Source organism: Pinus tabuliformis, chromosome 7, assembly GCF_031772625.1.
Source record: "Pinus tabuliformis cultivar Carrire ecotype Pingquan chromosome 7, CPIR1, whole genome shotgun sequence".
NCBI classification, from domain to species: domain Eukaryota; kingdom Viridiplantae; phylum Streptophyta; class Pinopsida; order Pinales; family Pinaceae; genus Pinus; species Pinus tabuliformis.
This window is the reverse complement of record NC_142293.1, coordinates 406,635,752-406,707,840: the sequence shown is the minus strand read 5'-3', so window position 1 is coordinate 406,707,840 and position 72,089 is coordinate 406,635,752.

Below are 72,089 nucleotides of genomic sequence, written 5' to 3'. Positions count from 1 at the left end.
ATGGGGGAACCCCTATGTCTGTTGTTTCCTCTTTATGGACCCGTGAACCATGTGCATGAAGTATCAATGCCAAAGGGACCCCTCCCGATTCTAGATCAGAGGTAGGTGATAATGCAATGTGATTGCAATCCGTAATTTTTTTGTAGTGGGTAGCCCTATTTTTCCTGAGGGTGACATTTCGTCGACTAATCCCTCCATCAACAGACTCTTGGTTATGGAAAAAAACATCGCTTGATGGTCACGGGAACCAGGGAATCATCTGAAAGAATGAGAGCTTCCAGCTCTGGGTCTAGCAAAAATTAATTTGTCGTCGAATTCCCATCCATTTGAGTCGATAGATGAGAACTACCATCTCCCCCATCCAGTGGAGAAATAACATGTACAGGTTTGTCCAGTGGTTTGAGGCCTTCCCCCAGGGCTTCCATCGAATCCAAAATGTTAGATGGGTTCATCGATCCTTCCCTAATATATCACATTCCAACTCCCACAGAATTCCTAGAGTCAACTAGATACGAATGAGTGTTGAAAACCACTTGATGTGCATTAATAGCATACGATTTATTTACAGGTTCATTCATAAGGGCATAATTACATAGACCTAGGTCGAAATTGTTGGCCTGTTCATCCTTTGATTGCCAAGCTTTTTCCGGATCTGGTCCATGTGTCGCCTTTGCCCTATCATTCTGACACGACCTTCTATATTGTGCCAAGCCGGAACCCCTCATATTCCCTCCCCTACTAATCAAACTTGGGAAAGAAGCAACCAGGTGACGAGTCTCATGGCATTGCAGGCAATGGAAAGGCACATCCAAGTAATCAATGGCAAGGGTGAAGGAAAATATATGCCATCAGATCTCAAGTTCAGTTGTCAAACCCCGACCCATCTCCACCTTTGAAATAAACACCCATGCCATCTTTTTGCCCAACTACCTGAAAGAACATTCATCTGAGTAGTAATAACTTCCAATCATGTTTGGGATTTCCTTTATAGCTTCCTCATTCTAGAGCTCCAAAGGGAGTCCTCGCAACTTTTCCCAAATGTAATGCCAACCTGGTCTCTCTACAAATGGGTCGAAACCCTTCTTCCATCTTTGAAAAATTAGAAATACCGTACCCTTCACCCATGGCACCTTCAATATCCACCCAGCATCCTTTGAATTCAGAAAGTGAAATGCCACCCATCCATTGAAGAGTATACTAATCTTTGGTCTATATTTTATAACTCGTAACCATCGATCCTCTGCCCACTACATCTATTCCCCCGTCATATGGAGATGATGCCACCTTCCCACCAAATATTTATGCCCGAAACTCCAAAATTTAATGGACTTTCTGCCTTCACTACTTGCAAAGGATGTTTACTCGGTTTTGAAGCATGCTTATCTCCAGAATTACCTTCTCCTTTTCTCAAGCCATCATGTGCTTTCTCAATGTCCTACTCAGACAATTTTTGATATTGTAAAAGGTCAGACATGGGCACCCATTCAGCCTTGATGGTTGCTCCTATCAATGCCTAGGGGGATGGAGACCCTTCGTCTTACATGTCTTCCATCTGGCAGATGAAACATCCTACAACGACAACGTAATAAGTGGTCCCCCAGTAACTGCCTTGTGGAAAACATGTGCTACCCCATAAGAGGATTGAGACAATTGCCCCCTCCTATAGTAGGTGCCTAATACGAATCCTTTTGCAGCATTTAGTTCCACATCAGATTCATGAAATAGTGAGAGCTGACCTAGACACCCACTTACCTCCAGACAGTAGGAAGGAGAAAATATAAGGGACTAGTACATTTATAGTGAGATCACTGGAGGATTTCTAGATCCCCAATAGTCCAAATGATATAGCTATTAATGTTACATCTCCCATCCAGTACCACCTAGAAAATTCAACCCGGCTTCGATTGATCCCTCAGCACCCAATATAGACCCAGACCCATAGTGCCTACCTAGTCTAGAGCCAAGGAGGTCCAGCGAATGCAGTAAACATTGCACCAACCCCCCTGTAAGGAGTTGCTTGTCATAGCTAAGACTGATCATGCACACATGATTAAAATTTGGTTACAACCTACACCTCTAACATACTCGACATCTTTACATAACTCAAACCACACCCATACTACGACACAATAACTGATACCAAATGCAAGCTACACAATAGGTCTCACTGAATCTCTCACAACAACTCTCATTGCAATAATGCTAATATGGTCTCCCATCCCACCATAAGAACAATACTACCGCTGAAATGATATTATGGTAAGAACACTCATGAAGACATTCCTATCACAAATAATTAGGCTAATCCTTTGTCAAGCTCAATCAAAGCTTCCTGGTAGCTCGTTTTCTTGAAGGTTCTCATCTCAGAACAATATTTGTTCTATTACACTCCTATCTACCAAAAAAACGAGCCTCTTACTAGAAGCAAAATGGTGTCTAGATTGTCGCCAGTATTTCATCACCTTCCAAATCCCCCAGTGAAGCCTCCTTCATGCCATTTCAACAATCCATGCACCAAACTTTGTGGTTTAGTATCACATTCAACTCATTTCTTTCACATACCATGTTCTATTGTGTCAATATCAAAACAAAGTGAAGCAACATGTGGTCTGGGTCTCGTTGTTGAAGGTTTGATTGTTGTAATTCCGTGCAAAATTCTTGACGATAAAGTCTTGGCTTCGACGGGGTTTTAGTTGATGTGAAGCAGTAGATGTGGGTTTCAACATTTTCTAAACTTGAAACCATGGTTCAGTTGTCTGAATTTTGTTCCAGGTTAGTATTGTGACTAAGAACCATTGTTTGGGTAGTTGAAGACACACGTGGAAGAAAGAGGGTTCGAATCTGACACTGGTGAAATGGAGCTCTAGCTGTTAGAAAAATCGATCTTCATGTCACACTTCAGATAAAAAAATAGCTACTGATATTCAAATCCTTGTCCCAGTGCATATAGGGTAAATGGAAGATATTATATGTTTTTAGAGTCAATGTTTCTTTTTATGAATGGTTGTTTGTTGCTAAGCTAATGCACTAAATGATTTAGTGGAGGCGTTATTTTTTTTCTTGCTTAATATGATCAGTGAGAGATTACTATTTCACATAGAAAGTTGTTGATTCGGTCTTGGCTGGTGTCTCGGTTCCTGGAATGTGGATCTTTTCCCTGAGAATAATCCCGATATATGTGGAAAAAGGAAAATGAGATAGGTACTGAACCTGAGTTTGAAGTACGTGAGCAAACAGGATCCTAGTTCGAAAAAATGATATGTGTTGAGTGTTTTGCAGCCATACACAATAAAAAAAAACATGTACAATCATCATTTAAAGACATATTTTCTATGGGTTGACGTGAAGCCGTGAAAGATGATATGTTTTTTTTCGACTTTTATTAAATTTTGACTATAAATAATTCTTATTGTATAATTGCCTAGCGTTATTTTCGAAGGGATACGTTTTGTGGCCTAACTTAGGGAGGATAGTGGATTGAAAGAATGAAGTAATTATGGAGAACTTTAATCTTATTTATGGTTAAAGGTGAAAAGTGCATAAACAATTCAATTATTCAATAATTGTGACAAAACATTGAGTATGACCAATAAACAAGATAATTTTGTTACTCATTGGAGATTGATTGTTGCTTTACGTGTACGTGAGATTTAGGCCAGAGAAAGTTATTTTTGAGAAGTAATTAATTTTTGGTGGCATATTTTATTGGACCAATTGGTTGAAGAGAGTGATAGCAGTGGAAATGAAGTTCTGTTTGAGCCTGATCATTAGTCAGAAAATGATCAGAGAAATGAAGTGATTTCTATTATAAGAGCATGGGAAGAGATTACACACAATAAACACAAAACTGATTTGGGTTACAACAAGGATATTTTGGATGTATCTTTTCAAATTCTAGATTTTGCTAAACTTATACAATTCCAAAGCGCTAGATTTTTGGATGGTGTTGTTCCAGAACAAGTTGATAAATGACAATAGTGTAATAGAGTTGGACATGTGAAAGTATAAAGATCAGTGTTTTGGTCTTCACTCGTATGAACATTGTGGAAAGGAAAATCATCATACAAATAAAGACATTCATTCTTAAAAAACCATTTCTTGAGAGACATTCAGCTCTTGGCTAAGATGCATTTATGCATTTTGAGCTCTCATTCATGGACTTTGGTACATTCCTTCAGGTTAACGGGGGGAATGTTAGACAACTGATCCTCAGGATAAAGAATGGGTTAGTCTTAGTACTTATTGGAGTCTAAGAAGGCTTGGAAACTAATTCAATCGTTCCCTGTATGTATTAATATGAACGCATTGTACATATTTGATAAAAGATCATTTAATATACATTTTATTTGGTTTCCAGTTCGTGTGTCTAACATAAACAAATAAGGAGAGCTTGGGTAATAGAAAGACCAATAAGTAAAATCTTTATTTTCCCTTTCCTTGGTATTTCTTTCTACTATCGTTTTTATTTTCCATTTATTTATTTATTCCTCTCTTTGTCTTATTATTTTTGCACCCTTTTCAATAATGTTCAATCAGTAATTAATTGTTGAATTATGTTTTCTCGTGCTCTTACAACCATAACCATTCACTTGTTTTCATATGTTTCAAATCACACCTCCCGATTGAGAGGTCTGTTGGTCTTCAAAAATTTAGAGGACCAATCTAGATCAATGTCCTATATATGGTTTTTTGAAAATGGATATAGCTTTGGCTTATGTCTATAACTTTGAATCCACCTTTGGCACAAGATCTTAGCATTAACTATTTGTTAGGGTTCTAGCTATGGCTTTGGTTTTGGTTTCTGGCTCACTTGTTCTTGCAGTATAAAAGGCTCCTTATTGACCTTCAACTCCAACCAATCTACAAATACGAATTATAATAAACCTTCACTCTCATATCTCTCAAACTTTGGAGATTGTCCATTTAGTATTCAAGGTATCCATTTTTTCGTTAACATATTTTATACCCCTTTATATTTTTTTCATTAACTTTGAGCTCCATTTTTTACACTTGCCAATATAAAAACCATTTTCCCCCTATATATCCTCGAATATATTATTCCATTTTTTCCTCAATTTATATCCCCCCATACGAACCCACTTGGTGTGGTATTTCTCCCCTACTGAAGTCCCTGTGATGTAGATGTTCTTTTGATAATATGTAGTTCAATTTTTTCCATTGTTGAGATTAAAATTGTATTGCATAAGAATTTTTTTATGATAGACATGGGCTTGCTCAATTTATTCCTTGGACTAGGGATCAATTAGAATGGTTCTAGGATTACCATTTCTCAGATGAAGTATGCTAGAGATCTTTTGGCACGATTTCACACGAGTGGCTGCAAGCCAACAACCACACCTTTTTTATTAGGGATAAAGCTTGAGGATGGGAAAGACACACCATTGGTTGATTACACATTGTACTATTAGCTTGTGGGGAATCTTCTTTATCTCATGCACTCCTCTCTTGATCTCTCATATGTTGTAAGAGTAGTTTCCCGATACATACAGAAGCCATATGAGTTACACTAGAAAGTTGAAAAGTGCATCTTTGATATGTCAAGGTGGCAACCACCTATGGGACTTATTATGCAGCAAATTGTTCTTTAGATCTCATCGGGTTCACAAATTTAGACTGGGTTCGCGACAAGCTTGATCGCATGTCCACCTCCATCTATGTACTTAGTTTAGGATCCAATCCCATTATTTGGTCAAGCAAGGAGCGGGTTGCCATTGCTTTATCATCATCAGAGGCCGAGTATAGAGGAGAAGTCAATGTCCCATTTGGCTGAAGCATTTCCTTTCTGATCTTGGTATCATTGTCCATCATCCAAGTGTCATATGGTAAGATAATTAGAGTACACTAAAGTTTTACAAAGATCCAGTGCAACAACAATGAACTAAGAATATCGAGATCCACATTCAATACATCAAAGAATTGATTCACGATGAGGTTGTTGATTTGCATTACTATTCCAATTTTGAGCAGACTGCCCACTTATTCGCGAAGATTTTCATTGAGCAAAAGTTTCACTTTTTGCGAGATCATCTTGAGATGAATGACACAAATGCATAACAATTGTCTTTTCTTTCAGTTTTTCATTTTATTTTGGGGGGGGGTTTCCTTCCCCCTAGGTTTTCCCTCTTTCATGTTTCATGCATATTAAATGGGTACCTAAAATGGCCTTGTTGTTGGGACTCATCAATCTCGCATCATACTCAACTAAGTTATGCTTAAGGGGGCATGTTGGTGTAGATGCACATGAGTTAGCTTTAGTGTTTGTATGTGGTGTACATGCAAATTAAGATAGCATAAAGCACACTTAGATTTAGCCAACGTTAGTTCTTGCATGTAGTTAAGCTTTGTTATCACCCCAAGAAACTCTCCTAGGTTGTATGTCGGAGATGCTCGGAAACATTACAAACTCAACAAAAATGTTGGAATTATGGTGGATGAATGAAGAAATGCTGCATATGCAAGCCAAATAACCACTTCTACTATGCTTAACCCTAGACATGGGTGAACACCCCCAGACTACAAGGCTTTTAACCACCAACTACTCACAGTTTAAGAAATAGGTGATATGGAGAACACTGACCACACCAGAAGATGCACAGGACCCTGTGATGACCGGCTGCAACCAATTAAAAGGTCTGTAAATATATTTTCTAATACACAGACAGGATGACAACTCAATGGAATTAAACAAACAGAAACCTGCAAACAATTTCAATGATACATGCTAAATTCTAACACAGAGGTGGGATGACAGCCCCTCTAATGCTAAACATTAACAACACATGAATAAATGAAAACAGGCACAGCCTGGAACAAAGAAGAAGAGGTGGAGAGTGAGAAATTAACAGCAAAAGCAACTTGTATTAGCTGAAAATGAAGACCAGAAGCTGCAGGTTTCACAGTAGTTACAGTCTCCAGAAGTTGAAGCCTACAACAAAATAACATTCATCCCCTCATACATTCTGTTTCTGGGTATATATAGAGGTTGGTTACAAAAATATCTGCTAGGCTATGCGTGGAGGGGTCATAACTGGCCACCAACCATATTTACAATTAGATATGGGTTTCTGATAAATTCTGATTGTCTTAATGAACAAGTTTGCCATTGTCTGATATTCTGCGGTCCTTCTCTGAGTAGGAGGAATGAAATATAAATGAAGTCCCATGTTGCGAACTGCTCGAGGCTGTCCTTCTCGTCCTTGGTTGTGTTGTTCTTTAAATGTGGTTGCTGAGATATTACTATGGAGGTACAGGGTAGTGATCACCTTCATTCTTCGGCAGGGCAGAGCATTCAAGGGTGGCATGACTATATCGGGACAAAACTCCACTGTTCGATTGAAAGGATCAACAGCGGGGATCATTCTGCAATGGCTATCGGGATGAAGTGGGAACTATAAATGCGAGCCGTTGGATGAAATGAATGGACGGATGAGATTGGTTTGAAGGAGGTACGATATGCGATAGCGATCAGATCGCATCGCAACATCACATCGGCAGAAGAGAAAGGGCGGAGCCTTAACACGTGGGTGCGATATGCGATTTGCAATCGGATCGCATTGCAAAATCGCAATCGGTAGAAGACATAGGGCGTAATAGAGGCAGCAGGGCACGAATGCGATTTGCGATAGCGATCAAATCGCATTGCAACATCGCGTCAGAAGAAGTCAAGGGAACAGAATTATGTAGCGGGCATGGATGTGATTTGCGATTAGATCGCATCGCAAGGGGAAAAATAGAGGTAGCGTGGTGAAAGGGAGTTTAAGGTTTACACATAATTTTGAATGAAAATAGGGATAGCGGGAGATTAAGAGTGTGTGAAGAAACCGAAGGAGAAGGATGAAAACGACCGCTGCGAGCACCTTTCTCAGCACAAACCAACCATCTGTCCTGAATTTGACCTTTAAGCACTGAAGTTTATAGCAGAGCTAACACTGGCTCCTTTTGGGGATGAGATCCTCCCTATAAGGTCTCAAGAACCTATAGATCAATGCCTTCCTGCAAAATCAACTTAAAAACTTTGCCTAGTATCCATTGGGCATGGAGTCAAATTAAGTCTACATTAAAAGAACACAGTTATACTATTAATGCGGGAAACCTGAATCTTCAAAATTGCCCATTTGTTGGGCCATCAAAACTGTTTTTGCTGCTCTCAGTGAGTCACTTCATCATAAAATAGAAAAACTGGATTTATTTGATCCTCTACCTCAAAATGTTTGGGGCATTCAAGCTTGATAGGTAGACATGGATCAAATTTCATCTCCCTTCTGTATTCTCTCTTCTTTGGATGCTCTTCATAGGAGCCTCTGTACAGCTATTGAATTATCATGACTGTTGTGTACTTGTCTGTGTCTTTTGTAGTCTGCACAACTAATATGAGAGATGCACCATTGTATTCTTTTGCAGGGGACACAGAGACATTTTTTGCTCCTTCATCTTGCTTTGAACAGTCCACATCCAAGGAGGAGTCCCAAAATTGTACATCCTCTTCCTCTATCATCTGATAAGTTGCCTCCTCAGTCTGTGTGGAGGCCATCTGAGTAGGTTTTAGAATATCAAGACTGAGATGATCAGTTTCAGCCTTGAGCATTGAATTTTGTTATGCCTCAATGTTCAAGGGGCAACTTGGAGGGATTGTCATTTGATCAGACAGAGAAACATAAGATGATGGGGAGCTTCCTTCTCCCTTACTGATCACTGGGCTGGGGATAAAAGCAAGCTGGTGCATTCGCAGATCTACATAATCAATGGAAGCTGGGCTAGCTTCGGGCTCAGATTCTTCGAGGATGAAGGGATCTGCTGCTAGTTGCTCCCGCTGATAAGCTTGTTGTTCTACAACTACAACAAACTCATGAGCAGTGCCAATGGATAATGGTTTTTCATAAGCAGCCCTGGTTAGAAAAGGAGCACCTTCCAAACCACGGACCTCCTCTTCTTCAAACAGCTCTTCTTCCATGACTATATTCTATAAAAGGGGCCTTACCCCTTTATCATCATTTGTAACTTTATTTCTTTGCAAATTTTGCACATGTTCATGTGCTCCTCTATATGGATTTGGAGTTGAAAAAGAAAAGTCACAAGGAGCTCCCGCTTCTTCAGAATACTGCTCAACTTTTAATTTGGAAACTTCAGAGACTAATGCCTCTATCATCCTGGCCAATATGTCGATCTCAGGATCTAAGGATGACAAGGATTCACCTCCCTGTCTTCTCCTTTCATCATCACCTTCGAGTCTTTCTGCAGCAATGATGTTTGCTTCTACCTCAAAGGCTACATCTTGCATATCAGCCAAAGAAGTACATCCTCTTTCTCTTAACAGCAGGCAGAACTGAGAATCAAAGGCATTGGCATAAGTAATCATAGCAGAAGTAGGGGTGGGTTTGGCTTCAGCTGGAATTCTACTGTACATATGATTGAATCTGATGTTGAACTCTGACATCAGCTCACTATCTTCTCTCCGCAAGTTCCCAAATTCAGTATGATCAACAAGCAGATCATTATTATTCCCCCAATGCTTTAAGAACACATCATCTAGGGCCTCAATATCTGCAATAGACCTAGGGGCTAAATCTCTGAACCATTTTCTAGCTTCTCCCTCTAGGCTTTGGACAAAAACCCTCATCTAGACATCCTCTTCATTGATATCCAGGTTATCAGCATAGTTATAAAAAGATTCAAGGTGCTCTTCAGCTGTTACTCCTTCTACACCAGTAAACTTAGGCATAAATTCTTGATAATCTCCTGCAGGCATGGCATTCAAAGGGACAGGCAAGACCAGGGGTCCATACCTAGCAGCAACTATTCTTTCTATCTTTGTAAGGGCTTGCTGACCTGCCATGACTGAGGTATATGAAAGGGATACTGGTGGACTGAGTGGAATGAATCAATGAAAAGAATGACAGAAATAGAGGAATATGATGGACAGCATGGATGCTTCTTTCAACTGAGGTATGAAAGGGAAATGAATGACTAAGGAGCTGAATGAATCTCTGAAGGTGACATTCACTAACAGCGATACATGGAACTTTTAAGGCTTACCTGATCCTGGTGCTCCTTATTGCGATATTTTCTTCTGCTAAACGATCTTCTCAGGATCAGGCAATGGTTCAGCTGGTGATTTCTGAAGATTTCTCCAAGCATGCCTGACCAACTGAGCCAGAATTGCAACGTGGAGCTGCAAAAGGTTGGTCTTTCTCCAGTGGAGTCGCCAGATAGATTATTACAACCAGAATATGTCCCCAAACCTTGTCTATCATCAAAATATGGAGCTTTGTCATTCTCCCAGTGAAGCTGAGATTCAATTATCCTCTCCCCGACAACAGCACCAATTAATGTTATCACCCAAGAAACTCTCCTAGGTTGTATGTTGGAGATGCTCGGGAACATTACAAACTCAACAAAAATGTTGGAATTATGGTGGATGAATGAAGAAATGCTGCATATTCAAGCCAGATAACCACTTCTACTATGCTTAACCCCAGACATGGGTGAACACCCCCAGACTACAAGGCTTTTAACCACCAATTACTCACAGTTTAAGAAATAGGTGATATGGAGAACACTGACCACACCAGCAGATGCACAGGACCCTGTGATGGCCAGCTGCAACCAATTAAAAGGTCTGTAAATCTGTTTTCTAATACACAGACAGGATGACAGCTCAATGGCATTAAACAAATAGAAACCTGCAAACAATTTCAATGATACATGCTAAATCCTAACACAGAGGTGGGATGACAGCCCCTCTAATGCTAAACATTAACAACACATGAATAAATGAAAACAGGCACAGCCTGGAACAAAGAAGAAGAAGTGGAGAGTGAGCAATTAACAGCAAAAGAAGCTTGTATTAGCTGAAAATGAAGACCAGACGCTACAGGTATCACAGTAGTTACAGTCTCCAGAAGTTGAAGCCTACAACAAAATAACATTCATCGCCTCATACATTCTGTTTCTAGGTATATATAGAGGTTGGTTACAAAAAATATCTGCTAGGCTATGCGTGGAGGGGTCATAACTGGCCACCAGCCATTTTTACAATTAGATATGGGTTTATGATAAATTATGATTGTCTTAATGAACAAGTTTGCCATTGTTTGATATTCTGCGGTCCTTCTTTGAGTAGGAGGAATGAAATATAAATGAAGTCCCATGTTGTGAACTGCTCGAGTCTGTTCTTCTCGTCCTTGGCTATGTTGTTATTTAAATGTGGTTGCTGAGATATTACTGTGCAGGTACAGGGTAGCTGATCGCCTTCATTCTTTGGCAGCGCAGAGCATTCAAGGGTGGCACGACTATATCGGGACAAAACTCCACCGTTCGATTGCAAGGATCAACAGCGGGGATCATTCTGCAATGGCTATCGGGAGGAAGTGGGAACTACAAATGCGAGCCGTTGGATGAAATGAATGGACGGCTGAGATTGGTTTGAAGAAGGTGCGATATGCGATAACGATCAGATCACATCGCAACATCGTATCGGCGAAAGAGAAAGGGCGGAGCCTTAACACATGGGTGCGATAGGCGATTTGCCATCGGATCACATCGCGGAATCGCAATCGGCAAAAGACACAGGGCGTAACGAATGCAGCGGGGCACGGATGTGATTTGTGATAGCGATCAGATCACATTGCAACATCACGTCAGAAGAATTCAAGGGAATAGAATGATGCAGCAGGCATGGATGCGATTTGAGATTAGATTGCATCACAAGGGGAAAAACAGAGGTAGCGCAGTGAAAGGGAGTTTAAGGTTTACACAAAATTTTGAATGAAAATAGGGACAACGGGAGATTAAGAGGGTGTGAAGAAACCGAAGGAGAAGGATGAAAATGACCGCTGCGAGCACCTTTCTCAACACAAACCAACCATCAGTCTTGAATTTGACCTTTAAGCACTGAAGTTTATAGCAGAGCTAACAAGCTTAACATAGTTGATTTATGTATTGATGCTCTCATCAATATTGAGATATCGAATTCATTCTCTCTTCCAATTTTCCTTTTCAATTCTTTCAAGTTTATGCAATTATTCATCAGCTAGGTTCTTACCTATGCTCTAATAATTTTATAATAACCCTAAGTTCCGTTGGTTGAGGTTGATGCGTGTACCTTTCATTCTAGCTTTGACGACTCTTGGGATTTGGGAAGAATATGTGACTATGGTTATCTTGACTTCACTCGGGACTCTGAGAGCCATCCAGATTAACAACAAAATTAGCATCATAGATGAGGTTGTACATGGAGTGACTAGGCTATCACAGGATGGTGAAGATACATTGCTCAACTTCTGGGAACAACCACGATGAGTACAACAACTTTATTCATTAATAATGATGTAATGTTACGCGGGACTCATATTTAAAAACCCCAGATTGTAAAACTTTGTTAAAATGCATCACAATCTTTGTAATCATGTATGACACTCAATTAAAAACTACAGGTATAGTTAATAATGCTATTGAGCATTTGTTGCATATGAAAACAGGAATGCTATCGAGAGTTTGTTGCATATTGAAGAGTGTTTCATAAGCCTTGGGGCCACATAGGAAAATGCCAATAAGAGGACATTTGAAAATGCCAATAGGAGGACGTTTCATAAGCCTAGACAAATCATGATACCTGACAATTAACAAATGTCCTAGTAAATTTATAATCAGGTTTATAAATTTCATAATTTAAATGAATATATGATTTAGAAGGTAAGGAATTTAATTGTGAAAATTTCATTCTTGTTAACAACAGAATTATGAGAATATGGTGGCATTTTTAATTTTACACTATTAAATCAAAAGTTGCAGTTAAAAAAAAAATAATATATAATTTTTTCATATAAACCAGCATGTTGAAGTAAACATAATAGCAATAAAACGATATACTTATGCTAATTAAATGCACTTTTAATTATAAAATTATTTAATTAGGTTAAACAAATGTCAAACAACAGTGTAATTAAAGTGATCCTCATCATACAGTTTCAATACACAAAAATGTAATAAAAACAGGAAAAATGTCATAAGGTTTTCTATATTCAGGTACACGTCTCTGCCTCATATAACTATTTAAGCTCTTCAAGATAAGCATATGTAGACAATGAAGCAAGACATAGTAAGACAAGAATAGCATTATAGGATGTTCGGATAGATGTTACAAAAGATTATAAAAACAGAAGTATGGGGTCCTGTAGATTGCTTCGTCACATGCTACTACAGTTCGGGTAAAACAAATGAAACAATATTTTGGTGTATCACACACCTATCAAGTGAAACTAGGTGGATACTAATAATATCGATGTATTTACACAAAAGTGCACAAGCAAAGTGTTAGAAAATGAGAACAATACTGCTAGAGAAATATACAAATACATATATCAATAATATTAGGGACATCATGTTTTCTTATTCTAAAAATTTTAGAGGAATGAATTATAAATCTATATTTCTAAAAGTATTTGTAAATTTATGTCATTTACAAATTTAACTATAAATTATATTGCAAAAAAAGATTATGGGCAAAGCAATATATTATCAAAAACTAGAACTTAAAAACCATCCATTTTAAATTCACTTTATTGCTGAGTCAAATTTATTGAACTACCTTAACACAATACAAAACTAAACCGGAGAATTGTAAGATATTTCAAAAATTAAATCATGCTGTTATTTTCAATTATGTGAAAAATCACATCATACTTTTATTTTCAATCTAAAACCTTGAATTATAAAGAGGGAAACTATACTAGATTAGAAAAAGCACTCTAGGAAAAACCAAAAGTGCAAAAACTGCCAAAGTAAATTGAATCTCTCATTGAGTCAAATTTAGCTTCACTAGCCTAACTTATCAGAAAGCGATATTTCTAAGATGTCCTAATTTATCAAAAAGCGATATTTCTAAGATTACATCATACTGTTAATTTCAATCTAAGATCTTAGTTTCTGAAGGGAGAAACAAGTAGTGGTCAGACTGTGGTTGATTAACATGCCAAGAACTAAGTTCATGGATGGCCTGAGATTGGGTGCAGATCAACTGCAAAATGTGGCAATCTCCATCATCTTCCTTATTTCATCCTTCTCAATTTTATAATCGCTACTACTTCTCAAATATTTATCAATTATTTCATCCGTTCTTCCATCCTTCACCTTCTTCGCAGCCCATGCAATTAGATGTACAAATTCCTAATTGTCCTCCTCTACCATAGGAGGTTTTTCGCTTACCATTTCTAACGACACCACTTCGAAGCTATACACGTCTTTCTTCGTCGATGCCTTCACCCCATACCCATATTCTGCACATAACATCAATGTATTAGCATGACATAGAATATGAAGATCCCTACGATTACATTTCAGAACAAAAAAATATGCATGACGATCAAAGAGAAAACGCATTGAGATTTAGTACCGGGAGCAATGTAGCCATGAGCCCCTCCTAGAAGTGAACTTGATTTAGAATCTATTGATGAATTCTTCACCAGCATGGCAAGTCAAAAGTCTGCGATGTGCGCTACATATTCATCATCCAGCAATATGATGGTAGACTTTATGTCGCAGTGAATTATTGGAGGTTCACAGTCGTGGTGTAGATATTTGAGTCCCTCTGCCATGCCCACTGCAATGTTATACTGACTCCTCCAGTCCAGCCTCTGATTAGGATGTTTCGATGCTCCGGCCAGATATTCCCACAATGATCCATTGACCATGTAGTCACACAAAAGAACTATTACCTCATTCGTTCCATCATGCTCTGTTATTAGGTCCCGATGACGCAGGATGTTTTAGTGACGAGCGTATTTCAATGATTCGATCTCGTGCCTCAGACTGCGATATTGAATATTGTCATGATGATGATTTGCTAGTTTTAAGCATTTGGCAGCAAGGATTCTGTCTTGTCCTGGAGTCATCACCCCGTAGACCATGTCAGATGCGCCAGACCCGATGATGTAATCATCACTGATGTGGAACCACATTTTGTTGCCCATTTGAAATTGATGCTCGACTCATTGTTTGTCATGTCGAGCCTTGTACCGGGCTTGACTTTTCTCCAACTTCTCCTGTACTGCTTAGTGAATCAACTGGATCCGCTGAATGAACCACTACGCTTTTTCCTTTTCATCACGTCCACTAGAGTCATCTTCCCTTCCAAAGACCATATCAAAAGGGTCTTTTGGCAGGTAGCAAAAACATGTCTCAAATGGTGAATGATGTGTAGATTAGTGCACTGCTCAGTTGTAGGAATGTTGCACATATGGAAGATGCTCATCCCACAACTTAGGATGTTTCCCACAATAGCCTCGCAACAAGTGTACCACAGTGCGGTTGACAACCTCTGTCTGTCCATCAGTCTATGGATGGAATGCCGTGCTTCTTGTCAACTTGGTGTCCATCATCTTCCACAAGCTGGTCCAAAACTCTCTGAGAACGTGAGAGTGTCCATCTGACGCAGTCGATGTGGGAAACCCAAAATGGACCCAAACATTCTAAAAGAAAAGATAAACAGTCCGCTCTGCAGTGATCTTCTTTTTACAAGGCATTAAAATACACATCTTACTAAAATGGTCAACGACGACATACAAATAGTCGTAACTTTTTCTAGACAAAGGCAAACCTTCTAAAAAATCCATCGACATACTTTCCCATGGATGACTCGGAATAGGGAGTGGTGTGTAGAGCTCGAGTTTTCTATTAGAGGGCTTTGAAACAGAACACATCACATCCCTTTACATAGCGAGTCACAATGTTCTTCATATGAGGCCAAAAACAAAATCTTTGTACATGAAACAGTTTTTTCAACACCAAAATGACCAGAGACAAGGGTGGTGTGGGCCTCCTAGATTACATGTACCCTTTCTCTTATGGGTATGCACAATTTTCCAAGGTGATACAACAGTTTCCCCTACAAGTGATAGTTTTCCATGTGTGAACTGTTATCACTCAGGTTGTTCCCTTTGACTCCTAAAGGAATACGGCCGAGGTAACCACAGACCAATCTTTGGATTGTAGGTCCTAGCCTACCTGCAATCAGAGAGGGCTCTCTCTTTATGATTTAGCTTTGTTCAGGGGTGATTTTAGGCTAGATATGATGTGCATGGGTTTGATTTATGTTTGGTGGATTGATTGGTGTTTTCAGACAGATTTGGCATGTAAAGTGTGAGAGGTTCAAACCATTGGGCATGGAGTCAAGGATAAGGATTACTGGTGCGTTTTCTTGGTCACAAGAGGAATACAGAGCAGGATAGCTACACATGGCACAATGCTAAATACCAGAATTAAGATGAAATGGAGGTCAGGGGATGAGAGGCAATTAAGGATCTTCTATCCAGCCAAAGAGGGAAAGTGCATGAAGGCTAAATAGGAGCAATGAAGAATTCCTAGACAGCATTCAGAAATGAAAGAAATAGCTTAAAAATGATCAATTAAGTATGCATATTCATCACTAATTCAGAGGAAAACATGTAAAACCACAAAAATTGAGCACAGAGCATATAGAAAGAGTTTTGAGCTATTCTTCCTTTCTGCGGTTTAGATTGTGATATATAGATGATAGAGACATATATAAACTGAAAAACAGAGGTAGGAAAGACTTATTGAACCATGAGGAAGCACAAGAATTCCATATTAAGCTCTTCAACCATTAAAACACAACCAGCCAGTTCAGAAGCAAATATTCCATCAGTCTTTGATTATAGAAACTCTCAGGCTTACAGCACAAGTCTAGAATCATAAAGACAGCCAACCAACCAACCCTTAATACATTGCTAAGGGTGGTTTATATAGAGAAAATATCCAAAAATATCTACTACAGCAGATCTTAAATAGATATGAGGGAAATAAGTGCCTTTAACCTAACATCTACTGAAGTAAATGCAAGAAATATCTATCTAAGTTGTGCTGGAGGCAGCCGCATCACAAAATGAGTCTTGGCAGTGTCCTTTAGCTGTGTGCTGTGCATTTGGCCATAACTGTGCTTTGGGCTTTGCAGCACTGCCCTTAGGTGGCTTTGATGCGCATTAACTCTGATCTGATGAGCCTTTAACGGCTTTAAACTCCTCACTGATACTCTTTGACTTAAATGGATCCTCTTTAATGCTCTTTTGTTGTGGCTTTACTGCTGCATTGATATTCTTTGAATTCTCGGCCAGACTGATACTCTTTCATTGAATCGGGCCACTTTCCTCCCTCTGATACTCTTTAATCTGTCAAATCGCCCTTTTTCTGCTATTTTAATGCAAAAATAACTGTTGCTATTTTTTCTGTGGCCTCTAGAGGAGTATTGGCGCTTGGCCGATCAAATATCAACCAAAATGGAGAAATCCTGCAAAAATGGTGGAGGAATGCTTTGTACTGGGGCCGTGCTCATTGTCCAGAGAAAAATCTGGGCTTGGAGCGATCATAAATGGTTGAAAAATGCATGTTTTCCCTTTCCTGGGGTGCGCATAGGCATACATATGAAATAATGAAGAAATGGCCTCCTTTTCCTTTACAAAGAAAAAGACCAATTATACGCAAAATTTGTGAAAAAATGGAGCGGCAGCGACACTGTAGCTAAGATTAGATCTGGGTTGTTGGATCGCGTGGAGGCAGATCCAACGGCTAAGATTAAGTCGCAATATCGCATATCAGCAGGGCGGAGAGGAGGGGCTTTAAATATATGTGATGGAGCAATGGGCCGATCGCCGATATCGCATCGGCGATCGGCTATCGGGGAGGGCCTTTAAACATAAGCGATGGGTGAGTGAAATGGGGGGGCTGCGATTTAATATGGGTCGTTGATCTAGGCGGGGGCGAGTGGACGGCTAGGATTAAATCGAATCATCGCAATCGGGGAAACCCGGGGGACGGGCCTTTTTATTATTGTGCGATGCAATGCGATAAAATGGGGTTTGTGATAAAAAGGGGCTTTTACGTTAAAACCTAAGTTTTATAAAAAACTTAGGTTTAAATAATAAACGATAAAAAGTGGATTAACGATAAAATGCATATATTGCGGGATATATGGGAAATGTGATACGGAGGGCTCCCGATAGCGATATCGCTTCGGATGCGATAGCGATATCACATCGGAGCAAGGGGGAATGGGAGCATATAAAAGGGGCCAACATTGTTACCACCTCCGACAGCGATATCGCCTCGGAGGGGGGGGAATACCAATCGGAGGAGGGTTTTATGTTATATAAAGGGGTTTTATGCATCGGAGGGGTTTTTTGCCTTTGAAAAAAGGTAAAAGGAAATCGGAGGAAGGCTTTTTATAATAAAAAAGGGGCTTTTGTATGATCGGAAGGGTCCGATAACATAAAAAGAGGGTTTTATGAAGCAATGAAAGGGGATTTATGCATTGGAAGGGGTACAAATGCATTAGAATATGGTTAAGGGGAAAACTAAGGGTTCTTACTAAGTTTCAAATAAACTTAGTAATTCCCAAGGCATACTTATGGTTATATTTCAACCAAAGGGAGGGGATATGTATATAAAGGGATTTACACATATATTAGTAAGGGGAAGGGGAAATAGATGGGGATTTACACAATAATGTTAGAAGTTAATATGAAATTGGTGAAGAAAGCGCTAAGTTTAGAAATCTTAGGCTTAAAAGGGGAAATAGGACTTATAGAAGAAATACAAGCACTCCTAAGTAAAGCAGATCTTTACTTAGGCAAATGTTATGAAAAAATGATGAAATTAAGAAATGTCAAGCAAATCTTGACCTCTTTAGGGGAAGTTAGTGAATGATTTTGGGGAAAAGGAAGAAGGGGAAGTTAGTCATGCCTCGCTTGAGCTGCTCATAAGGAAAACTGCCTTGCAATTGTGATTTGAGTAGATATAACACTTGAAAACATAAAATGGATCATAATTCATCATTTTGCCACCACAAAACTACCTACCCAGCCTACTTACCTAACATTTTTTCTTCTTTTTGGTTTGGGTGCACTTGAGCTAGCAAACCCAGCTTTTCATCTTTTCTTTTGGCTATCCTCCTATCTAAATCGATCCTTATTCCTTCCAGGGGCTCAGATGAACATTTTTTACACTTCCACTGTCAATCATGAAATATGAAACCTATTGCAATAGGAGGCTAACAGTGGCTCCACTTGGGGATGGATTTTCCTTGTGAAAAGTCAAGAAGAGCAGGTCGGAATGCCTTGATCTTCAACTGTTTGCTGTAAACTGAAAACTTCCTTTTGCTGGCTGCTTTATTTATGAATATGACAGCACACTTGTGGAGCTTAGGGCCTTCACTTCGGGCTTCAACTGCAGCAAGCTTGCTATCCAAACAGAAAACTGAAATCCTACCTACTTACTCCAATCAACACTTTCTTTGTTGGTTAGGCGAAATGAAACAGCCAATGCAGCTACTTAAGCATTATAAACATCAATGAACTTTGCTGCTTGTGCTTGTTGGTGTTTGAAATGGAGATCTTGCAATCTGATATAGCTTTGTTAACCATTGAGAAGATCAGAAAAGTTCTGATCTCCTTTGCTGAATCTAAACACTGTACAAAAGGGTCCTGCAACATATATACATAATTGCTGAGCTGAATTAAAGAGTTTCACAAAGGTTTAGGATGACTATCATGCCTTTGAATTGGGAAATCACCAACATTCTGATATTGAGCCTTACAGCCTGCTAATGGAGAAGAGCACTGATTTATTCCATCACCCAACCTGTCAACAGATGGATTATACAAAACTTGGAATGATAATTGCAATTCATTACAAACAGGCTCAAATGGCACTTGACTGATTTGCACAGACTGCTCCTCCCTTTCTTTAAATAGTTCAGCTGATTCAAAATAGAGCGGCAGGGAAACAACTGGGATCATTTGATCATACGTTGCTGATTTCAAGTCTTCTTCTTCAATCTGATATTCAGTGGCACTTTGGGGCTGCAAAACTAGAGGTAATGCCTTTTGGGCAAGGATTTGACTCTCCTCTAGATGGTCGATATCAACATTAGATGACACTTGACTACGAGCTGCATGATAATTATCCTTAATAAACTGAAAGGATTCAAAACAAAAAGGTGAAGTTCCTTCGCTGAAATCAAAATTCTCTACATTTTCCTCCTCCTCTTGATAGCTGTAATGAGCAAGCTGATCACTGGATTCAGGTTGCTGAACCTGAACTTTGCTTTCTCCCAAGATAGCTTCTGATTCCTCTACAAGGCTGATTTGGATTTGAGGAGCACAATCTTCATCATATTGATCATATTTGGGCAAACAACTGAAAGAAGAAAAGCTACTATATTCACATAGTATATTAGGAGATTGCTCCTTCACATATGGCAGAGAGGAAGGCTAGAGAGAAGCCAAGATTGCCTCTGAGCATCTGTGAGGATTGTATTGAGTTGGCAAGCTGTGAGAGCTAAGGCTTTTTATAATTCCTATGTATTTCCACCATGTATGATAATGCAATAGTGTGGGGTTTTATCTGAGACTTTCCCCAAAGTATTTTCATGTGTATTGTGCCATTGATTCTTCTTCTTCTAGTTATATTCTTCAGCTCGATCTTTAAGCTTCCAAAAATTGATAGCAGAAGTAGGTTATAGTATTCTGCTTTGATTTATATTGCATTATCGGGTTAACCTATCACAGATTTTCTACATGCTATCAAAGCTATGAACATTATACTGAGAAGATAATTCGAAGTATGAAGTTGGGGGTTGTAGCTGCAAATCGAATTCATATCATACTTCAAGGTTGGCCAATGGCATTCTATGGCCTGAGACTCGAGTATGCCTTGGAAGGTAGCTCAAATTACATAGCATGGAAAGATCGAACTGAAGTTGTATTAGAAGACGATGGCTTGAAGGAATTCATTGATCAAGAAATCCCAAATCCAGCTTCAACTAATGCACAAGAGTTGGCTGAGTGGAAGAAGTGTGTGGTGAAGGCGAAATGGATCATCCTTGAGGGATTTCGAGACCATATTGTCTCGAGTCTCCATGGGAAGGATACTCCATTTTCAATGTGGAAGACATTGAAGGACCTCTACCAGAATAGTAGCGACCAGAGGAAATTGGCGCTCAAGGATAAGCTTTGAAGAATCAAGATGGAGAAGGGCGATACTATTTCCACAAATTTGAACAAGCTCACCACCTGCAGAGATGAGCTTGGTAGTGTGGGAATAAATATGGCCGATGATGATATGGTGAGCCTCTTTCTCCTTGCCCTTCCAAAGAGTTGGAATAGATACTAGGACTCTGTAAATGGAAGGGAGAAATTGCCAGATTGGGAATGACTGTTTTTCGATCTTATGGGAAGATGTAGAATGGTGATTACGTTTCCAAAAATAGGTTATAACAAATATTTTTAGCTATATTGACCGAGTTATGTCCATTTTAAATCTGGAGCAGCACTCGGAGTGGGTTCCCTTTGGAGACATGCCCTCCCACCCCAGGCTATGTAGGCACCTACTACATCATCAAAAGTCAACATCATTGTTATGGGTCAACTGCACAAAATCCTTGTCATCGAAGTCCATTTGCTAGGTCGCACATTGTTAGTATCATAATTGGTCACAACCATTATAGGGTATCTCTATCCTTGGATCTTCATTCATTTAGTTATGGGTCATCCACAAATCCACACTTCATCGATGTCCATTTGCTAGGCCGCACATTGTCAGTATCACAGTTGGTCACAAGCATTACACGGTATCTCTATCCTCGGATTTCCGTTCATCATGGTTATGTGTTAACCACATAAAACCCTTCTCTTCAGTGACTCTTCATATTCAACAAAGGCTTCGTAGAAGGGAACTTCACGCAATGGGGACCATTTCTTCTTAAGGAGGGAGGAATGATCCGAATATAAAATGGCATCAACCCATGGTATTCATCCACCCATGGTATTCATCTACCCGTGGTATTCATCCACCCATGTTATTCATCCACCCATGGAATATACCCATGGTATTGTAAGTGGCATCCACCCATGGTATTTATTCACCCATGGTATTGTGACATCCACCCATGGTATTCATTCACCCATGTAAAAGGATAGATTGTCCACCACAATGTAGTATTTACTGTTATTCTCCATTTTAATTAAAAAATTAGTTGTGGTTTTATTTACTGTGTGTTCTCTCATTTTATTTCTTCCATTGCAATTTTTCAGATCTTGGGGGCCTCCTCCCAAGATCTGGATCAACCTGACTCAAACACACATCAAAACCTGCAAGCCACGTTTCATCCAATTTTCAAACTGGACCCATAACCAACAATGTGCTCAAACATTGAATATCAATAAATTTCTGAAACGAAACATTGATAAAATTGATATGCTCACTGAATTCCAGGATAACAGTCACCCGTATGCAACCAAATCACTCATGTACTATGCCATATCTCATAACCACTAACCAATTTAAACTCTTTGCTCATTAACCAAGCCAGACACTGTCCAATACCAAGTCAAACTCTTTGCCAAAACAATCTATCATCATCAAGCGAGTCAACCCCAAGGGCCCCAAGGGCTGACCCACGTTTAATGTAATGTTGTTTGTGTTTAAATGGGTTGGGTCTGTGCCCCAAGGGCCGGCCCACCCAACTTCGCGCTGGTTAATGGTGGTTCCGTGGGAGGGACCGAGGGTAGTGGCCTACCCCTCCACTAATATATATGTGCGGATAGGATTAGGGTGGTGAGGTTCATGGCCCGCCACCCTTTTTTTACATTTTTTTTATTTAAATAAAACAAACTGCAAATTTTTAAAATTGGGATTTTGACAGAACGAATCGTTTTAACCAGGGGACAATTTTGCCTGGAATGTAGATGGATTTGGCCAGATTCCATCTGCCGAAAAAAGTCCAAATTGTGCCTTCATTAATCCTGCCCAGTCATCAAAAAGTCAAACCAACTTTGACTACCTCTATCTCCTTCATTCAGAATCAGATTGGAGTATTGTTCACACCATTAGAATCAGGGCGACGAGCACTTAGATCTGATGTCAAGTTAATTGCCTTCTACCACTTTGAATTTTGAGCTCTTTCCATGCCACTGGTGTCTGGAGATCTGCCTAGATCAAATTTCTTCATACTTTTCATTACAATAATATAAATACTAAAATTACTAAATATAAATTTATGCAAATAAGGCTTAACTTTTGACTTTTCTAGGACTAACTATTTGATACAAACTCACCAACCCTTGACTTGACTGGAACATTAAATCATTATGCATCACTAGCCTTGGATGTTTATACATAACATGTAATTACTATTTCTAACAGTGTGTGCTCATACAATTTTGTTGGGATAGACCGGATGAAACAAAAGCTTTGGTTTATAATAGGTTATGACACACTGTCATTACCATGAATGTGACTATTTTAAACATAACATCGTGCTTTCTGAGGGGAGAAATAATGAGGAGTCAGACTGTAGGCGATTAAACATGTCAAGAACTACGTTCATGGACAACCTGAGATTGGGAGCCGATCGAGTGCAAAACATGGCAATATCAATTATCTTCAATATTTCATCCTTCATGTTGTTATGATAATCACCACTCCTTCTCAATTCCTTATCAATTATTTCATCCATTCTCCCTTCCATGGCCTTCTTCGTAGCCCATGCAGTTAGATGTACAAATTCCTGATTGTCCTCTTCTACCACACGAGGTTTTCCGCTTACCATTTCTAACAACACCACTCCGAAGCTATACACATCTTGCTTCGTCGATGTCTTCACTCCATATGGAAATTCTACACATACAGAACATTAGGATGACATTATGATGATCTCTGCAACTACATTTCATAGAATATGATTATATCTGCAACTTGTTATAGACATTTTTGTGCCTCACAGCATGGAACATGAAATGTCAATAATTACAAGGATCCTCAGTCCCTAAATATGTTGTTCTTACCCCTAGAGGAACAAGGTCAGCAAACCACAGCACTTCCTATCAGTTCTCCACCTGAAAACACTCAAAAACAGGCTATTTTTGGATCATGTCAGCTGCTCCACTGAGCATCTGCGCTGAATGTCAACTGCTCCTCCTTGTACCTGCGCTGAAAGTCAAAACCAATGAAGGCTACCTGCGCTGGGCGAGATTGGCCAAGTGGCACAGTCATTCTGCAAGGTGTCAACTGCCCAGGAAGCTTCCAAACTGACACTTGGTTCAAGGAATTCGCCCTATGATGAGTAAGAGGTACTTGATCTCCATGTGGAAGCAAGGATCTCCAAGTGGACTCAAGAACTGAAGTTTAACTGAAGAGGGAGAGGACACAAGGCAGCTTTAGGTCAGTCTCAAGCTGACTCATCCTTTCTCCAAATCTCCTATATATAGAGCTCTTCTATGAGGTCTAGGGAGGCTGGAATTTTGTGCAAAGCAAGGAAGTGCTGTTGGTTTACAGTTAGAGCTATTGGGTGATTGCTTTTATAGAGGGGAAGAGGAGATTTCTTGCTGCTGGGGAGGTGCTGCTGGATTGGAGCCATTTATGGTTGTAACCTTCTCAGAACCTTTTTCTTCTATCAATAAAGCTTTGATGTTCTCCTATATACTTGTATTGCAATGATGTATTGTTTTTATCTGTATATTTGATTCATTCTAATCCATGCATCAGTTATGAGTACATGTTTCTTGTAGTTTCCCTCTCTTGTTTTTGCAGGATCTTTGTGTAGCTGGGCCGGCAAAGGGAGCAAGGAGCTGGGAACAAGAGGCAAAGAGAGAAGACAGGATCGACAAAAGCGAAAGACATCGGTTGGTCAATCTTTTCTTCCTTCTCTGTACTTTCATAAAGGAAAAATATCAAAGCTTTACTTTCAGTTGTTGCTAAGGAACTATCACCCTTAGAGTAGGGATAGGGTCATTCCGAATCGGATACTTTTCCCCACAACAAATTGGCGACTCCGCTGGGGAGCTAGTATCTTGTTGGTTTGTTGTGTTTCTAGCTATTCATCTCATAAACAAAGAGAGCACCAAATCGAACTGCAATTGAGTCCTTCAATTGCAAAGTAGAGGGCAGCTGCTCTGGCTCAGTTTCTGAGCAAGTTTATGATTTGAAGAGCTGATCCACAAGGACTCTTGTACTCTTTGTGATAGCTTTTCATCCTCTTGATCATCCCTTAGCTTGTACTTGACCTATAGCTTTTTATTTCAGCAAAAACAGTGAATTTTTGAGCTTTTTATGACCCGGAAACCCTTGTAAACGCAACTCTCGTGTCCCAGAGCAGGCTGCCCAAAGGCAGTCTGCATTTCAGCGCAGGTACTCCCTTCGGGAACTGCGCTGAAAGTCAGTTTGACAGACCAGAGCCTGCGCTGAACCAGTTAGCCAGTGTCTTGCTGAGGTTTCCTACTGAGTCTTGGCCCTGTTTTCACTGTTATTTTGCTGCTGATTGCTTGTCATTTGTACTTGCTGTAAACCAACTTTCCTTGACATTATTCCGCCTCAGTTGTGTGATGAAACTGTGATTGTTCTTTCAGTATTTCTTGTTTCATTTACAGTTTCCCATTGTGAAAAGCGAACCAGTATAGTTGTGGCCTCTTAGATCCTGAACTGTAAAAGTGTCTTTGTGATCTTAAGAGCTAGTTTTATTACTGTTCATAGCTGTTTGAGTTTGTTTGTTTTTCATCTTATGGTTTGAATTCATACATTTTTAGTGTCAAAACAAGTACCTGTAAGGCGTCTTTTGATTTTAGACAAAACTTGTTTGTTTACGCTTCAAATTGAATTCGAAAATTATACGACAGTTTCCTTTTTTGTCTTACATCAACATTAAGGGAAAAGAAAAGAAATACATGCATCTTGCATTCGCATTTTTGATAAGTTTGCGTGATTGATCTAGGAGAAAGTGCATTAGTTTGTGCTTTGTGATCTGTGTGGAAAGATAATTTTTTTTCTCTCCCCTCAGTAGTTAGGATTTTCAAAGCTAAAAAGATTGTAAAGCTTGCTTATCATTTTAGCTGCATTTAGGAATTTGTACCAATACATCTCGTGGTGATCCTGAAAGACAAACTGCTAAACAAGATCAACTTAAAATATACTGAATGAATCTAACAACGCTTTGTAACATAACGCTCACAGTAGAGGTCTAGGTAGAGACGTGTTCCGGCGTCGTTAAACGTAGTGACTGTCGATCTCTACGAAGGTGGGTGATTCCTCCTGAGGGACGATAGCACTAATACGGACTTGTGCTCCCGCGTACCGTCGCGTATATTGGGAGACCCCTATAGGCATTTATCCTTTATCCCTAGGAAGCCGTGTCGGCCGCCCTACTGATCGCGATGCAGTGGACACAGCATTCACGAAGATCGACCATCCGTACCGTAAAACGTATTCTGTGGTTTCGCGAAAGGTTTGGCACACCCTCTGCCTAGATCTCCAGAGCAGTTTCTTTTGGCCTTTTTCAAACTCTATAACTGAAAAAGTCCAACCGAGCATTTGTCACTTCGGGCTCGTTAATACATCGAAGGCGACTAGAGTCATCTTTAGCTTTTTCTCGACTCTTAAAACATGAAAAAGCAAAGTTGTGTCTAAAAGCGTCTAATAAAGTTCATTCAATACGGAAACATAAATTCCCCTTTTTGTATTTTAGTTGATCAAGTAATCCGCAACCATGGAGGAAAGTCAATTAGAACTCCGTCGTTCGAGGAGACTCGCGAGTCAACCGTCTTTGTCTCCGGAATCGAGAGTAGTACGGACGAAGCGAACTCGCTTGACCAGGTCAAAATCTCCCATTAAAGTTAGAACAACAGTTCCAACAACATCTGAGATTCTGGTCACTCCTAATATTTCTGGAATCCCTGCATCTATTGAAGAGGTTCAACAGCAACAGAGAGACAGTTGTACTGATCCTAGTCTGAGGACAAGTACTTGCATAACTGAACCAATTCCATCTGAAACCGGTCCACAGAGTCTTGTTGCTCAAACAACTGTCGCTGTCGAAGCAACCCCTTCTTCGGCACCAGAAATTTTTTACGGACCTGACGGTCTTCCTCTTCCTCCTGGTCTGATTGCAATAGAGGAAATCGTAGAGGACCAGCAAGCAAATACTCCAACTCACTTTGGAGTAGGTACCACTCTTTTTCCTTCTGCATCAGAAGTTTGTCCATCACCAGTGGAAGTTCCTGTAGAATCGTTAGGCAGTTTATTGGATAGACTTAAAATGTCTGAACAACCGTCGACATCTAGGACTGTGCCAAATGACACAGTGACAGCAGAAGCCCCTGCTGTCACTCCAACGATGTTTGCCGGCATACCAGCTGTCCCGACTAGCACTCATCAGCTAGAAGGAGTCCACCCAGGGACTATTACGACAACTTGGTCCGTTCCAGTTTGTTCTTCCGGTATAATACCCGGTAATTCTTATGTTGAAACTAGACAAATTGATCCCTTTGGAAATCAGTTTGGGCCATCCGGTCCTCAAAGACAATCTATACCCTTGAGCTCTGGATTGTTACCGTATGGGGGGCAATATGCCCTTTCACTTCCCCTTCCGGGGGGATACCCATACGGCAGTTTTCAACAACATTCAGGTTTGACTGAGGTAACGACGAGTGGTTGGGTGCCTATGTTACCCCAACAACCGAGAGTTGTATATTCCATGCAACAGTGTGTACCTATGTCTAGTATCCCGACGACGCCAGCAATTGTAACCGTGTCGCAGGTTCAATCGATGCCTGTTGTATGTCAACCCAAAGTTGTAATGCAACAACCCATTGACCCTGCAACACAACCACAATCGCCAACTGCCGGGACGACGCAGATACGAACGGGAACCATAACCCCGCATCTTGGTCCGTCGGTTAGTATCGCACAGCAAAACATGGCTTCACAACCATGGATGGTGCAATACCAACAACCTCAGTTTCAACAGGTGTACCAGGGATCTGAGCAACAGATCTTTGCGAATAGTGGGCAACCCTATATTCAGAACGGGTTAAATCAACCACTTTACAGTGGCCAAGCCCACCAGCCATATCAGTCCTACCAACATCAGTTGCATTATGCTGGTATGCAAAGACCTACTGCTCAGGCGATTCCATCGTATCCTGGGTACACCTCGCCAAACCTGAATCAGTAGTTGCCATTCGTGGCGACCCTAGAATTACCAGATTTACACCGATTGACGAACGATCCAATCGCCTATGCCCATTGGTGGCCAGCGATTCCTCACAAACTTCCTTCGGACATTCCTAAATTCAATGGAAATCCTGGCGAAGACCCATCGAATCATGTGATGACTTTCCATCTGTGGTGTTCGTCGAATACCTTGAATGATGATTCGATAAGGCTTCGCCTTTTCCAGAGGACATTGACTGGTCCGGCGGCTAAATGGTATATTGAATTACCTAGAGCCTCTTTCGACAATTTTAGTTCCCTAGCTACGACTTTCTTAACACACTTTCAGTTACCTATAAGGTACGAAACTGGAACAGAGATCTTAACCAATTTCAAGCAGACAACGGCCACACATATATCAGATCATATACATGAGTGGCGTCGTCGTCGCAGAATGGTGAAAACTTATGTTCCAGATCAGCTATTAGCTGAGTGGTTTATAAAGTCGCTACTTCCTGCTATAACGGAAGATGTGGCCAAGGGGGGAGTCGTAACAGAGGAGCAGGTTATTGCTCGTGCCCAGTATTTAGACTTAGTATATACTCAGTCTGGCACGCTCTATGACAAGATACCTGACGCCCCCAGACCAGAATTTTCAATTCCTCCCCCTCCTGGATCAAATAGTGACTCTCATGCCGGCGATGGTGTGATTGGCACTGCAAACGCAAAGTCAACATGGGATTCGTCTAAGAAAGCCCGTAAGACTTCGAATCAAAATGCAAATGAAGAACTTCTTGCCTCGGAAGTAAGTGCCGTGTCAGACGACAAGGGCAAACAACTGAAGCAACCAGGGGGCAAGAAGAAAAAGAAAGGGAGAAAAGGGAAACCCCCTTCGGGGTGTCATATATGCGATGAGGATCATTGGACAGTAGATTGTCCATACAAAGCTGAGCTTAAAAGATTCTTTAAGAGTTCGAAAACCTCAGCTGTGTTAACTGATCTGTTTCCTAATCCAGGTCAAAATCTGGTTGCTAATCAAAATGCTTCCCGATCCCAAGTGCTTATGTTGTCTACCTCAAAGCAGCAGAATAATGCCTTGACAAGGAATAAAGATTACGGGAATCCACGGCTGTCGAATAACAAGGCTAATGAACAACCTAGTAGTTCGACGACAACTTTGACCAAAGTTGTGCCACCCATCATTCCTGAACCAATGATAAAGTTGCCAAAGGGAGTAGTACACAAATCGACATTTAATCCTCGTGCCAAAGTAGCACAGAATTATAATATAATAGAGGACCTGGCCCAATCGCCGTCCGCTATGTCGACACTTGAGGTACCGCAAAATTGCCCTTCCCAAGAGCAAACTTTATTATCAGCAATAGGTGGGATTGGCCCAAGGGATTCCAATCTTGTGGCCTTTGATCATAAAGGATATGACCCTAAGTTGCCAGCTCAACTAGCTTTCCTTATTCAAGTGAAAGCCCTCAACAAAACTGTTCATCGAACAATTATTGATGAGGGGGCATCTACATGTCTTATGTCGATGAATTGCTGGAAAAATTTAGGCTCACCACCCTTGTCGAAATCGTCGACGACGTTAAAAGCATTTGATGGACGATCATACACTCCATACGGGATTTTAAGTAACTTGCAAGTTGAACTAGGGGGCAAAACAGTAGGAATTGATGTTGAAGTAATTGATGGAAACCTCGATTACAACATCCTACTAGGAAGGCCCTGGATATATGCCATGGCCGCAGTTGTGTCGACCTACTTCAGGAAGATTTCATTTCCCTTTCAAGGAGGAATTACAGTCATCGACCAACAAACTTTCCTCCCCGACAGTTCACAAGTTACGGGAAGCATTCCAATGATCCATGGAAGCAATCATTCGCTTCAAAATATTAGAGTAGGTCTCCTAAAAGACCCTGCCTTAATGGGTACTTTTGCCCTACCGCCTGCAAGTGATCTGGTGAAAGTGGCCACAATGGAAACCTACAATATGAAATCTTCTATATCTAATGGATTCGGAAGATTCCTAAACATTTTGTCAGCATGGATCATCGCCCTAATGGAAATACTGTAAATACAGTGGGCTCCGAGGACGGTTCTTATCTCGTGTCAACCTCGTTAAAAAATGAAACAAGGAGTCATGAGGATAGTTCTTTTACTGTGTCAACCTCATCAAAAAATGAAACAAATCCCCTTTCTCAAATGTAAACCTTCATTCCAACCACCGAGTTGAATGCAATGAAGCTTGGGGGGCATGCACCTCGATTTGCATTATTATGCTGGGGGCATGCAAACTTATCTCCGAGCAGTTTTAGCACATAGTTCATGCTCGTTAAAAAATAAACATAAGTTTGAGCAGTGTTTTGGCGCATTCAAGCTCATTAAAAAATGAACCCATCCCGGTAAATAACCATTGTGTATGTAACCTCATCTGCCATAAAAGCCCTGGTCGTGTTTGCACCGTCACCTCCACTTTTCATTTGGCCGATCATTCACGTCCATATGATTGTTTACCTATTTTGAGGAACAACTGTGAAGAGTGATTTCACCTGGCCATCCTCGTGACACTGTCGTGATTGGAAGATTCCAACCTGTACCTGGAATCAGCTGCTAACCCTGTTTATCACTCGTTCCTCAAAAGACGAGTCTTCTTTAAGCTCTTTTCAACTGACTCGTAAAATATGAAAAGATTGCCGAGTTTTGGCCTTCCAGCTCGATAAAGCGACGGGAAGAGCTATCCCTCCTCTAGATTTTAATCTTTTTGGACTTGAGGGATTATTACACAAAAAGATCGAGCGCTTGTTTTGTTCGGCTCGTTAAAAGTACCGAAAACTCATCCCTTCTGTATTGTTTTATACTTTTTCGGACTTAAGGGATTAGATGACGAAAAAGGAATTATGGAGTTAACTTTCTGTACCTTTTCAGACTCTCTAAAAATGAAAAGGACCGAGTTTTCCTTGTCGTTAGACTCGTTAAAATGATTAAATAGCGACAAACTTGTCTTTAGACGAGAACGAGTTTCCCTATCGCTAAGCTCGTTAAATCATAGCGATGGGCTTGCCCGAAGGGCAGGTTATAGAACAAGCATATGTTATCCTCCTCAAGCTTGACAAAAATAAAGAGGTACTGGTCAGAAATGACTGGGGAAAAATTGGGAGAACATCAAAGCTTAATGGTAGCAAGTCGCTCTTGAACATGACACTTTTCTTCCGTACCACATCGGGTTGGGTTGTTTCATTCACCGGTCTCATCACCATGGTCTTCGCCAAACCATCCACATTTTGGGGTAATGCTACCGATCCATCGCATCAGTGTCGTTATATGTTCAAGAGAGGTCATTCTGAAAGTGTCAACCGTGTCCCATCCACTGCCATACATTATCCTTCATCCATTCATGATCGCCACCCTGAATCATATGTCACAGTTTGTTTTCACCTCCACTAAAATCATTAGCTCCGTTCCGTGTCGTTGATGTGGGATTCATTAAGGCCCTCCTTTGACGGATCGCTTCTTGTCGACTTCAGCTCATTATCCAAGAAGTTGATCTAGGAACAACCCCATCAGTACTTTGAAGCTTGCATGCCTCAATGGCAAGTTTCTCACTTCCGGCGACAGGTATACATCAATGACCTTCGACTAGAAGATTTTGCGTGGCGTTCGACACCAAGTCCTTTATTCACGCCACGTGAATTGTACTGCAGTACCTTGAGGGTCATTATCATTATCGGTGATTCCTCTCGCGCTTGTTAACGGTTTTTCATCATTGACCGGTAATCAAGCGATGTCTTTCCATGTTCGACTTCAGCGAAATTCTCACATGGATCGACTTGTACTTAGAGTAAAGATCGAACGAGTTTGAAGACCCCAGATCTAGTTTCATCCATCTGGGCTGCGATACATATTCAGGAAATATAAAAGCATTTGTCATGTACATCATTGCAGCAGATGATCATCCTATTCAAAGGATGATAATTTCAGCAGAAAATTATCAGTCTACCATCAGACGATCGTCTGTTCTATGTACCAAAATGTATTTATAAAGCTGAGCATGGGAATGCCTGCCTCAGCTAGATCATGAAAACAGAATGAAAAATAATATATTGTATTGTATTGTATTACAGGGCACCTCTCAGCACTTGAATGAACTTCGGACCCTCTGGATAAAGCATTTCACCCGATAAACGACCTCATACTTTAGGGGGCAACTGTTATAGACATTTTTGTGCCTCGCAGCATGGAACATGAAATGTCAATAATTACAGGGATCCTCAGTCCCTAAATATGTTGTTCTTACCCCTAGAGGAACAAGGTCAGCAAACCACAGCACTTCCTATCAGTTCTCCACCTGAAAACACTCAAAAACAGGCTATTTTTGGATCATGTCAGCTGCTCCACTGAGCATCTGCGCTGAATGTCAACTGCTCCTCCTTGTACCTGCGCTGAAAGTCAAAACCAATGAAGGCTACCTGCGCTGGGCGAGATTGGCCAAGTGGCACAGTCATTCTGCAAGGTGTCAACTGCCCAGGAAGCTTCCAAACTGACACTTGGTTCAAGGAATTCGCCCTATGATGAGTAAGAGGTACTTGATCTCCATGTGGAAGCAAGGATCTCCAAGTGGACTCAAGAACTGAAGTTTAACTGAAGAGGGAGAGGACACAAGGCAGCTTTAGGTCAGTCTCAAGCTGACTCATCCTTTCTCCAAATCTCCTATATATAGAGCTCTTCTATGAGGTCTAGGGAGGCTGGAATTTTGTGCAAAGCAAGGAAGTGCTGTTGGTTTACAGTTAGAGCTATTGGGTGATTGCTTTTATAGAGGGGAAGAGGAGATTTCTTGCTGCTGGGGAGGTGCTGCTGGATTGGAGCCATTTATGGTTGTAACCTTCTCAGAACCTTTTTCTTCTATCAATAAAGCTTTGATGTTCTCCTATATACTTGTATTGCAATGATGTATTGTTTTTATCTGTATATTTGATTCATTCTAATCCATGCATCAGTTATGAGTACATGTTTCTTGTAGTTTCCCTCTCTTGTTTTTGCAGGATCTTTGTGTAGCTGGGCCGACAAAGGGAGCAAGGAGCTAGGAACAAGAGGCAAAGAGAGAAGACAGGATCGACAAAAGCGAAAGACATCGGTTGGTCAATCTTTTCTTCCTTCTTTGTACTTTCATAAAGGAAAAATATCAAAGCTTTACTTTCAGTTGTTGCTAAGGAACTATCACCCTTAGAGTAGGGATAGGGTCATTCCGAGTCGGATACTTTTCCCCACAACACAACTACATTTCATATATAACAATAATAAATGCGTCACAATCAAAGAGAAATAGCATGGACATGATTTGGTACCGGGAGCAATTTAGCCATGATTCCCTCCAAAGAGAGAACTTGATTTAGAATCTATTGATGAATTCTTCATTAGTATCGCAAGTCCAAATTCTGCAATGTGTGGTACGTATTCATCATCCTCTAAGATTAACAACTTCCTCTAACCTCTCTTCATCTAAGATTAAACACTTCATCTAACCTCTCTTCTTCTGAATTTACCTAATGAACAAAATTTCTTCTTTACTGGTTTTCCTTCTCCTCCATGGATGGCCTACAAACTATCCCATGCCTCCTTTACAGATTCATAGTTCATAATTTTCTCTAATTCTGAATCATGTATGTTACAAAAGATTTCATTTAAATCCTCACCGTTCTTCTTCAATTCTTGACATAATGGTGGAGTTTTAATATAACCATTATAGACTAAAATCTAAACATTAGATCTGAGAGATATTATCCTAGGATTCATATTTTCTTTCAAATCCTAATAATTATCATCATTAAGTATGAGCATACCTTTATTATCCATAGTTTCCGACTTTCCTTATTCTACTACTAGTTTTCCTTTAACGATAGTCGTAGATATTGCTATAATATTTGATACATTGCTATTTATCTTAGACTTTTCTTGAACTAACTTCTTACTTTGAGTTGCCTTCTTCTTGTGCTTCCTTCCTAGGGTCCCCAATCTACTTTCAAGCGATTAAGCTTTACTAGAGAGACTTGCTATGATATCAATTGTTAGAAATACTAAGAGGGGGGTGAATTAGTATTTCATTTCAATTAATCCTCAATTGCACATTGAAATTTTTACACGTGAATTCTCTTTAAGAAACTTGCGTGTGTACATGCTTTTAATGAGTAGAAATAACGTATATAAGAATTTCCTATTTTCATCAATTTAATCAATCATTATTTCACTACTTATACATTATGCAGTAACCATGAGCAGTATTCAACATAAGAATATATAAACCATAACACATAATCAACACATCAAGAAATAGGGACATGAGGGTTTTTAGATGGAAACCCAATTTGGGAGAAAACTGCGAGTGTTTCCATCTTTGTCCTTTTTCTTATTATAAAAAATATTTTACATCTTGTACTGGTGTAGACTCTTACAAGTACATAAGATCACACCTACAGGAGGCTACAACCTCCACAAATTCTCCATCTTTGACTGAAAGGAAGCTACTACTCCCTAGTCAAGATTATCGACTCCTACTAGAAGGAAGCTCCCTCATTGAAGGCTCCAACCTTCAACACCTCTATGGACCACATTTCAAAATATTTCACATTGGATCCACCTGTGATCCAAATATAAAATGGCATCAACCCATGGTATTCATCTAGCCGTGTTATTCATCCACCCATGGAATTTACCCATGGTATTGTAAGTGGCATCCACCCATGGTATTTATCCACCCATGGTATTGTAAGTGGCATCCAACCATGGTATTCATTCACCCATGGTATTGTGACATCCACCCATGGTATTCATTCACCCATGGAATTTACTTGTGGTATTGTAACTGAAAAAGGTTATAAGTAACAAGTTGCATTTTGTAAAAGGAAAGATTGTCCACCACAATGTAGCTTTTACAATTATTCTTCGTTTTAATAAAAAATTTCTTTGTGGTTTTATTTACTGTGTGTTCTCTCATTTTCATTCTGGCATTGCAAATTTTCAGATCTTGGGGGCCTCCTCCTAAGATCTAGATATGTGGAGTGAGGGTTTAATGCATATTTTAGTTTCAATTTTTTGCAACAATATTTGACAAACTTTAGGAACGTGTTGCGACCTCCACAAAGCACTTTCTTGGGCCAAGCAGGAAGAATTTTTCTTTTTTCATTTTTTTGCAGGAATTTTTTTGGGCAGGGAGTTTGCAGATCATATTTGAAACATTTCATACAAAATTTGCAAAAATAAATAAATAAAATATCTGGATTCCTTGCAGAAAAATATCAAAATTAAAAAAAAAAATCGGCCGATTCGAAGTCTGGATGAAGGAGATATCGTTGACTTAAAATCAGTTATGTTGTAGAATTTTTTCTACTGACAACTGTTGGACGACGACTCTCCTATCATTTTTTGTAGTTTTTGTGTAGAGTTTTAGAACAATGATTGAAGATCTGAGCTCCTCTTGAAAGATCACCCAATTTAAAAAAAAAAATGGGTCGAGTCGGAGATCGAATGTGGGAGATATCGTTGATTTAAAATCAGTTATTTTTTAAGAACTTTTGCGATGAAAAAATAGTCGCGGCACGAATCTGGGACTCCAGAGTGTCCATATAAGGATTTCCAATGCATGGGTAGATGCAGAATGGTCATTATGTTTCCAAAAATAGGCTATAATAAAGATTTTGAGTTATATTGATTGAGTTATGTCCATTTTAAATCTGGAGCAGCATTCAGAGTGGGTTCCCTTTGGAGACGTGCCCTCCCACCCCAGGCTATGTAGGCACCTGCTACTTAATCAAAAATCAACATCATGGTTATGGGTCAACCACACAAAATCCTTGTCATTGAAGTCCATTTTCTAGGCTGCACATTGTTAGTATCATAATTGGTCACAACCATTACAAGGTATCTCTATCCTCGGATCTTCCTTCATCTAGTTATGGGTCATCCACAAATCCACACTTCATCGATGTCCATTTTCTACACTGCACATTGTCAGTATCACAGTTGGTCACAAGCATTACATAGTATCTCTATCCTCGGATCTTCGTTCATCATGGTTATGTGTTAACCACATAAAACCCTTCTCTTCAGTGGCTCTTCATATTCAACAAAGGCTTCATAGGAGGGAATTTCACACAATGGGGACCATTACTTCTTAAGTAGGGAGGAATGATCCGAATATAAAATGGCATCAACCCATGGTATTCATCCACCCATGTTATTCCCATGGTATTTATCCACCCATGGTATTGTAAATGGCATCCACCCATGGTACTCATTCACCAATGGTATTTGCCCATGGTATTGTGACATCCACCCATGGTATTCATTCACCCATGGAATTTAAGCGTGGTATTGTAACCGAAAAAAACTATAAGTAACAAGTCACATTTTGTAAAAGGAAAGATTGTCCACCACAATGTAGCTTTTACAGTTATTCTCCATTTTAATAAAAAAAATCTTTGTGGTTTTATTTACTATGTGTTCTCTCATTTTCTTTCTTCCATTGCAATCTTTCAGATCTTGGGGGCCTCCTCCCAAGATCTGGATCAATCTGAGTCAAACACACATCAAAACCTGCAAGCCACGTTTCAACCAATTTTCAAATTGGACCCATAACCAACAATGTGCTCAAACACTGAATATCAATAACCTTTCTGAAACCAAACATTGCCAAATAGATATGCTCACTGAATTTCAAGGTACCAGTCATCCCTATGCAACTAAATCACTGATATACTAAGAAAAATCTCATAAACACTAACCAACTCAAATTCTTTGCTCATCAACCAAGCCAGACACTGTCCAACATCAAGTCAAACTCTTTGCCAAAACAATCTATCATCATCAAGCCAATCAACTCTGAAGATCTCATTAATTAACTCAATGCAACCATCATGATACTATGAGTTCATTGATCCATAACATCATAAGACCTTTCCATGCAATGCTCGTGAACAAATACCCTCTTACTTATTCAATGCTATGCCAAATTCTAGCTAATCAATAGTCCCAAAATCTGAACTCAGACTCATTTATGTAACCATTATCACACTATGGAATATCATTGTTAGCAACAAACTCAAAATAGCATATTCAATAGGCAACCAAGAGGACCATAGCAGTAGCTTCAATAGTGTAATTATTCACATTATTCCAATTGTTGTTTCATCAAGACAAGTTGTGTTTGATGACTAGATGATGATAGATTTGCTTGGAGTTGATTATACTATGAATGAAATTAGAGAGGAAGTTTGTGCACAATCTTTTAGTGAAAAAATTCTTGTAGTGTCCAACCTTTTATTCAATAGTCAACAATTCTAAAAATTAATCATGGGCATGTCCACTCTCCTCCCCAAACTGATTTGCAATTTATTGAAGAGGTAATAACTCCTATGTTTGTAACTCCATAATAAAGAGGTCAAGAGTGCCAAAATGCATGTCCATTGTGTGCTAAAGAACTCTTAAATGTAATTAGATGGATGAAAATGATCTAGCATTATATGGAGGAAAGTTATCCGATTGAGCTATTCATTATCAATCATACAAAACCATTAAACTATATTCCAACTCAAAATCTATTGTAACAAAATATCAAGTATTTTTGTCTTGGTTAAAATCTAGGATATTAGGAAAAGTTTAGGTCTTGAAGTAATTAAATTTTCATAAAAAAATAATCATAGTGTTAAAAGCCTTGTGAATGTTTTTCATAATATTGGTAAGAAAATCATTTCCAAAACCATAATGCATCCCAATGTGTCTTATCACAATTAATTGTTATCAAGGTCACAAGAAAACATTGTTGGACCACATAAGCATCTCATATCATTAAATGCACTGTGAAAACCCTTGAAATGTCTCTTAATGGATAAGAATGCACTGTGAAAACCCTTGAAATGTCTCTTAATGAATAAGATGTCCTTGACACAAGTGGCCAAAAGGATTCAAAGACATGCATTGGTGGACTATCACGTTCTGACATGAAGTTAATTGGATTGCATATGGAGGCAAGTTATCCAATTGAGCTATTTATTATCAATCATACAAAACCATTAAACTATATTTTTCGTAATATTGGTAAAAAGACTATTTCCAAGAAAATAATCTTCTTATCACAATTAATTGTTATCAAATTCACCAGAAAACCCTTGAAAGTGCTGGCAATATCGTCATACTTTTCATTACAATAATATAAAATTATGCAAACAAGACTTGACTTTTGACTTTTCTGGGACTAACTATTTCATAAACCACACTTGACTTGACTCGAACATTAATCCGTTATGCATCACTAGACTCGGATGTTTGTTTATACATAAAATGTAATTACAATTCTAACAGTGCGTGCTGGCACAATTCCGTTTGGTGTATAATAGGTTACGACACACTGTCATTACCGTGAATGTGACTGTAGGCGATTAAACATGTCAAGAACTACGTTCATCGACGGCCTGAGATTGGGAGCAGATCCAGTGCAAAATGTGGCAATCTCAATTATCTTCAATATCTCATCCTTCATGTTGTTATTATAATCACCGCTCCTTCTCAAATCCTTATCAATTATTTCATCCATTCTCCCTTCCTTGGCCTTCTTCGCAGCCCATGCAGTTAGATGTAAAAATTCCTGATTATCCTCTTCTACCACAGGAGGTTTTCCGCTTACCATTTCTAACAACACCACTCCGAAGCTATACACATCTTGCTTCGTCTATGCCTTCACTCCATACCGACATTCTGCACATAACATTAATGTTGTTGGAATTTTCTGATAAATTCCATAACAGACAGACAAAAAATCGCACTCTGTTTTTACACAGAAAAACAGAAAATCGCTTGCTGGAAACGGTGTTTCAGCAACACAGCTTTTTTTTCAGTTGCTGAAACAGGTGTTTCAGCAACGCTGATCGTCGTGTTTCAGCAGCGTAAATTTTTGACGTCAAGTAATTTTTGAGTTACGGTGTAACAGCAACGGTGACGGTGTAACAGCAACAGGAAGAAATTAACTTGTATTTATCAAAATAAACTAACTGTTACAGATTTGTCTTCCTCATACTGAGGGAATTTCAAAACTTCTATTGCTAAACATCTACTTCAGAAATTCACTAAGGAACGATTCTGTTCCACACAGATAAACATAAAAAAACAAATTACATTCAAATTTCTGCACTGCTGTGCATTTTTGCCTTTCCGCTCTCTGCTATACTGTAGCGTTTACACTGTTGTGCACTGTCGTGCCTTTCTGGAAGAATTTATCTTCACGCTGCTGCGTGCTCTTCTCTGCTGTGTATCACTCTGCTGCTACAGCTCCTTCTAACATTAAAACAGAACTGCTGTGCGGTATTTATATGCTGAAAGATATCTGATTAAAACAATAAAATATTACAAAATATCTTCTAATGTTTATCTCAGAATTTATTGCAGCAAGGCGGTGATGCCTTTATCAAAAACAAGTCGGCTGTCTGCAGGGGAAATCAACTGAAACTTTAATGCATATTAATGTGCAGAAATATCAAAGGCGACTTTGCTGCACCGAACAGCTTTAACATTTACTGCAAATCAGATTCATGTACAGCTGTTCATTGTTGCAGTTGGAATTAAATTCCAACACTCCCCCTTAATTTCAACTGCTGCATACCCAGACATTTTCTGAAATGATCAAAACCTTTCTTTGCTAATGGTTTTGTCAAGATGTCTGCAAGCTGATCCTCTGTTCTGCAGTGCTGCAAAACAATCTCACCATTGTTAACCAATTCACGTATGAAGTGATATTTGGTGTCTATGTGCTTTGTTCTTTTATGAAAAACAAAGTTTTTAGAGAATGCTATTGCTGAGCTATTGTCACTGTAAATGGTTGTGCCATTTTCTTGTTCATGACACAAATCTTTGAGAACTCTTCTCAGCCATACTGCTTGGCATGCTGCTGCTGTTGCTGCCACATACTCTGCCTCTGCTGTTGACAAAGCCACAACTGGTTGCTTCTTGGAAGCCCATGAGATGGCTCCTGATCCCATATGAAACACATATCCCGATGTGCTTTTCCTATCATCAACACTTCCAGCCCAATCACTGTCAGTGTAACCTGTCAACATGAAACTTTCAGAAGAGGAGTATAAAATACCAAACCCCTTCGTTCCATTCACATACCTTAGAATCCTCTTGGCTGCCTGCCAATGAGTCTCTTTCGGTCTTTCCATAAATCTGGAGATTAAACTCACAGCGTGCATAATGTCCGGCCTAGTTGCAATCAAGTACATAAGGCTGCCAACTATGCTCTTGTACAGTTTTGGATCAAAATATTTGCTGCTGTCTTCTTTGGTTAATTTCAGCCCCACTACTGTTGGAGTCACAGTAGCCTTGCTGTTCTGCATGTTAAATCTCTTCAAAACAGCTTCTACATATTTATCTTGAGAAATGAAAACACCATTTTCACTTTGGTCTACTTCAATTCCAAGAAAATATCTTAAGAAGCCTAAGTCAGTCATATCAAATTCACTCTTCATGACTGCTTTAAAATCAGCAATGAGAGAAGCATCATTGTTAGTAAAAATCAGATCATCTACATATAAAACAACAATAATAATCTTACCGTCATTCTGCTTTATGTAGAGTGTGGGTTCACCATCACACTTAGCAAACCCATTCTCAATCAGATAAGCATCAATTCTGCTGTACCACGCTCTTGGAGCTTGCTTCAGCCCATAAAGAGCCTTCTTCAGTTTACAAACTTTATGCTCTTGGCCTTCAACTTCATAGCCTGGAGGTTGATCAACATAAACCTCTTCTTTTAACACTCCATTCAGGAATGCAGATTTAACATCCATCTGATAAATCTTCCATTTGTGTTGTGCTGCCATAGACAACACTGTTCTGACTGTTTCCATCCTTGCTACTGGTGCAAAGGTTTCATCATAGTCTCTGCCTTGTTGCTGCTTGTAGCCTTTCACAACAAGCCTTGCTTTGTGCCTGTCAATCTTACCTTCAGCATTGCTCTTGGTCTTATAAACCCACTTAACTCCAATGGCATCTTTGCCTTTAGGGAGATCCACTAACTCCCATGTTTTACTCTTCTCAATTGCACCAATTTCTTCATTCATTGCTTCAATCCATTTATCTTCATTTACAGCATCTTCAAAATGGATTGGGTCATCAATATGACAATACAGAGCAAATAATGAATTCAGACCGGTATTGTTACTTACCTCTCCTTGCTCATAAATCTCATTCAGATTTCTGAATCTTGGTCTTCTTGGTGTGCTTGGAGTTCCATCCGAACTTGAGGGTGTATTTGATCCCTGTGGTGTTTCCGCAGTAGCTGTTTGTGGTGTAACAGCAACTATTCTTCCTTGACTTCTCAAGGCTGTTCGGATTCCAGCTTGTGGTGTGGTTTGTTGTACTTGCTGTGGTGTAGGAGGAGCCACCAAGGAAGGATTATTTGCTGTTGTCCCTTCCTCTTCTTCTTCATCAGACACTATTGTCTTCACATTCACTGTTTTTTCCAAGCTTCCATCCCAAGCTTCATCTTCAATGAACTGCACATCTCTGCTTACTATTAACTTCTTGGTGGATGGATTATAGAGTTTGTATGCTTTTGACTCATCACAATAGCCAATAAAGACACACTTCTCCCCCTTACTATCAAGCTTTTTTCTTAGCTGATCTGGTATATGTGCATATGCCACACAACCGAATACTCTCATGTGAGTGACAGTTTGCTTTTGACCACTCCATGCTTCTTCTGGTATTCTGTTCATGACAACTTTAGTTGGGCATCTATACAAGATGTAAACTGCGCAAGTAACAGCTTCTTCCCAATACTCATACGGCAAGTGTTTTGCCTTCAGCATACTTCTGACCATGTCTAGAATGGTCCTATTCTTTCTTTCAGCAACACCGTTTTGCTGAGGTGTATACCTTGCTGTGAGCTGCTTTTGTATGCCATTCTCTCTGCAAAAACGCAGAAATTCTTGGGAGATGTACTCTCCTCCTCTATCTGTTCTGAGCACTTTGATATAATGCCCACTCTGCTTTTCAACAAGAGTTTTGAAGTGGTGGAATTTCTCAAACACTTCACTCTTCTGTTTTAGCATATACACCCATGTCTTTCTGGTGTAATCATCAATAAAAGTTAAAACATATCTATTTCCAGCAAATGATGGTATTTGCATCGGTCCACACACATCAGAGTGAACAATTTCTAAGGGTGCTTTTGCCCTTATACTCTTTCCTGCTGGAAAGCTTTCTTTATTTTGCTTGCCCAAGATGCAGCCTTCACAAAGGCTGTCTGGTTTCTCAATCAACGACAATCCCTTTACCATGCCCTTTCTATGCAACAGATTCAGGCCTCCGAAATTGAGATGTCCAAATCTCAAATGCCACAACCAATTCACATCTTTCACCTCTTCTTGAAAGACTTCTTGTGTTACAGCCGCAATAGTTCTGCCTTCCTTCAAATCTGCCCTGAGTTTGAGAGGAAACATTCTATTGCTGGTCAACTGCACCTGTGCAATGATCTTCTTACTTGGAGGTATGTCTCTAATAGTACACAAATCATCTTTGAAGAACACGTTGTAACCTTTGTTCATGAGCTGTCCAATGCTCAAAAGATTACATTTCAGACCAGGTACATAGTATACAGCTTGCACAGTCATCTGTTCTCCATTTTTTGCTCGAATATTGACACTGCCCTTACCCTTGACAGTTATCTTATCATCAGTCCCTGTTGTTACCTCAGATTTCACATTTTCATCCAGATTGGCAAACATTGCAATATTTCCAGTCATGTGATTACTACAACCTGAGTCTAAGAACCAAAAATCATCTTGTTTGTCTTGTGCTATGTTACATGTTAACAGCACATTCTTTGGGTTCTTATCTTCTTCATTTGCAAAATTAACATTCTGCCTATTGTTCATGTCATTTTGTTTTTTCTTACATTCATTGGCATAGTGCCCAAATTTTTTACAATAATGACATTGGACTTGGGATTTGTCATACCTTTGTCCATGAGCTTGTTGTTTGCTTGAACCTTCAGCTTGGTTCTGATTGCAGCTCCTTCCGCTTGTGCTAGCAGGGTAATTTCTGCCTCTGTTTTGGCTTCTTCCATGACCTCTGTAATTTGCTCTGCCTCCACCTCTTCTTTGGCCAAAAGACATCTGAGTTTTGAATGCTTGCTCAAAAGAGGAATATGTTCCTCTACTCAGTCTGTGTTCATGAGACAACAGAGAAGCACTCGGCTCATCTACCGTGAACTGTGAGAGATCTTTTTTTTCTTCTATTGCCACCACAATAGATTCAAACCTTGAGGGTAAACATCTCAAGATTTTCTCTACAACCCTTCTATCTTCAAGAATCTCACCATGAGATCTTATCTGGGTTATCAAGCCAATAACCTGGGTGAAGAATGAATCTATTGTATCAGATTCCTTCATGCTGAGATTTTCAAAGTCTCTCCTCAACATCTGCAACTTCGCAGTCTTCACCTTCTCCATGCCTTGATAGGTAGTTTGGAGAATATCCCATGCCTCTTTAGACTTTGTTGCTGCTGCAATCCGCGGAAAAACACTTTCATGTACTGATTGGAAGAGGAAAAAGAGGGCTTTGGCATCCTTCTTCTTGTCACTCTTCAACTGGTCTCTTTCTGCTGTTGTGAAAACAGCCAATGCTGTTGCATCTGCAGGTTCAGCATACCCTGTTTCAACCAGCTCCCATAGTCCTTGAGAAGCAAACAATGCTTTCATTGTTATGGACCAATAACTGTGATTTTTCCCATTAAACTGAGGCAGTTGGGGATTTGTCAAACCTGTTCCAGCATCTGCCATCTTAACCTGTACTGGTAAAGAAAAGATACTGACTGTATTTTGAAAAACAAACAAAAACTTTCTCTGCTAGAAAAATCTGCTTAACTAACTTCTTACAGCTCCTACAGTGAAAAACAATCTCTGTTTTTGACTCACTGAGTGCCTAGACTAGCTCTGATACCATGTTGGAATTTTCTGATAAATTCCATAACAGACAGACAAAAAATCGCACTCTGTTTTTACACAAAAAAACAGAAAATCGCTTGCTGGAAACGGTATTTCAGCAACGGTGTTTCAGCAACGCAGTTTTTTTTCAGTTGCTGAAACAGGTGTTTCAGCAACGCTGATCGTCGTGTTTCAGCAACGTAAATTTTTGACGTCAAGTAATTTTTGAGTTACGGTGTAACAGCAACGGTGACGGTGTAACAGCAACAGGAAGAAATTAACTTGTATTTATCAAAATAAACTAACTGTTACAGATTTGTCTTCCTCATACTGAGGGAATTTCAAAACTTCTATTGCTGAACATCTACTTCAGAAATTCACTAAGGAACGATTCTGTTCCACACAGATAAACATAAAAAAACAAATTACATTCAAATTTCTGCACTGCTGTGCATTTTTGCCTTTCCGCTCTCTGCTATACTGTAGCTACACTGCTGTGCACTGCCGTGCCTTTCTGGAAGAATTTATCTTCACGCTGCTGCGTGCTCTTCTCTGCTGTGTATCACTCTGCTGCTACAGCTGCTTCTAACATTAAAACAGAACTGCTGTGCGGTATTTATATGCTGAAAGATATCTGATTAAAACAATAAAATATTACAAAATATCTTCTAATGTTTATCTCAGAATTTATTGCAGCAAGGCGGTGATGCCTTTATCAAAAACAAGTCGGCTGTCTGCAAGGGAAATCAACTGAAACTTTAATGCATATTAATGTGAAGAAATATCAAAGGCAACTTTGCTGCACCAAACAACTTTAACATTTACTGCAAATCAGATTCATGTACAGCTGTGCATTGTTGCAGTTGGAATTAAATTCCAACAAATGTGACATAGAATATGATGATCTCTATGATTACATTTCATAACAAAAATAAATGCGTGACGATCAAAGAGAAAACGCATCGAGATTTAGTACCAGGAGCAATGTAGCCATGAGTACCGCCTAGAAGAGAACTTGATTCAGAATCTATTGATGAATTCTTCACTAGCCTTGCAAGTCCAAAGTCTCCGATGTGTGCTACATATTCATCATCCAGCAATATGTTGGCAGACTTTATGTCGCAGTGAATTATCGGAGGTTCGCAGTCTTGGTGTAGATATTTGAGTCCCTCTGCCATGCCCACTGCAATGTTATACCGAGTCCTCCAGTCCACCCTCTGATTAGGACGTTTCGATGCTCCACCCAGATATTCCCACAACGATCCATTGACCATGTAGTCACACAAAAGAACTATTACCTCATTCCTTCCATCATGCTCTGTTATCAGGTCCCGATGACGCAGGATGTTTCTGTGACGGGCGTATTTCAATGATTCGATCTCGTGCCTCAGACTGCAATATTGAATATTGTCCTGATGATGATTTGCTAAATTTAAGCATTTGGCAGCAAGGATTTTGTCCTGTCCTGGAATGATCACCTTGTAGACCATGCCGGATGTGCCAGAGCCGATGACGTAATCATCACTGAAGTTGTCTGTAGCTTCCACTATATCTCTGTATTTGACTATACCGAGTTGTCCATCTCCTGAAATAATAGTACAGTTGCTGTGTCTATTACTGTTCGGCTTTGACGCTTTTAAAAGGTATAGCAGCGCAAGCATGAGAATAGTTAGGGTCCCAATACAGGCAACGGTAATCCCTGCCACTTCGGCTGAGCTTAATTCTTCCTTTTTACGTGCTACTTCTGAATCCGAACAACTGTTCCTTGCTGGTGGTCCGCAAAGGCCTGGATTACCCTCAAATGCATTCTGCGGGCCTTGTAAAAATGCCCTTAATGAAGGAATGGCCCCTGTGAATAGGTTGAAAGAGAAGTTGAAATGATATAGGCTTACCATATCTGTGAGAGATTGAGGAATATTACCAGACAGGCGGTTATGGGAGAGGTCCAAGGATTCAAGTAACTGCAAGTTTCCTATCTGAGAAGGAAGAGATCCAGATAGATTGTTCCAGCTTAGATCCAACCCATATCTGAGACTGGCTGCAAGATTTCCCATCTCCAAAGGAATGGTCATGCTCAGCTTATTTCTAGCCAGGTATAGTTCGCTTAATTGTCCGCAATACCCCAGGGAACTGGGGATTCTTCCTGTTAATGCGTTTACACTCAAGTTTAATGTCAACAGATTCGTAAGATGGACCAAGGCTGCCGGTATGCTTCCTTCCAACCAGTTTCCGCTCAAATCTAAAACCTCCAAATTAATTAAGTTCCCTACTTCTGGGGGAATGGTTCCACCGATATTATTGCGGCTCAAATTGAGCTTTCCCAGATTTCTCAACTCTCCTATCTCGGGAGGAATGGCACCACTCAGATTGTTGTGGGCAAGGAGGAGGTCTGTAAGGTTCTGCAACCGTCCAATGGAAGAAGGTATACTTCCATGGATGTTGTTGTAAGAAATCTCAAGGTAATACAAGACCGAGAGCATCGAAATATTACTTGGTATGAAGCCCGTGAAGAGGTTGTTCTGCAGCCGGACGCGTCGCAGTGAGACGCAGTCTTGTAGAAGGCCGGTGATGTTCCCCTCTATTCGGTTATCGCAGATGGCAAGATGATTCAAAGACCTGCCGTTGCATAGTCCAGAGGGAATCGATCCGCTTAATCCGCTTGAACATGAATCGAGCTTTTTCAGGTTGGCAAAGCTTCCAAGTCGAGCAGGCAGCGGACCTTTGAACATGTTTTTACTGAGATACAATATTGTCAGATTGGGAAGGAGGCCGATTCCTTCAGGCAAAGTGCCTTCAAAATTATTGTAAGATAGATCTAGGGTCTGCAGGTTTGTAAGATTGGTGAAGGACGAGGGGATCGACCCTGACATGTTATTGGAAGAAAAGGACAAGAATGCCAAATTCTTAAGATTACCCATTTCATATGGTATAACCCCACTCAGATTATTGGTAGATGCATCAAATGATTCCAATTTCGGCAGTCTAGTGAAGAAACCTGCGGGGATGGAGCCTGCAAGATGATTCTTGTAAACCCATAAACGTCTCAGATTTTCCAACAGGGCTATTTCCCCCGGTATCGTACCTTCCAAGGAGTTTTTATAAACTGCAATGGTTTCGAGGCTGCTGCAGTTGCCGATAGAAGAAGGGATGGCACCGATCAAATCGTTTTGGTACAGCGTCACCTCTACGAGCATCTTCAGATTCCCAATTTCCCACGGTATCTTTCCTTGCAATCCCGCAGTGTCGATGTACAAAATTCGCAGCTGACTGCAATTCCCGATTTCGGGCGGTAGAAAGCCACTGAAATAGTTGGAGTATGCGGTGATTGTATCAACATTGGCAAGCTTTCCAATAGACCTAGGAATGATACCGGTGAGATTATTTGTATCTACAGACAGTGTAATCAGGCTTATTAGATTACCCAGTGCAGGCGGAATAATACCCGATATATTGTTGGTAATGATATTCAGAACTGTAAGAAGGCTACAATTCGCGATATCCGGAGGGATGAAGCCCGTGAAGAAATTGTTGGCGAGATTGAGTTCTCGAAGCTCTGTGCAGTTGGCTAACTGGCTAGGAACCGTGCCGGATAACCTATTGCCCGAAAGGTCGAGCTTCTCCAGGGCGGCAATCTTGCCTACTGCACTGGAAAGACGGCCAGACAGCCCTTTGTACGGCAGGGAAATTGTTGTGACCCGCCTTCCATAACTGCTGCAGCCTACACCTTCCCAGCTACACGGATTGACATCAGAAGAGCTGTCGTTTCTCCAACTTGAAAGAACATTAGGAGGAACTGCAAAATATGACTTGATTTGTAAAAGGGCCACTCCATCTGCCGACAGAGCATTAGCGCTGCAAATAAGTGCAGGTAATGGGCCAAAATAATTGACCTGAGAATGAATCACAATAAACATTAATATTAGTAGACACGGCAGATTGTATCCTTTCATTCTCATCTTGCCTGCTCTGCTGCTCGGATCAAGCAACATCATGAACAATTGGCTATGTGAGTGTCAGTGGCTCCTCCTGCCATGAACTATTTATAACTAATTATTTATTTATATGAGAATCGTGATTATTGTTGCCAGTTAATTATTGAAACGAAGACTAGACTCCACCAAGTCTTACCTTGATTGCGTTTTTGGCACCGTTGAATGTCACATGTAAGTAAGTTTCAAAAGCGACAGGTTTGATTGGTGCACCAACGGGCAGCAGCAGGTCAAAGTTGATATGTTACAACTTTGCTTGCACCATGCTCGAAAAGTCACTCAAACAAACAAAGGTAGCCTAGAGAAATCCAGAACAGACAATGATATCTTTTTGGACGCGTCATGAAATTTTGCGTGCAGAATGAATAGTCACACGTAGACTAGAGAAATCGCGCAGCTCAGATCCTTTTATTCCATTTAGTATAAAAAACGTCACAAAGTTGGTGCGACTTTGCTTGCACCAACGGGCAGCAGCAGGTCAGGTCAAAGTTGATATGTTACGACTTTGCTTGCACCATGCTTGAAAAGTCTTGATTGCGTTTTTGGCACGGTTGAATGTCACATGTAAGTAAGTTTCAAAAGCGACAGCTTTGATTGGTGCACCAACGGGCAGCAGCAGGTCAGGTCAAAGCTGATATGTTACGACTTTGCTTGCACCATGCTTGAAAAGTCACTCAAACAAACAAAGGTAGACTACACAAATCGCCCTCCTCATACCCTTTTGGGCGCGTCACCCAGAGCAGACAATGATATCTTTTTGGACGCGTCGTGAAAGTTTGCGTGCAGAATGAATAGCCACACGTAGACTAGAGAAATCGCCCAGCGCAGATACTTTTCTTCCACCCCTTAAGCAAGTTTGCATGCACATGAAAAGTCACTCAGAACGGACAAAGGTACACAAGACAAATCGCCCAGCTCAGTTCAGACCCTTTTCGTCGACACCTCAAGCAAATCACTTAGAACAGACAAAGGGGAAGTTATTCAGGACAGAGAAAGGTACAAGTTCTAGTTCCATGCATGATCGAAAATTTCAATCAAATTACGTGTTTGAAGCGTTAAATGTTTGACTTCTAATAATTCTACTTCAAAACATAGAAATTAACATACTCCATACGTCTCTACAACAAGTTGATCTAGTTCAATGCATGATAGAAAATTTCAATCATATCACGTGTTTGAAGCGTTAAACGTTTGACTTTAATAGTTGCCTGGTTCTGAGGGTTCGATGGCTTCACTCCGACTGTGGTTGGCCTTTATGATAACGGGAAACGAAACCTCTCGTGTCAAACTTTGGCTGCGGACAACCATGTCTCCATCTTTCTCCATAATCCCTCGCGTGGCCCTGTCATGTCGTTTGGATAATTAATTAGGAGTGCCACAATCTGATAAATAAGAGAAATCAAGTTTACATTACTCTTATCTATCCAGTTTTCTGGATATTCCAAAATTTACAGTTAAATTACCCTCAAATTCTTTTAACTACATACATCTATTTTTTCTTCTAACATCCATTGCTTGTATTGGCATGCCCATCTACTCCATCCATCCCTTGCATGGCAGTTACATATCTGTCGGAGTCTTCTTTTAGCTAGTCATATGTCTAGTTTTTTCTTTTTAAAATCCCCAATATTACGCAATTGCATAGCATCAAAGATGATGTTTTGGTTAACTTGCATCGTTAGAAAAGATGTCAACACTGCCGAGCATTTGAATGTGTTGGAATAGTTATCTCTGTGTCAACGACGACCTAGAACTAATCACAATAAATTTTGTCTTTTATGGTATTAGTTATAAATAAATTTTATTTTATTTATTTAATAAATTTTGTCTTTTATTTACTCTGTATCTTAACTTAACACCCTACCCTCTTGTTATTAAGGATAGTTCTTTAAAATATAAATTTGATTTAATTAAAAATATAAAAACTGAATAAAAATTGCTAAGAGAAGGACTCCATCTCTTTAAGAATTCTAACCACCTCTTTATTTCCATGCACCCAAAAAAATTATAGGTAGAGCTTTATTTCCATTCATCAACCATGGAAAAAAAGGAGGCTATGAAGGAAACAGGTTTACTGCATTGTTTTCTCAATAAATGTAATGAGTAAGGCAGTGTGGAACTAGTAGAAACAAACGAATAAAAAAACTAATTAAATAATAATTTATAGGTTAAATTCAGAGAAAATTTTTTAAAAAGAGAGAAATAAAAATTATTTTAAATTATATTTTTAACTTATAAATATTTATTTATTAAATGTAAAATTAAAAAAATATTTTCTTTTCCCATCTCATTATGTATATATCAAAAATATGAAATATGGTGTTTACGGCATGAAGAAGAATTTAAATACATACTCTTGAAACTTAGGTAACTATATATGATAAATTAAATTCAAATTATAATATATATAAAAAGAAAAAAATTCCTTCGCCTAGAACTAAAAACATTTAGTCTTCATGGTTAGAAAGCAAGAGAATAAACTAAAAACATTTACTTTCGTGGTTAGAAAGCAAGAAAATAAACTTTTTGGATTAGAGAGGGAATTTTTAGATTGATTTTAGGTTAATTTGACTAGTTATTGGAGTTCAAAAAAATCTCTAAATTAATTCAATTGACTAGTTATTGGAATCTCCGTAAACTCTGAAATCAGTTCAACTGTTTTCTATATATATTAATATGTATACATTGTACATCTTTAAAAGAGAGAAATTAATATACAATTTATTATTTGGTTTCCATTTTGTTTCTCTAACAGTTTTATCAAAACCGCCACAGGTAAACCTGTGGCCTTCTTGTGGGCTCGTTGTTTTGGCTTGCCATGGAGTAGTGTTGCCAGTGGGTTCTTAATGTCGTGAAATGTTTCCTTGGCATGATGCCTAAGGTGTTCAATACCCCTTCCCAAACAACCATCGCATATGGGCAATGCAGAAATAAATGTGTATTGTCCTCACTACTTTTCTTACAAAGGAGGCATATCCCTGGCCCTATGTGTCCTATTTTAAGTAAATTATTACATGTCAGTACTATGTCCTTAATAGCCAACCAGCTGAAACACTTGATTTTGTTGGGGATATTCACTTTCCAAATTTTTTGAATCCAAGAATTCCCATGTTGTCCCAATGCTTCCCTAGGGATGCCATTGTATATCTTTTCTACCAAAGGATTCCCCTTTTTCATGCCCCCCCATGACAAATGATAATTCTGATCATTTAGAGAGATGTTCGTATTTCTCAGGTTGGTGATATAATCTTCCCATTCACCCACATACCCCTTTGATAGTTGAATGCCTCTAGCAATTTTCCAAGATTGGTGGGCTATGCACAATGCATCAAACTTACAAATATTATTTAGGTAGTTTAGCTCTCTGTTTTTTAGGAGATTAAGAATTCCATATGATAGAGTGTGGTTCCCTCCCATACCTTTAATAGCATCCAGTCTAATCTTGATGATTCTCCCATCTCCAACCTCCCACCGAACCAATCCCATCATCCACTGGATGTTTTTCATACTCCTCCAAATGTATGATGAATTAGTCTTCCTCTTGGCCCCTCCAAAATCCAAGCAATGAAAGACTGTCCATACATGTACTTTTTAGTGATGATATTTGACCATATGCTTGATCCAGATACTGCCCTCCATATGTTCTTGATGATCAGGGCACTATTGAAGGTGGGTGGATAAATAATGCCCCATCCCCCTTCCTCAATGGGTCTAGCAATTTGTGACCATTTAACAAGTTGATACTTCCCCCGACATAATTTCCCATTCCAAATGATTTGAACCATAATAGATTAAATATTTTTAATGATCTTTCTTGGCAATTGGAAAAGGTGCATCTAGTATCTAGTATACCGCAAGGTTTTATAGAACATCTTTTAACATTACCATCCAACCTCCCATTGACAACCATCAATTTGTCCGTCCATCCAGCCTATTTTGGAACCTTATTACTAACCATTTCCAGTCCATGATGTTATAATGGTTGGGCTTGATGATGAAACCCAAAGTTGTGCAACCCTCGTCCAAATGTCTGACCCCCACAGCTAAGTGCAATCTAATATCCTCTATCTCAAGATTGGCGTTCCCATTGTGGATAAAAAAGACTTCGAACCATTCATGCACAAGCTCGAAGCTCTACCAAATGATGAGATGATGCTATGGATAATAGTCCATTTCACCTAGTAGCCATTGAAGCAGTTGTTGGTGGTGATCTTCTCGACCTCGCTCGTGTTTCTATTGTGTTGGTTATATTCCCATGCCTGCTCCTTGTGGCAGGTAACTATCACGACCACACCCTCCTATTGATGGCAAGTTGATCTCAGGACTTAATGCATGCTTCCCGCAAGGCAGGAGCTAAGGTAGTTGGGCCTCCGAATAGGAGGTCGTTTATGAACATTAAGTGTGTAATGGTAATCCTTTTTTACACTTTAATACTTGAGATTTCCCCCACCACTTTTGCATCCCTCACTTTTTTGCTGCGACTGTCAATTACCATAAGGAACAACATAGGCAAGAGGGCACACTCCTGCCTCAATCTCCTGTAGGTTGAGAAGAATTTGGATGGAATTCCATCTACAATTACTTCAAAATTCGTGGTCATAATGCACGCCATAATCCACCCAATGATCAGAATGGACAAAACCACTTTGATCATTATCAATTTGAGGTATTCCCAGTCTACAAAGTCATATGCCTTCATCAAATCAACCTTTAGCATACAAGACTTCAGGTTCCTGGATTTGATGGTATTCATAACCTCCTGAGCAATACCAATAACATCATGAATCTGCCTTCCCTTGATGAACCTGAACTACTCCTCTGAGATGAATTTAGACAGTGTTGGCTTCAACTGCCTAGCGATCACTTTAGATATGAGTGTTTACATTGTATTGCATAGTGATATCAGCCAAAAATTCGAAAATCTTTGAGGGATTTTCCTCTTTGGAATAAGAGTGATAAAGGTGGCATTAATAACCCTGGGAATAAATCCATTTATCTTTGACTCCTCAATCGTTGCCAATAGGTTAAGTATCATCAGATCCGAAAAATGGATAAACACCTCCACACCCTAGCCGTTCGGTCATGGGATTTTCTCCCTAGCCGATTCTTTCATAGTGTCTACCAGTTCCTCCATCGAGACTGGTCTGCATAGTAATCAATTATCCTCCCTCAAGAACCACTTCGGCATATGGGAGATAAATGTCGCCTATGCCTGGAAGTACAAATCCAGATTCATGTATTGGTCCTGGAAATGATGCATAGCCTCCACCTCTAACGAAGCTTGTGAGGAGATTATATTTCCATCCTTCTTCTGTATTCCTTTGATGAAATTATTGTTCTTCCTGTGATTAAATTAATTATAGAAAATTTCCAAGTTCTTATCTCCCGCTTGTCCCCAAATCGCCCTGCTCTTCATTCGAATGTCCTTCTCCTTCTTCAGTAGAACCTCGTGTTTGTTTCCATCCATCTCAATGATTTTATTCTTGTATAATTTTGAGAATTACAGAGGGTCATTGGGGTCATTCATCATTCTGATCGAAACATCTATGTCCCGTATAGCCTTATCTTCTCTTTTTTTCCCCGTAATCCATTCATAGGCTTCCCTTTTCATCTGAGATAGCTTATTTGTAATTAAACTCATGCAGTCCTTTGGGCCTATAAGCATTGGCCACATCCAAACCGAATGAAAAAGTTGTTCAAATTCTTTCATCTGTAGCCACCTCAGATTAAATTTGAAAGGGTAGGTTTTGTTATCAAAACCCCCTCTCTAGGACAACATAATTGGTTTGTGATCCGATATGATGTCTGTGAGAATCAAAGATTCTATATTTGAAAAATGGAGGAACAGTGATTGGCATATTAAGAATCAGTTTATCCTTTTTACAATGCCATCTCCACCTATACATCCATTCCTCCATGTCAGCCCAAATGGATCCAGGACTATATCAGCCATATCATGATCTCTCATTCATACGTCAAAATATGATAACATTTCACCAACCCATACCTTGTTCCCCCATATCTCCGTCAACCCCATGGTAAAGTTCAGGGCTCCAACAATAATGTTTGAACTCAATCTAAAAATTCCAGATTTTGTCACTCTATACCAAAGTTTTTTGCAACCATTATATGGAGCATATATGTTGGTGATCCTTATCCGCCCGATCATCCATTTCTTATATCCTGACATGATGATACCTACACATGAATTATATGCCACCAAATCATATATGCTAGGATTCCACTTAACTCTAAATCCCCCTGAATGTCCATTTGCATCAGTTGCACATGCAACCCAATGTGGACATATTGCAAGCATGGCTTCCACCGATTTGACCTACTCAGAAATGGTTTCTTGAAGAAGTATCATGGAGGGGTTGTGAGACCTAACAAGACCCCTAAGATAGCATATTTTATTGGGTGCTCCCACCCCTATGATATTTAGGGAAATGATGGTGATGGGGAACCCCTATGTCCGGTGTTTCCTCTTTAAGGACCCATGAACCATGTGCATGAAGTATCAATGCCAAAGGGGACCCCTCCCGATTCTAGATTAGAGGTAGGTGATAATGCAATGTGATTGAAATCCATAATTTTTTTGTAGCGGGTAGCCCTCTTTTTCCTAAGGGTTACATTTCGTAGACTAATCCCTCCATAAACAGACTCTTGGTTATGGAAAAAAACATCGCTTGATAGTCACGGGAACCAGAGAATCATCTGAAAGAATGAGAGCTTCCAGCTCTGGGTCTAGCAACAATGAATTTTTCGGCGAATTCCCATCCATTTGAGTCGATAGGTGAGAACTACCATCTCCCCCATCCAGTGGAGAAATAACATGTACAGTTTTGTCCAGTGGTTTGAGGCCTTCCCCTAGGGCTTCCATCGAATCCAAAATGTTAGATGGGTTCATCGATCCTTCCCTAATGTATCACATTCCAACTCCCACAGAGTGCCTAGAGTCAACTAGATACAAACGAGTGTTGAAAACCATTTGATGTGCATTAATAGCATACGATTTATTTACAGGTTCATTCATAAGGGCATAATTACCTAGACCTAGGTTGAAATTGTTGGCCTGTGCATCTTTTGATTATCGAGCTTTTTTCGGATCTGGTCCATGTGCCGCCTTTGCCCTATCATTCTGACACGACCTTCTGTATTGTGCCAAGCTAGAACCCCTCATATTCCCTCCCCTACTAATAAAACTTGGGAAAGAAGCAACCAGGTGACGATTCTCATGGCATTGCAGGCAATGGAAAGGCACACTCAAGTAATCAATGGCAAGGGTGAAGGAAAATCTATGCCATCATATCTCAAGTTCAGTTGTCAAACCCCGACCCATCTCCACCTTTGAAATAAGCACCCATGCCATCTTTTTGTCCAACTGCCCAAAAGAACATTCATCTGAGTAGTAATAACTTCCAATCATGTTTGGGATTTCCTTTATAGCTTCCTCATTCCAGAGCTCCAAAGGGAGTCCTCGCAACTTTTCCCAAATGTAATGCCAACCTAGTCTCTCTACAAATGGGTCGAAACCCTTCTTCCATCTTTGAAAAATCAGAAATACCGTACCCTTCACCCATGGCACCTTCAATATCCACCCAACATCCTTTGAATTCAGAAAGTAAAATGCCACCCATCCATTGAAGAGTACACTAATCTTAGGTCTATATTTTATAACTTGTAACCATCGATCCTCTACCCACTGCTTCATCTATTCCCCCGTCATATGGAGATGATGCCACCTTCCCACCAAATATTTATGCCCAAGTTGCTCAATACTATGTGAGTATGTCGAAACTCCAAAATTTAATGGACTCTCTGCCTTCACTACCTACAAAGGATGTTTACTCGGTTTCGAAGCATGCTTATCTCCAGAATTACCTTCTCCCTTTCTCAAGCCATCGTGCGCTTTCTCAATGTCCTACTCAGACAATTTTTGATATTGTAAAAGGTCAGACATGGCTTCCCATTCAGCCTTGATGTTTTCTCCTATCAATTCCTAGGGGGATGGAGACCCTTCGTCTTACATGTCTTCCATCTGCCAGACGAAACATCCTACAACGGAAACGTAATAAGTGGCTCCCGAGTAACCGCCTTTTGGAAAACATGTGCTACCCCAAAATAGGATCGAGATAGTTCCCCCCTCCTATAGTAGGTGCCTAATACGAATCCTTTTGCAGCATTTAGTTCCACATCGGATTCATGAAATAATGAGAGCTGAGCTAGACACCTGCTTACCTCCAGACAGTAGGAAGGAGAAAATATAAGGGATCGGTACATTTATAGTGAGATCAATGGAGGATTTCTAGATCCCCAATAGTCCGAATGATATAGCTGCTAAAGTTACATCTCCCATCCAGTACCACCTAGAAAATTCAACCCGGCTTCGATTGATCCCACAGCACCCAATATAGACCCAGACCCATAGTGCCTACCTAGTCTAGAGCCAAGGAGGTCCAGGGAATGCAGTAAACATTGCACCAACCCCCCTGTAAGGAGTTGCCTGTCGTAGCTAAGACTGATCATGCACACATGATTAAAAATTCGTTACAACTTGCACCTCTAACATACTCGACATCTTTACATAACTCAAACCACACCCATACTATGACACAGTAACTGATACCGAATGCAAGCTACACAACAGGTCTCACTGAATCTCTCACAACAACTCTCATTGCAATAACGCTTATATGGTCTCCCATCCCACCACAAGAACAATACTACCACTGAAATGATATTATGGTGAGAACACTCATGAAGACGTTCCTATCACAAATAATTAGGCCAATCCTTTGTCAAGCTCAATCAAAGCTTCCTGGTAGCTCATTTTCTTGCAGGTTCTCATCTCAGAACAATATCTGTTCTATTGCACTCCTATCTACCAAAAATAGAGCCTCTTACCAGAAGCAAAATGGTGTCTATATTGTCGCCAGTATTTCATCACCTTCCAAATCCCCCAGTGAAGCCTCCTTCATGCCATTTCAACAATCCATGCACCAAACTTTGTGGTTTAGCATCATATTCAACTCATTTCTTTCACATACCATGTTCTATTGTCGCAAAATCAAAACAAAGTGAAGCAACATGTGGTATGGATCTCGTTGTTGAAGGTTTGATTGTTGTAATGCCATGCATAATTCTTGAGGATAAAGTCTTGGCTACGACGGGGTTTTAGTTGATGTGAAGCAGTAGATGTGGGTTTCAACATTTTCTAAACTTGAAACCATGGTTCAGTTGTCTGAATTTTATTCCAAGTTAGTATTGTGACTAAGAACCATTGTTTGGGTACTTGAAGACACACGCGGAAGAAAGAGGGTTCGAATCTGACACTGGTGAAATGGAGCTCCGGCTGTTAGAAGAATCGATCTTCATGTCACACTTCAGATAAAAAATAGCTACTGATATTCAAATCCCTATCCCAATGCATATAGGGTAAATGGAAGACATTATATGTTTTTAGAATCAATGTTTCTTTTTATGAATGGTTGTTTGTTGCTAAGCTAATGCACTAAATGATTTAGTGGAGGCGTTATTTTTTTTCCTTGCTTAATATGATCAGTGAGAGATTACTATTTCACATTGAAAGTTGTTGATTCGGTCTTGGCTGGTGTCTCGGTTCCTGGAATGTGGATCTTTTCCCTGAGAATAATCCCGAGATATGTGGGAAAAGGAAAATGAGATAGGTACTGAACCTGAGTTCGAAGTACGTGAGCAAACTGGATCCTAGTTCGAAAAAATGATATGTGTTGAGTGTTTTGCAGCCATAAACAATAAAAAAAAACATGTACAATCATCATTTAAGGACATATTTTCTATGGGTTGACGTGAAGCCGTGAAAGATGATATGTTTTTTTTTACTTTTATTAAATTTTGACTATAAATAATTCTTATTGTATAATTGCCTAGCGTTATTTTCGGAGGGATACATTTTGTGGCCTAACTTAGGGAGGACAGTGGATTGAAAGAATGAAGTAATTATGGAGAACTTTAATCTTATTTATGGTTAAAGGTGAAAAGTGCATAAACAATTCAATTATTCAATAACTATGACAAAACATTGAGTATGACTGTTGTTGGGAAAAGTATCCAATTCGGAATGCCCCTATCCCACTCTAAGAGGTGATAGTGCCTTAGCAACAAACAAGGAAAACTATCTGAGTATTCTTCTTTATGAGATGAAAATAGAGAAAGAAGGATGTAACTAAGCGGTGTCTTCCGCTAGTTTGTCGATCCAATCTCTTTCTCTCTTTCGTTCACTTCCCGCTACCCGCTCTTTCACTGGTCCAGCTTCACCCAGTTCCTGCAAGATCACAAGAGAGGAAAACTACCCGAAAGATATAGATTCACATTCATAACTAGTTTAGGATCAGATATAAACTAAATATGCAAATATAACAAAACATCATTGAAATACAAGCATATAGGAGAAACTCAAGTAGCTTTATTGATATGATAACAAGGTTCAAGACGAGATACAACCAAATGAGTCCCGATCCAGCATCTACCTCCCAGCAAAAGAATCCCTTCCTCTCCTCCAACAAAGCATAAATCACCCAATGTACTAATCTCAATCTCAAACCAACAACAATTCTCTGCAAAGTACAAAATTCCAGCCTCCTGAACCTCTGGGTGAGAGATCCATATATAGATGTAAGCATAGAGGATGAGTCAGCTTATGTTTTGACTTGTGGCTTCCCTCTGTCAGTTCTTGCTTCCACTTGGAGGTTGAGAACCTCTTACTCATCACTAGTCGAATTCATTGAGGCAAGTGTCATTGAGGAAGATTCTGGAAGCTTCCAGGGTCTTTCCACCTCGTTGAATGAACTTGCCATTTGTCATTTCCCGCTCAGTGCACCCTGGTAGTGCTTCTACCTGCGTTGCAGTGCACCTAGCCAGTGTAATCTCTGCATTTCAACACAGACAGCTAGTGGAGCCTCTGAATTGATCCTGAATTGACTGTTTCTGAGTGGTTTTTGGTGGAGAACTTCTGGGAGAAGCTGTCATTGGTTGACCTTGTTCCTTTAGGGGTAGGAACAACTCATTTAAGGACTTTGGATCCCTTGGATTATGGACATTTCATGCTCAATGTTGTAAGGCACAAAAATGTCTATAACAGTTGCGCCCTAAAGTATGAGGCCGTTTATCGGGTGAAATGCTTTATTAGGAGGATCCGAAGTTCTTCTAATGCTGGGAGGAGACCTGTAATAAGATACAATACAATACATTATTTTTCATACTGCTTTCATGATCTAGCTGAGGCGGGCATTCCCATGCTCAGCTTTATAAATTCATTTTTCTGTACATAGAACAGACAATCGTCTGATGGTAGACTGATGATTTTGATGAAATCATCATCCTTTTTGGTAGGATGATTATCTGCTGCAATGTTGTACATGTCAATGTCTTTATTTTTTCCTGAATATATATCGCGGCCCGAATCGATGATACTAGATCCGGGGTCTTCAATCTTGTCCGATCTTCACTCTAAGTACAAGTCGATCCATGTGAGAAATGTTCTGAAGTCGAACATGGAAAGACATCGCTTGATTACCAGTCAATGATGTAAACTGTTAATAAGTGCGAGAGGAATCACCGATAATGATAATGACCCTCAAAGTACTGTAGTACAATTCACGTGGTGTGAATAAAGGAGTTGGTGTCAAACACCACGCAAAATCTTTCGGTCGAAGGTTAATAATGTATACCTGTCGCCGGAAGTGAGAAACTTGCCATTGAGGCATGCAAGCTTCAAAGTACTGAAGGGGGTGTTCCTAGATCAACTTCTTGGATAATGAGCTGATGTCGACAAGAAGCGATCCGTCAAAGGAGGGCCTTAATGTATCCCACATCAGTGACATGGAACGGAGCAAATGATTTCGATGGAGGTGAAAACGATCTGATGATATATGGTTCAGGGTGGCGGTCATGAAAGGATGAAAGATAATGTATGGTAGTGGATGGGACACGGTTGACTCCTCTGGATGACTTCTCTTGAACATATCGGCGACACTTGTGTGATGGATTGGTAGCATTTACCCCAAAGATGGATGGTATGGCGAGACCATGGTGATGTGACCAGTGAATGAAACAACCCAACCCGACTCAGGCACGGAGTGGAAGTGTCATGTTCAAGAGCGACTTGCTACCAATAAAAGTTCTTTGAGTTTCTTCCCTATTTTTTCCCCAGTCATTTCTGACCAGTACCTCTTTATTTTTGTCAAGCTTGAGGAGGATAACATATGCTTGTTCTATAATTTGCCCTTCGGGCAAACCCATCGCTATGTTTTAACGAGCTTAGCGATAGTGAAACTCGTTCTCGTCTAAAGACACGTTTGTCGCTATTAATGTTTTTTAACGAGTCTAACGACAAAGATAACTCGGTCCTTTTCAATTTTAGAGAGCCTGAAAAGGTACGTAAAGATAACTCCAAAGTTCCTTTTTCGTCATCTAATCCCTTAAGTCCGAAAATTTATAAAACAATACAGAAGGGATGGATTTTCGATAGTTTTAACGAGCCGGACAAAACAAGCGCTCGATCTTTTTGTGCAATAATCCCTCAGGTCCAAAAAGATTAAAATCTAGAGAAGGGATAGTACTTCCGGTCGCTTTAACGAGCTGGAAGGCCAAAACTCGGCAATCTTTTCATATTTTATGAGTCAGATGAAAAGAGCTTAAAGAAGACTCATCTTTTGAGGAATGAGTGATAAAACGGGTAGCAGCTGATTCCAGGTAAGGGTTGGAATTTTCCAATCACGGCAGTGTTACAAGGATGGCTAGTGAAATCACTCTTCGCAGTTGTTCCTCAAAATGGGTAAACAATCAAATGGAGGTGAATGATCGGCCAAATGAAAAGTGGAGGTGACGGTGCAAACATGACCAAGGCTTTAATGGCTGATAATTTTACGTTCGCAGTGGTTATTTACCGGAGGATAGTTCATTTTTTAACGAGCTTAAACGCAAATTGAAACACTTGCTCGATCTTATGTTTATTTTTTAACGAGCATGAACTATGTGCTAAAACTGCTCGATTTTATGTTTATTTTTTAACGAGCATGAACTATACGCTAAAACTGCTCGATTCCAGTCATAAGATAAGAATGTCTCATTTAAGATTCCATTTTTTATGGAGCTTGCGCCTTACAAAGCTTTGCTCCAGAATCCTTTCTTTATGCAAGCTTGGAAACGACTAATCCTACGAGTTTAAAGGGTTAGACCTACAGGTTTAAAGGGAGGACCTAAAAATTTAAAAAAAAAAATAGCCGCCCCTTGCTTGCACTCCAAAAGGTTTGCATGCCCCCAAGTATAAAGTACGATTTCAAGGTTACCCCTACTTCATTTCCGTCAAAACATTTGTTTTACTGGGAGAGGCCTACCTCTTTCAGGTTACCCAAAGATTGTTCCGTTAATCTTTCAAACAAAACACTTCTTCGGCGATGTCTACCGAGATAGACAAAGGTGAGTGACAACGAGCGCCAAACACATAACTTTGACAAAAGAATCTTATTCTAGAACAACCCCTCTTCCAATCACGGATGGGGTACAGACTAGTCATATTCTCCCGCGGAAACCTACTCTATACCCAAAGTTTTCCTGCCGAAGCAAACCAGGACGCATGCCCCCTGGGTTCCAGTCATATCCTTCTGAATCACTCGCGCTCATCGGGAGGACGGACCATGGGTTGAGACATTTCTTGCGTGAAGAGACCATTTAGGGATGGTATATGACTATTTGCGATGCGTGATCCGGGAAATGAAAGCTGGTCCACGAGCTTGACCACTCTTCCTTCGTGCGGAAAACACATTACTCTAAAGAGTGAGGAGACGATGGCTCCCATGCAATATATATAGTCTCGTCCAAGGAGTAGGTTATAATCCAAGGGTCCTTGAACGACCATCACGTTCATTTGAACGGTCTTCCCTTTCAATGTTATGGGCACATTGGGGAGGATCCCTAAAGGTCGACTAGTTCCTTTATCGAAGCCTGTCAGATTTCTCATCTCAGGTAAAAGCGATGGCGAACCAAGCGCTTTCCAAGCAATAGAGGAAAGGATACTCACAGATGCCCCTTTGTCAATGATGGTGCCAGCCATTACCATTCTGTATATTTGAACGATAATTCTGAATGGTATGCTTGCTCGCAACTAGGGTCTGCCTAGTTGGTTCCAGTCGAAGGATACAACTAGGTTGCTTGGTGGTGGGACCGAGTAGACGGCCGGATATCGCTCTGACAAACTTCCTTGCTGCGATAAAGGAATGGTTGCATTGCCACCGTGTTCGTCAGAGTCTGTGTTGATGAAAAGAATCTGGATGGTGTCATCCTTATCCTCTTCAGTGACTGTATCATTCGAAGATAAATCCTCTGAAGGCAAGACCGGGTCAAATGCCGCCTCGACCTTTTGACTTTCGTCTGGTATGGATTCAGTAGGTTTATCCTCAATGATAGACGCTTCAACTGACCATTTGAGTGGGCCAGCTGGATTCTCAACTAACGAAGGACTCGGCAAGAGTTTTTTATATCCAGGAGGAAGTCGTAACGGTGAAACCGGATGATCTTCCAAGACTCTTTTAGCCTCGTCTAAGAAGGGACAATGGTGGAGGGCATGGTTGCCTTCGCACAGTCTACAGGGAGGTCTAGTTCTCCCTTTTTGTCCTAGAACTTCACTTTCGCTAGTTGACGGTGTGCTTTCAACATGGCTATCAGAGGTTGACGACACCGGATTGTGCAAACGGGGAGACCAGTCCCTTAGTATCCTAGGGATGCAGGGACAATCTCTGTGAAAGTGGTCTCCCTTGCAGATGACACATGGCGATTTAGGCCTGGTCAGTGCTGTGTGTGGATTTTCATCTGACGACACTTGTTTTCCCTTATTTGCCTTTGGCTCCTTCTTCTTTTTCTCTTTCTTCTTCTTTTCCTTCTTCTCTTTAGGAACTTGGTTTTTAGATTTACCAATCCCGTCAGACGAAGAGGAAGGAAGAGAGGAAGAATTAGAGGAAGTAGAAGGTGGGTGGGAAACTCTGGATTCGTCCAATTGCTGATTCGACTGTTCAGGAATAGTGGTGTTCTGAACGACATTGGTTGAGAAGAGCCAGACTGGCAGGCCAATTGTCAGTCCTGGAAGCGACAATGTGGCCATATGGGGCGCACCAACATCTCCCCAAGAGGAGAAGGGACTAGGATTTCCACCAAGGGGAATTCCTTGGTTGGTGGGCTCCATTTTCTCAACCTAAAGATCGACGCAGGAAAAATGGGGTGATTGTTCTGTTTAAAATAAATTTTAACGACGCTTAAACACAACTTGCTTTTTCAATTTTAAAGAGTCGAGAAAAAGCTAAAGATGACTCTAGTCTCCTTCAATGTTTTAACGAGCCCGAAGTGACAAATGCTCGGATGGAATTTTTCCGTTATAGAATCTGAAAAAGTCCAAAAGGAACTTCTCTGGAGTTCTAGGTAGAGGGTGTGCCAAACTTTTCGCAAAACCGCAGAATACTTTTTAGGGTACGGGCGGTCAATCTTCCTGAATGCTGTGTTCAGTGCATTGCAATCAGTAGGGCGGCCGACACGACTTCCTATGGATAAAGGTTATATTCCTATAGGGGTCTCCCAATATATACGCGACGCTACGTGGGAGCACAATCCGTACTGGTACTTATCGTCTCTTAGGAGGAATCACCCAACCATCAGTGAAGCGACCAGTGACCAGGTTTTACGACGCCGGAACACATCTCTAGCCTAGACCTCTATGTTGTGTGTTATGTTACAAAGCGTTGTTAAGTTCATTCAATTTATTTTAGGTTGATCTTTCTTAGAATTTTGCCTTTTTTGGATCACCACGAGATGTATGATACAATTCCTAAATGCAGTCTAAAGATGATAAGCAAGCTTTTATATCTTTTCAACAATGAAAATCCTAGCTACAAGGGGAAAAGAAAGACACCATCTTTTCTCAAAGAGCATAGAGCACACAGTAATGCACTTTTCCCTAAATCAACATACAAACTGTCAAAATGCAAATGCACATATGCATGTATTTGTTTTCGCTTTCTTAATATTGATGCCTAAAAAGAAAGCTGTTATATAAATTTGAATTCGATTTCAAGTGAAAGACACAAACAAGTTCCTTTTTCAAAATCAAAAAGACGATTACGACACTTTATGATTTACTTGTTTCGACACTTGAAATGCATAAATTCAAACCAAAAGACAAAAGTAAAAGCTAAATCAACTGTGAACAGCAAACAAACTCACTCCTAAGATCAAAACGACACTTTCGACAAGTCTAGATCTAGGGCGACAGTATGACTAGTTTACTTTTGTAATGGGAAACTGCAAATGATGTAACAAATACACAAAGAACAAATACAGTTTCTTTATACAACTGAGACGGAATTGAGGCAAAGAAAAGGGGTTTCAGATAGGTACACTGACTAATAACAGGCTGCAAAAAACAGAGATAAAACTCAGCAAAAGGAAGCAGGGAACCACAGCTGCACAAGGCAAAGACTGATCAGCGCACTCCCAACACAGAGGATTTGACATTCAGCGCAGGTAGCCTTCACGGGACTTGCGTTGAAATGCAGAACCTCTTCACAGAGTCTGCGCTGAAGCAGAAATGAGAGTTGTTTCTGGGTTCTGGGTTACGGTTTGCAGTTTGATCTACAGTTTTTGGCCGGATGAAAGCTATCAATTAGGTACAATTAGGAGGATGATTTATAGGAGGACTAAGATCTATCACAAAGGGCTGTTAGAGCACTTGTGGATCAGCTGTTTAGATCGTAAACAGGCCCAGCGAATGGACTAGAGTAGCTGATCTCTACTTTGCATTTGTAAATGGCAAATGCAGTTCGATTCAGTACTCTTGAGTTTATGAAATGAATAGCAATAGAAACACAAATAAACTAACAAGATACGATCCCCAGTGGAGTCGCCAATTTGTTGTTGGGAAAAGTATCCAATTCGGAATGCCCCTATCCCACTCTAAGAGGTGATAGTGCCTTAGCAACAAACAAGGAAAACTATCTGAGTATTCTTCTTTATGAGATGCAAATAGAGAAAGAAGGATGTAACTAACCGGTGTCTTCCACTAGTTTGTCGATCCAATCTCTTTCTCTCTTTCGTTCACTTCCTGCTGCCCGCTCTTTCACTGGTCCAGCTTCACCCAGTTCCTGCAAGATCACAAGAGAGGAAAACTACCCGAAAGATATAGATTCACATTCATAACTAGTTTAGGATCAGATATAAACCAAATATGCAAATATAACAAAACATCATTGAAATACAAGCATATAGGAGAAACTCAAGTAGCTTTATTGATATGATAACAAGGTTCAAGAGGAGATACAACCAAATGAGTACGGATCCAGCATCTACCTCCCAACAAAAGAATCCCTTCCTCTCCTCCAACAAAGCATAAATCACCCAATGTACTAATCTCAATCTCAAACCAACAACAATTCTCTGCAAAGTACAAAATTCCAGCCTCCTGAAACTCTGGGTGAGAGATCCATATATAGATGTAAGCAGAGAGGATGAGTCAGCTTATGTTTTGACTTGTGGCTTCCCTCTGTCAGTTCTTGCTTCCACTTGGAGGTTGAGAACCTCTTACTCATCACTAGTTGAATTCATTGAGGCAAGTGTCATTGAGGAAGATTCTGGAAGCTTCCAGGGTCTTTCCACCTCATTGAATGAACTTTCCATTTGTCATTTCCCGCTCAGTGCACCCTGGTAGTGCTTCTACCTGCGTTGCAGTGCACCTAGCCAGTGTAATCTTTGCATTTCAGCGCAGAAAACTGGTGGAGCCTCTGAATTGATCCTGAATTGACTGTTTCTGAGTTGTTTTTGGTGGAGAACTTCTGGGAGAAACTGTCATTGGTTGACCTTGTTCCTTTAGGGGTAGGAACAACTCATTTAAGGACTTTGGATCCCTTGGATTATGGACATTTCATGCTCAATGCTGTAAGGCACAAAAATGTCTATAACAATGACCAATAAACAAGATAATTTTGTTACTCAGTGGAGATTGATTTTTGCTTTACGTGTACGTGAGATTTAGGCCAGAGAAAGTTATTTTTGAGAAGTAATTAATTTTTGGTGGCATATTTTAATGGACCAATTGGTTGAAGAGAGTGATAGCAGTGGAAATGAAGTTCTATTTGAGCCTGATCATTAGTCAGAAAATGATTAGAGAAATGAAGTGATTTCTATTATAAGAGCATGGGAAGAGATTACACACAATAAACACAAAACTGATTTGGGTTACAACAATGATATTTTGGATGTATCTTTTCACATTCTAGATTTTGCTAAACTTGTACAATTCCAAAGTGCTAGATTTTTGGATGGTGTTGTTCCAGAACAAGTTGATAAAAGACAATAGTGTAATAGAGTTAGACATGTGAAAGTATAAAGATCAGTGTTTTGGTCTTCACTCGTATGAACATTGTAGAAAGGAAATTAATCATACAAATAAAGACATTCATTCTTAAAAAAACCATTTCTTGAGAGACATTCAGCTCTTGGCTAAGATGCGTTTATGCATTTTGAGCTCTCATTCATGGACTTTGGTACATCCCTTCTGGTTAATGGGGGGAATGTTAGACAACTAATCCTCAGGATAAAGCATCGGTTAGTCTTAGTACTTATTGGATTCCAAGAAGGCTTGGAAACTAATTCAATCATTTCCTATATGTATTAATATGTACACATTGTACATCTTTGATAAAGATCATTTAATATACATTTTATTTGGTTTCCAGTTCGTGTGTCTAACATAAACAAATAAGGAGAGCTTGGGTAATAGAAAGACCAATAAGTAAAATCTTTATTTTCCCTTTCCTTGGTATTTTTTTCTACTATCGTTTTTCTTTTCCATTTATTTATTTATTCCTCTCTTTGTCTTATTATTTTTTCACCCTTTTCAATAATGTCCAACCATTAATTAATTGTTGAATTATGTTTTCTCGTACTTTTACAACCATAACCATTCACTTGTTTGCATATGTTTCAAATCACACCTCCCCATTGAGAGGTCTTTTGGTCTTCAAAAATTTAGAGGACCAATCTAGATCAATTTCCTATATATGGTTTTTTGAAAATGGATATAGCTTTGGCTTATGTCTATAACTTTGAATCTACCTTTGGCACAAGATCTTGGCATTAACTATTTGTTAGGGTTCTAGCTATGGCTTTGGTTTTGGTTTCTGGCTCACTTGTTCTTGCAGTATAAAAGGCTCCTTATTGACCTTCAACTCCAACCAATCTACAAATACGAATTATAATAGACCTTCACCTCATATCTCTCAAACTTTGGAGATTGTCCATTTAGTATTCAACGTATCCATTTTTTCGTTAACATATTTTATACCCCTTTATATTTTTTTCATTAACTTTGAGCTCCATTTTTTACACCTGCCAATATAAAAACCATTTGCCCCCTATATATCCTCGAATATATTATTCCTTTTTTTCCTCAATTTATATCCCCCCATATGAACCCACATGGTGTGGTATTTCTCCCCTAGTGAAGCCCCTGTGATGTAGATGTTCTTTTGATAATATGTAGTTCAATGTTTTCCATTGTTGAGATTAAAATTGTATTGCATAAGAATTTTTTTATGATAGACATGGGCTTGCTCAATTTCTTCCTTGGACTAGGGATCAATTAGAATGGTTCTAGGATTACCATTTCTCAGATGATGTATGCTAGAGATCTTTTGACACGATTTCACATGAGTGGCTGCAAGCCAACAACCACACCTTTTTTATTAGGGATAAAGCTTGAGGATGGGAAAGACACACATTATACTATTAGCTTGTGGGGAATCTTCTTCATCTCATGCACTCCTCTCTTGATCTCTCATATGTTGTAAGAGTAGTTTCCCGATACATACAGAAGCCATATGAGTTACACTAGAAAGTTGAAAAGTGCATCTTTAATGTGTCAACGTGGAAACTACCTATGGGACTTATTATGCAGCAAATTGTTCTTTAGATCTCATCTGGTTCACAAATTTAGACTGGGTTGGTGACAAGCTTGATCGCAAGTCCACCTCCATCTATGTACTTAGTTTAGGATCCAATCCCATTTGTTGGTCAAGCAAGAAGCGGGTTGCCATTGCTTTATCATCATCAGAGGCCGAGTATAGAGGAGAAGTCAATGTCATTATTCAAGCCATTTGGCTGAAGCATTTCCTTTCTGATCTTGGTATCATTGTCCATCATCCAAGTGTCATATGGTAAGATAATTAGAGTACACTAAAGTTTTACAAAGATCCAGTGCAACAACAACGAACTAAGAATATCGAGATCCACATTCACTACATCAAAGAATTGATTCACGATGAGGTTGTTGATTTGCATTACTATTCCAATTTTGAGCAGACTGCCAACTTATTCGCGAAGATTTTCATTGAGCAAAAGTTTCACTTTTTGCGAGATCATCTTGAGATGAATGCCACAAATGCATAACAATTGTCTTTTCTTTCAGTTTTTCATTTTATTTTGAGGGGGGGTTTCCTTCCCCCTAGGTTTTCCCTCTTTCATGTTTCATGCATATTAAATGGGTACCTAAAATGGCCTTGTTGTTGGGACTCATCAATCTCGCATCATACTCAACTAAGTTATGCTTAAGGGGGCATGTTGGTGTACATGCACATTAGTTAGCTTTAGTTAGCTTGAGAGCCGACACTCTATGTCACACACATTAGTTAGCTTTAGTGTTTGTATGTGGTGTATATGCAAATTAAGATAGCATAAAGCACACTTAGATTTAGTCAACTTTAGTGCTTGCATGTAGTTAAGCTTTTTTATCACCCCAAGAAACTCTCCTAGGTTGTATGTCGGAGATGCTCGGGAACATTATAAACTCAGCAAAAATGTTGGAATTATGGCGGATGAATGAAGAAATGTTGCGTATTCAAGACAGATAACCACTTGTACTATGCTTAACCCCAGACATGGGTGAACACCCCCAGACTACAAGGCTTTTAACCACCAATTACTCACAGTTTAAGAAATAGGTGATATGGAGAACACTGACCACACCAGTAGATGCACAGGACCCTGTGATGGATGGCTGCAACCAATTAAAAGGTCTGAAAATCTGTTTTCTAATACATAGATAGGATGACAGCTCAATGGCATTAAACAAACAGAAACTTGCAAACAATTTCAATGATACATGCTAAATCCTAACACAGAGGTGGGATGATTGCCCCTCTAATTCTAAACATTAACAACACATGAATAAATGCAAACAGGCACAGCCTGGAACAAAGAAGAAGAAGTGGAGAGTGAGCAATTAACAACAAAAGCAACTTGTATTAGCTGAAAATGAAGACCAGACGCTGCAAGTACCACAATAGTTACAGTCTCCAGAAGTTGAAGCCTACAACAAAATAACATTCATCCCCTCATACATTCTGTTTCTGGGTATATATAGAGGTTGGTTACAAAAAATATCTGCTAGGCTATGCGTGGAGGGGTCATAACTGGCCACCAACCATATTTACAATTAGATATGGGTTTCTGATAAATTCTGATTGTCTTAATGAACAAGTTTGCCATTGTCTGATATTCTGTGGTCCTTCTCTGAGCAGGAGGAATGAAATATAAATGAAGTCCCATGCTGTGAACTGCTCGAGGCTGTCCTTCTCGTCCTTGGCTGTGCTGTTCTTTAAATGTGGTTGCTGAGATATTACTGTGGAGGTACAGGGTAGCTGATCGCCTTCATTCTTCGGCAGCACAGAGCATTCAAGGGTGGCACGACTATATCGGGACAAAACTCCACTGTTCGATTGCAAGGATCAATAGTAGGGATCATTCTGCAATGGCTATCGGGAGGAAGTGGGAACTACAAATGCGAGCCATTGGATGAAACGAATGGAAGGCTGAGATTGGTTTGAAGAAGGTGCGATATGCGATAGTGATCAGATTGCATCGCAACATCACATCGGTGGAAGAGAAAGGGTGGAGCCTTAACACATGGGTGCGATATGCGATTTGCAATTAGATCGCATCGTAGAATTGCAATCGGCAGAAGACACAGGGTGTAACGGAGGAAGGAGGGCACGGATGTGATTTGCGATAGTGATCAGATCGCATCGCAACATCGCGTCTGAAGAAGTCAAGGGAATAGAATGATGCAGTGGGCATGGATTTGATTTGCGATTAGATCACATCGCAAGGGGAAAAACAGAGGGAGCGCGGTGAAAGGGAGTTTAAGGTTTACACAGAATTTTGAATGAAAATAGGGACAGCGGGAGATTAAGAGGGTGTGAAGAAACTGAAGGAGAAGGATGAAAACGATCGCTGCAAACACCTTTCTCAGCACAAACCAACCATCAGTCCAGAATTTGACCTTTAAGCACTGAAGTTTATAGCAGAGCTAACACTGGCTCCTTCTGGGGATGAGATCCTCCCTGTAAGGTCTCAAGAACCTACAGATCAATGCCTTCCTGCAAAATCAACTTTAAAACTTTTCCTAGTATCCATTGGGCATGGAGTCAAATTAAGTCTACATTAAAAGAACATAGTTATACTATTAATGCGGGAAACTTGAATCTTCAAAATTGCCCATTTGCTGGGCCATCAAAACTGTTTTGCTGCTCTCAGTCAGTCGCTTCGTCATAAAATAGCAAAAATGGATTTATTTGATCCTCTACCTCAAAATGTTTGGGGCATTTGAGCTTGATAGGTAGACATGGATCAAATTTCATCTCCCTTCTGTATACTCTCTTCTTTGGATGCTCTTCACAGAAGCCTCTGTACAACTGTTGAATAATCATGACTATTGTGTACTTGTCTGTGTCTTTTGTAGTCTGCACAACTAATATGAGAGATGCACCATTGTATTCTTGTGCAGGGGACACAGAGACATTTTTTGCTCCTTCATCTTGCTTTGAACAGTCCACATCCAAGGAGGAGTCCCAAAACTGTACATCCTCTTCCTCTGTCATCTGATACGCTGCCTCCTCAGTTTGTGTGGAGGCCATCTGAGCAGGTTTTAGAATATCAAGACTGAGATGATCAGTTTCAACCTTGAGCATTGAATTTTGTTCTACCTCAGTATTCAAGGGGCAACTTGGAGGGATTGTCATTTGATCAGACAGAGAAACATACGATGATGGGGAGCTTCATTCTCCCTTACTGATCACTGGGCTAGGGAGAGAAGCAGGCTGGTGCATTCGCAAATCTGCATTATCAATGGAAGCTGGGCTAGCTTCGGGTTCAGATTCTTCGAGGATGAAGGGATATGCTGCTAGCTACTCCCACTGATAAGCTTGTTGTTCTACAACTACAACAAACTCATGAGCAGTGCCAATAGATAATGCTTTTTCATAAGCAGCCCTGGTTGGAAAAGGAGCACCTTCCAAACCACGGACCTCCTCCTCTTCTTCAAACAACTCTTCTTCCATGAATATATTCTGTAAAAGGGGCCTTACCCCTTTATCCTCATTTGTAACTTTATTTCTTTGCAAATTCTGCACATGTTCATGTGCTCCTCTATATGGATTTGGAGTTGAAAAAGAAAATTCACAAGGAGCTCCTGCTTCTTCAGAATACTGCTCAGCTTTTAATTTGGAAACTTCAGAGGCTAATGCCTCTATCATCCTGGCCAATATGTCGATCTCAGGATCTGAGGATGACGAGGATTCACCTCCCTGTCTTCTCCATTCATCATCACCTTCGAGTCTGACTGCAGCAATGATGTTTGCTTCTACCTCAAAGGCTACATCTTGCATATAGCCAAAGAAGTACATCCACTTTTCATTAACAGTAGGCAGAACTGAGAAACAAAGGCATTTGGCATAAGTAAATCATAGCAGAAGTAGGGGTGGGTTTGACTTCAACTGTGCATTTCATCTGTCCATATGATTGAATCTGATGTTGAACTAGACAGCATCTCACTATTTCTCTCCGCAAGTTCCCAAATTCAATATGATCAACGAGCAGATCATAATTATTTCCCCCAATGCTTTAAGAACACATCATCTATGGCCTCACTATCTGCAATAGACCTAGGGCTAAAATCTCTGAACCATTTTCTAGCATCTCCTCTAGGCTTTGGACAAAAAACCCTCATCTAGACATCCTCTTCATT